Consider the following 69,122-nt stretch of genomic DNA (forward strand, 5'->3'; position numbering starts at 1 on the left):
TTACTCCGCTTAGTCTCTTCATCACTGTCATTGCAATCGTCGGCAGCAGGCTTCCTGGATTAACGAAGCAATTTTAACGTTGCTAATTGTTTACATGCATAGATAAATTAGACAAGATAAAGAAAAAGATATTGGACTTCAAACCTTCTCTTGGGAAGAGTGCGGTCATCGGCTCCAGTCTCAGGATGGCCATGGCCGTGCCCATAGTCAGGAACCCTGCTGACGATGTCTCGTAAAAAGTCGAAGACATTGTAGCTTTGTACACAATGTTTCCTGAAGTTTGTGTTCGCCACTGGTTAGAATATACTCGAAATATATTAAAGATACGTAAAAGTTAAATCAAGTTATGACAATTTCGGAACTTCAAATCTTAATCGTTAATCAAACTTCAGCAGAAGTAAAATCGGTTTGTGCACGGACACAAGGTTTTGTAAAGAAAAATTTAAATTTTAGAATATTATACGACTTACAAATGCAATGCATTCATGGTTTTTGCTCCTCTCTGTAGAGTTATTTCATAAGTGCGGTCGCAAAGATCTTGCAGAAATAATTCCAGAGCTTTTGCTGTAAAGAAATTCAAGAGCATGGTCAACAACGTATGAGAGAAAAGACGCGACAAATGGCTAATGGTTAACTAAGAAGTAAGTAAAAGAAACTCACAAACTAAAACAGGAACTGCCAGTGCTATCTTTCCAACATCCTCGTCCGCTTGCATTATCTTCTTTATCCGAGCCTGCAATTTAACGTTTCCATCAGATAAAGCATTCTCCAAATAGATCTCTGCATATAAAGACTAGTTGGAAATTCCCTACTCAAGTGCTATCAATCGGCAGACAATAGCGGAATGCTACGCTATAACAAAACTGAAGAGTTTGCATGTGCATCAAACATGAGCTATTTTAAAAAGAGAAAAACTGATCGATAAATAACACTCGAATGTTCACACGGTAACACACAACCCTTTCGATATGTAAGCTATGATTTCCCTCCATTCCCTTTTCAATTTGCAAAACAACCTATCATTTCATAATATATAATCGAGATCGAAAAAATTCATCTGCAATGCAGCCTCCGCTAATTGCCTGCAAAGCTATCCTCGCTCAAAGTCACATCCATGGTTTTAAATTACAGTCCGCAACCGCAATTGCAGCCGAAATATTATTGATGCAGTAGTCTCGACAACCACATCGGACCGCAATTGCAGTGTGATTTAAAATCAGGCATCCGAGATTATGAACCGCATCAGACAATTTCACCCATGTTTTTTTCTAGTATTTTCATCAAAACTCAATTTACTCCTGATGTAATAAAAATTTAAGCCGAAACGGCCGCAATGCGCGTCGCAAAACCGCAACGACCGCAATCCCACACATAACTCTTAACCTAACCTAAATTATTATCAAGCACAAACAAAAAAATTATTTCAATTATACCAAATTCCAATAACACCCATCATGCCATTATACCTAATTCACACCCCCAACAACCCAGAAACCCTCAATCATCATCAAACCTAAATAACCAAAAACTCAATTTTTTCAACAAAAGAAAATTACCCAGATGCAAAAACACAAGGGAAATACGAAAAAATTCTAACTTTAACCCTAAAAAAGCCGAAAAAAACAACTTACAGCAGGAAAACGGGTATCGAGCTTCTTCTTCATGGCATCAAAATGGGGGTCAAGATACAAACTAGAATGAAAAATGGGGGTTTGAATAAGAAGGAAACGAATTGGAAGAGAAAATTGAAATGAAAGGAAGGGAAGAATGTGTGTGTGTGTGGTGTGATGTGAGATCCGAAGGTGGTGTCAGGTGTGCGACAGAAACCAACGAGGTTTCGATTTGCCGGAATATCCGTACGTACGAGTTTGACGAAGGAATTTAATTTATTTAATAAATAAATAAATAAATTGTAAAATTGTGATATTGAGAAATTGAGAATGATGATGAAAATGTAGTTTAAAGTTTATAAGGTTGTGAGGGAATAACCAATAGATGAATGACACGTGGCTGGTGTGTTTTAATGAAATTCTACTTTTGACCTTGAGTCCAATTTGGATATTTTGAGATTACCCGAATAAAACGAATATTCGATTTTATTGTTGGTATATTCTTTTGAAGTTAATATAGGGTTTGCATGTTGAGTCATTTGTCTCCCGATCAATATAAAGTTTCTGTGAATTTTTATCAAAATCAACCAGGCATCAATTGTTGACAAATTTCATTTGCATGTTGAGTGATTTGTTTCCCAATCAATATAAGGTTTTTGTGAATTTTTATCAAAACCAACCAGACAACAATTGTTGACAAATTTCATTTGCATGTTGAGTGATTTGAGTGATTTGTTTCCCACAATATAAGGTTTTTGTGAATTTTTATCAAAACCAACCAGACAACAATTGTTGACAAATTTCATGCAAAGAAAGGAATAGCCAATAGATATGTATAATAGAATAAGAGTGAAGGGATGGGAAAAATGCACCTCATAAAGTAATTTGTCTTTGCAATCGGTAGAGATTTAATACTCACCTATAAAATTGTCAGCAAAGTAATCAAACAATAAACGATAAATGACAGTTATGCTAAAACCTTAAGAGGGTATCCCTTATGGATCTTCATTCTCCATTATCCTCCACAAATTAGGGAGGAAGCCTCCTCGCCTTCGTAGATTTCTTCTAGCAGCGTAATTCTTGGGCTAATCCTTTTGGCTTTCCGGTCTGGAGCATGGATCCTCTTTAACTTGAGGCTTTCTACATAACACTTCATGGAGATGTCCTAATCTCATTTCTATAACTCATATTTATCCATCGGGGAGGAGATACTTCATGCATAAATATACAGTAAACAATGTCACGCCTAGTCAGTTAAAAGATGGTTGCCAAATAATCATATTGTACGAAGATGGGGCATCAATAACAAAAAAAACTTAACCTTTATTTCTTTGGTCTGATCCTGCTCTCCAAAAGTGATTCTCAGGGTGATGTATCCCCTTAATTGTTAAGTTTCTCACCTTTTTCCCTTAGTCGAGATATACTTTGGAGGTTTGGTAGAGATTTTCAAGTCTATCCATCTTCATATGTACCATGTTACTTATTCAGTTTGTGCAGAACAGGTGGCCAGCAACAGACGGCTTGATCTTCGGTGATGGATGAGAGAAAAAATGGAGTTGTACCTGCAAGGCACTCCGATGCCAAAGTAAGAAAGAGAACAGAGGTACAACAAAAAGTATGAAGTTTTTGGGAAAAGTTTGGATTACCTTTCCCTCTAGAGGTAGAGGGCTATTTATAGTGTTCTCTTTGGTGTAGATTGGATCATGTTATATTTGTGGGCCTGGGCGTAATTACAGGGCCCAAAGTATAGGAGACCGTTAGATTAAGTCGTGGTCCCTCCAGGCATAAGGACTAGCTGTTAGCGAGCACGACGTGACAGCGTGCTCGGATGTCTCTATCTAGAAAGATCTTGCTGTTGGGTCGTGCTTGGCCGAGGGGTAGAAAGGATCACGTGCCCTTGGATTGCCCAGAGAGGTAAGCCATGCTTATTAGGTTGTTACATAAATGTGGGTGGGTTAGCCCAATCAGAGTGATTAGGCCAGTCCATAACAGTATCCCCAAGTCGTTGCTTTCGGGCGTGGAAGTAATGACTTAGAGTGGCCTCGCACGGAGAATCGAATATCTGATGAAGGGACAGCGTTATGAGCGGGAAAATTGGAGCGAGGAGGCGTAGCCGTTAATGGACGGGGAGGTGAATAGATGATTGAGTTGAAGGTGGAGAAAAACACAAGAAAGGGGGGATTGAATTGTGTTCTTTACAGAATAAAATTTCCCTTTCTATAAATTTCATTTTCTTCTTTTATATCTCATTCTGTTGGATATGCTTTGGGCAATATAGCGGAAGCTTTGTGATGCATAACCAAAGAGATACATATTCAGTTTCCTTCTTTATATCATCAGAACTTTTGACTTTGCTTAGCACAGTTCTGGAGATTTTTTGCCTGAATGTTCTAAGTTAAATGAATGATGCAGAAGATAAAAGACACATTCATTTTTATCCTGGTTCACCTTCTCAATAAGGCTACCTCCAGTCCACCCTCCTCAGGTGATTTTGCCTCTCTCCAGAGGACTTAATCCACTATAACCAAACTTGATTACAACTGCATGATCAACTGTCGTGACTAACAACCTGCACGGTCAACTGCTGTGACTAACCCTGCACAAGCTACCCGCGAGTGACTAACCCCTAGATGACTGACTGCAATTGACTGTTCAGTGATATGATCCACATATATAACATCGATTGACTCCTGCACAACCCACTGTTGTGACTAACCCTGCACAACCAAACTATTGTGACTGACATTGCACAAGCAAACTGCTCGTGACTAACTTTAGATGATGAACCGTTCAGTGATCCCATCAGGATATAACGTTCATCAATCTTCTAGAGATTTTAAGTGTGCTTCTTTGTCAAGCAGATTTTCTCCTATTCTAAGTACATATGTTTACGACACACTGACTGGAAGTCACTTCTGGTGCCTAAACAAACTATCAGAAGTTTCCTAAGATATAACACAATCTGAGCAACAACTCTTGTGTTTTACATATAATTACAAGAATTAAAACATCTTGTATTCTTCTTGGATTTGTCTTCTGGATGAGATCTTTGCATCTTTTTTGGTAAGCAGAGTAAGAGTATTAACTCCTAGTGTTTAGTGCTTCTTGGTATTGTTCTTCATCTTCATTTCATCTATAAGCTAATTTAGAGCAACAACTCTGTTTTGAGTTGCTTCTTCAAATGATCTTCTTCTTCTTCTACAAGCAGATTAAGAGCAGCAGCTCTTGTATGAATTTGCTTCTTTCAGTTTGGTCTTTTTTGGTTTGAGTAAGGAGATTAGAGCTTCAGCTCTTGAAAGAGATTCCTTCTTGTAAGACCATTTTCTTTTCTTCTTCATAAGCAGATATGGAGCAACAACTCTTATGTTGATTGCTTCTTGTAGATCTTCATCTTCTTCTTGAATATTGATCAAGAAGCTTGTTACAACTGATAACACGTTTAATGAACATAAGCAAACATGAAACACTCTCGAGCAGCAACTTAGTGTATTCACTTTCTCTAGTCATTCAATGTAAGCAATATGTGAATTGATCAAGTATTAGTGGATTTCTTAAAACTCCATTGGAGCATAATGCAAAACATGTAGGATTCTCTTTTTCCTCTCCCTTTTTTATTCTTCTCATAGGCTTATGTACTTTAACATAATTGTTTCATCACACACTTTGTGTGTGTTGCCTCTGTTGGAGCAACTTAATTAATCTTATGTTTGTTGCTTGCTCACGTTGTCTCACTCTCTTCTTTTATCTCTTAAGATTTTCTTTTCAAAGGCTAATTTTGTATATATCAACATTCTTGTTTTCTCACCATACACTTCGTGTATGTTGCCTCTTCTTGGTGCAACAGATTTTTTTTATGTTGTTTGTGCTTGCACACCTGCTCTCATACACTCTTGCACCATATCATATTTTCTTTCAACGATTTTGTTCTTTATATAGAGTTCTGGTATATTACCGTTGGAAACCTAGCCATTTGAATCATGTTTGGACATGCAGTTAATGCTTGGTGTGTAGACTGGATCAAAAAAATAACAATTACCGAGGAGAATCTTATCTTTGGCGTTGGTAGCGTGTCCTCTTCAACTTGCTTCTTCCAAGATGGTTGCTTATTGGTGGAGTATCTTCTTTTACCAAAATGTAGACCAAAATAGATGTCATGATTTTGTCTTTACATTGAGTAACGTGCTTTCTTGCATGTGTTTTAATTGAAGCAACATGTCCTATTCTTCAAATCTTCTGAACACATATTTAAAAACTTCTGTTGCTGTGAATGTTGATGTAGCTTATACTTCTGAGGAAGCTTAATATACTTTGTATTTTGAAGCCTTTGTTTCTACACTGATTTATGATCTTCTGTTACTGATTGTTGAATTCTTGCTCTTTGTACAAAACTTCTGATCATTTACTCACGTGGTCTTCTTGTTGTAATTAGTTCTTCATGTATCTGAATGTTTCTATTCAATTCCTTGAAGCTTGTCTTGTTGAATTCTTGCTCTTTGTACATAACTTCTGATCATTTATCCACATGGTTTTCTTATTGTAACGAGACTTCATGTATTTTGATATTCTATTTAATTTCTTATTTCTGATGTTGTGCTTGTCTGATGCTGTCGTATAAGGCTTATAGCATAATATCTACACACTCAATGAAATCATTAGTAATAAAATTGTTACTAACAAAATATATGCTTGTTATCATCAAAACCAGATTCTGAACATAGATTCTCAATCTTTTTCTAACATGAGTTGGCGTGTGCCTGCCCGTCTCGAGCCTTGTGCAGCATTTAATGTGTGATGATTGCTAGCCTAGTGACTAGGGTTTATGGTGTAATGATGGTTTTCCCTTCCCCAAGTTTAAGCGTGCATGTCGTGTGTGTGTTCTTGGCGTGTCTATAAATACTTGACTCACAATCCCATTTAACATTTTTTCGTTCTCTCTCTTCCTTCCTTGCCTCATTGTTGCTGAAACTTCCTCTGTCGTCGTCGCCGTCGTAGACTCTACTATCTCTTTGTTTTTTTTCCAACACTCTCCAGTTCACCAAGTAAGTTTTACTCATCTTTCTCATCGTACGATCATGTCTATTTTGTTTTGTGTAGATATGTATGCGGATAGGTTAGTCTTTAGGATGATTTACTGTAGTTTCCGGTGAGATGTTGGTGGTTAGCGGTGGTGATGTAATGTTCTTCATCAGTGTTGAAGAGAGTTTATCCTAGTTTAGCCTTATCTCCACCGTGTGTGACATTCTGAGAGTGGCTCCCTTTGGGATTTCAGTTGAAGCTCTTTTCTCCCATGAAAATTACATGAATTTTCTGGTAGAACTTCAACCGGAATCTGTAATTGGTGGAGGCTCCGTTCGCCACTCAGGTTGAAGGTGTCGGGTACCACCCTTCGAGTTATATTGTTGGTTTCCTTGCGGGGGAGGTTGTCTTTCTACTCTTCGAGTAAGGGTATGGGTCGAGGAAACTTATCCTCGAACCAGTTTACGCCCTTTCAGTTGATTAGCGGTGGACGAATGGATTTGATTTACAGTCGAATTCACTGATTTCCTCTACTTTTTAGGTCATAATGGCTGAGCCAGTAGATAATCAGACACTTACCTCCACTTCAGCGCCGTCTTCGGCCACTCCTCCGGTCGAGCGGGAAGTTACGGTGGAAGACTGGGTGACCAACGAGGTGCTTGACTCAGAGTTCCATTTCGCCACAGATAGTTCGGACGTCCATACTGATATCAGCGGGGTCGTAGGTGACGACTTAGCAGAGAATGACTGGGTCGTTTCCGTTCTGGGCATAGTTGAGCGGGTGTGCAGTACTTACCCACCAGACCTGATTCTCAGGTACGAAATAGTCTTCAGGGAAATGGGGTTTCGGGTACCGTTCACGGAATTCCAAATCTTCGTTTTTAACCACTTGGAGCTTGCGCCCAACCAACTCTATCTGAATTCAATCGCCTTTCTTCGGGCTTTCGAGTTGACGTGCCAATACTTGGAGATTAGGGCTACGGTTTTGTTGCTCTTCCATTGCTTTCATGTGCAGCGTAAGACGGCCAACAAGCGGTTCAGATGGGTTTCTTTAAAGCAGGCGAATAAGCTCTTCAAACCTTTTTCGGATTCGATTAAACACTTCAAGACAAGTTACTATCTTCTTCGGCCTTAGTCGTGGGCGGCTCGAGACTCAGTTCTCCATCGCGTGCCGATGTTGGACACTCGCGGTAGGCCCGTTTTGAACGACATCGGAAATCCGAGGATGGCGAGGAAGCGGATGTTCCGGTTCCAATGGTCGCGGGACCATTTTAAGTATACTACTGACCAGTTCATCAGCAGGGTCGGGGAGCTGGATGACGACGATCGGGCAAGTTTTAAGAAACTGTCTGACTTTGTGTAGAGATTTTTCCCAGTCCAAAAGGTGGATCGGACTGGGAGACCTGTGTTCGATGCTGACGAGGAGCCGGAGTTAGAGCCTCGTTATATAAGTTGTAAAGAGTTGGCCAAGTGCGAATCAGCCGATGAGGCCATGATTCTCTTGGGTGGCCATTTTGTTTTTACTGTTTTTCGTGTAAGTGTATGCCCGTTTGAATATCTTACTGACCAGCCCTTTGTTTGTTTATTTTATAGGATCAATGGCGAGCAGGCAGGATCGTGTTTGGAAGCATGCCCAGGCAAAGACGAAAGCGGCAAAGAGGGCACCGCCAGTCGTTTGGCCCATGTCCAATCAGCTCTGGGGACTGGTTCCGAGACCTCATCGTCTTCCCCAGCGGGTGCTCGGTCTCTTTTTTTGGCTGTAGATTAACCACCTCCATATGTGCCCGTCAATGTCCAAGCTTCTCCATCTGACTTGCAAGCTGACCTGACCAGAAGAAGCATCGTCGGACTACGTTCGTGGATAATGTAGACCTTACTCAGGACGACTCTCCTGACCAGTATCGCTTGATTTCTTGCTTTCTCCAGCGAAATTTCTTTGAAGGCGGGCCCTCCCCCTCCATTCACCGGACTAAATCCCTTCATATTGAGGGGATGGATGCGGTGCTCAAACGAAGGATACTGGCCCAGGACACTGCTGTTGTGATGCGAGTCACCGAGCTGGAGATCATGTACTCCGATGATGCCCCTCATTCCGCCGACATGCTGAAGAAGGTCGAGGATGATTATAAGGATAAGTTGGACGTTCTAGAGGAGGACCACAAAAAGGCGCTTACCGCCAGAGATGAGGAGCTGACAAGGACGAATGCTCAATTGGGGACCAATGCCCAGGCCCTGGCCGAGAAAGAAGTTGTTTTGAGAGACCTGAGCTTGCAGCATGCCTGCTCGTCTGGACTCTGTATGGGGTACTACAGTCATTGACTGTTAAGGAGATTGCTCTTCGCCGATCTCTTGCTCTTGCTGAGGATGAGACAGATGAGGAGAAGACTCTCTTGACCCGGGCGGACCTTATTAGCTACATCCGCGTCCTGGGGGATGACTGCCTTGCCACTAGTCAGGAAATATATGACTCGACCATAGCTCAGTTGAAGATCAATAATCAGGGGGTTGAGTTGATAACCGAGGGTATTGGGCCTCTCTATTGGATTGAAGGTGGGTGAATCGTGTCTCCGGACTTTGGTGACGGTAGCGGGGAAGACGGGTTCAGCGTCAAGGACGATCAAATCATGCCCATGGACGAGACTGCCTGATTCTGGTGTTTTGTTAATTTGTTGTTATGTTTCTGGCCTACGTGCCGATGCATTTTGAATTTAATTTTGATGGGGGGGGGTATGCCCCCCTTTTGGTAATGTACTTAACAATTTACCGTCTCGGCCGTGACGGCTTGGCGACGGGCACAATCGTGGGGTCTTTGGCCCCTTTTAATTTCAGCTAAACTTCCGTTTATGATTTGGTGCATGATTTATGCTATTTTGTTTATGTTTTTGCTCGTAGTTGACTAGGACAGGGATTTTGCTCGGTTGGTTATAGGATCGTCAAGTGTGGGGAGCTTGGACGATTTGTCGGGATCATGTGCTTGGCTGGATTGAGTCTCAGACTCTGTTGTTTTGGGGTCCAAATCTTATAGCGTGAACGGTCCCTTCACGAGCAGGGTGTTCTACCGTCGTGGTACGGTTACGACGGGGGATGCTCGGTTTACCTGTCCCCCAAAGGATCAAGTGCCTGCTCGATTAAAAGAGCAGACTCTTGTCTTTTCGTTTCAATAAGAGGTACTAAGCTTGTACCTAACCGCACATGTGATTGTGAGGGCTCCCCGTAAGAGTGTGTTTGGCTCTAGCTGTAATATTGCTTGAGCTTTTCAGCATTCCATGGTCGAGCAAGCTCTTCTCCCTGTAAATTTTCTAAGTAATATGCCCCATTTCCCTTTTTTGCTGGGACGCGATAGGGGCCTTCCTATTTCGCGGCTAGTTTGCCTTCTCGAGAATCTTTGCGATTTCTCTTTAGTACTAAACTGCCTACCTCGAACTCTCGTTTAACGACTTTCATGTCACATCTTAAAGCTATCTTTTGCTTGAGTGATGCTTCGCGGAGGGCAGCGCCTGTCTGGACTTCTTCGGCTAGGTCGAGCTCTTCTCTGACGGCTTCGCCATTCATTTCTTCGTCCAAAGGTTCCTCTGTTTTCCTAGTTGGCTCGTTTATCTCAATAGATATCACGACTTCAGTTCCATGTGTTAGTCGAAAAGGAGTTTCTCCCGTGGTTGAATGGGGCGTGATTCGATAGGCCCAGAGGACGCTGTGTAGCTATTCATCCCACCTCTTTTTGATTTCGTCGAGTCTTCTTTTGAGGTGCATCAAGATTACTCTATTCACAGCCTCTGCCTGGCCGTTAGTCTAAGGATGTTCGACGGAAGCAAAATGTTGTATCGTCCCCAACTTCGTGACGAACTCTTGGAAGTTTTTATCGGTAAACTAGGTTCCGTTATTGGTGATGATAGCCAGAGGTACACCAAACCGAGCAAGTATGTTTCTTTTGTAGAAACGGAGTACGTTTTGCGGGTTATTTTGGCCAGCGCTTCTGCCTCGATCCACTTGGTGAAGTAATCGACGATCGCTATAAGGTACTTGTTTTGATTAGAGCCAGTGGCGAAGGGACCGAAGAGGTCCATACCCCACCAAGCGAATGGCCAAGGCGATGATAAGGATTTGAGGTCGTTCGGAGGAGCCAGGTGCATATCCCCGAAACGTTGGCATTTATCGCACTTTTTCACGTGTTTTTTGGCGTCTTGCTGCATGGTGGGCCAGTAATACCCAGCTCGTAAGGCCTTCCGGGCGAGTGATCTTCCTCCTAGGTGCTGAGCATTTATCCTTCATGTATCTCCCGCAGGACATGGGGAATTTTGCTTTCGTTGAAACATTTGAGGAGGGGAATGAAGAACCCCCTTCGATACAGCTGGCCTTCGACCAACACATAAGAGCAGACTCTCCTTCTGACGACGGCGACTTCCTTAGGATCGTTCGGTAGGAGTCCGTTTGCTAAGTAGTTGTATATCGAAGTCATCCAACAAATGGTGTCCCCAATTGCATTTACGTCCAAGACTGTGGTCGGTACCTCAATATTGGTTCGGGATAAGACTTCTAAGATTACGAATTTGTTCCTGCCTTTCTTCTTGTTGAAGTATAATAATAATAATAATAATAATAATAATAATAATAATAATAATAATAATTATAATAATAATAATAATAATAATAATAATTATTATTATTATTATTATATTAAGGTATATTTTATTCTAAATGCAAATTAAACTATTCATTTTTTTTAAAAAAGTTTATTTATAAAAAAATGCAGTCTTCCCGCGTTAGACCTATCGGAATTGAATATTTTATCAAGCTTCGGGTTCCTCAGCAACGGCCCCGTCGTCTCAGTCCTCCGTAAACGCAACAACACCATCCTCTAAACCTCTCAACATCACTCTCTCTCTACGCCTCCTCAGATCAGCATTTGCGGTTTCAGATGCAACTCCATCGCTCACAACTATAATTAATCGGTAACAATTTCGCATTTCCTTGATCTTCATTGCCGCAATCTATTTTCAATCGGTGGAAGAAATTCATCATGATAATCACATTTACATTCACGTTCATTGAAACTTTGAACTAGCTTTTGTTTTACTAGACGAGAGATTGCGATAAAGTGCTGTTGTTTATCTTCAAATTAGTCTTGTATCTTTAGTAGTAGCTAGCTATGAAGCAACACTGAGACACCAGACACGACACTCAGACCTAAACACAAACACAAGGTGAAAATTTGAAAAGATGAATTGATTGATTGTAATTATACCTTTGTCAGAAGCGTCGGTGTTACTGAGATAGTTAGTTGTAATTTAGGGCTATTCACGGTACAACTCGGTGAAAAAATAAAAAATGTCATTCGAATCAATCCGAACTGTTTCAATTTACTCAAAATCGAATCGAATCATAATTATTGGTATCCTAGTTCGGTATTCCAAACCGTACCGAACTGTTAGAAAACATTTTTTACTTAACCTAACTATTTGCTAAAGAACCGAACTGCTATACTATTTTTTCGAATTTTAAAATAAGTTTAAAATTTGTTTTTAGAATTTTTCGCTTTCCTATTCGGTTTATTTACCATATGGTTCGGTTTTAGAACTGTTTGTACAATATGGTTCGATTATTTTAACTTCGGTTCGGTTTGGTTTGCAGTTTTTCTTAACAGTCCTAGTTGTAAATCCTCAGATGTATTGTGAATTTGATTAACAAACTTATCTTTTTCTTGTGATTAGAATCTGATTAACTTAGCCAAGTGTCAAAAAAAATTCCCAGATTTATACAAATATCCTTGTTAATCATTGCTTATCAGCTATTGCCATATAATACATGTAGATTTTAATGAATTTGAGAATGATGCATATTGTGTTAATTTGGGATATAATTGGAATAAAACACACTTCTTTTAGGATATTTTTCTTTTGCTAATGTAACAATGACACTTAATATGAGATGGAATGGAAGAAGTGTGAGATTGAGGGAGCATATACTTGTAAACCTGATAGAACAAAGGAATGATAAGCTGAATAAAGACCACACAGTATGGGTAAATGGTTTAAATTAGGCATTTGTTTTTTCTCTCAAAAACTATATGTATAATTGTCAGTTGGTTTGTTCAGAATCTCTGTAACATCGACACCTCTGAAAAAAGATGTGGTTGTGTAAAAAACCGACACCGACATTTGTGATTATGTTTAAATCATTCACATTTTTAAATTATTATCGGTGTTGACGTGTCAGTGTCATTGTCGTGTTTCTGGTATCTGTGTTTCATTGTTCAGAATGATAACACCTTCACCATAAATAAATAAATAATCAATATTGTCTTGATTGCTTACTATTTAGTACTCTACTAGACAAATATGCATCCATTATGTCAAGTTATATATTAATATGCAGGTGTGTGAATTAGAATGGAATTGGCATCACAAGAAAATGTTAAGTGGCCGTGATTTTAGTACGAAATGCAGATCACAATCATGTACCTTAATGATTTCAGAGTCCTCAATCTATATCAGGTATGCTGCATCTCATAACTTAAACTCAAGCATGGTGGTCCAATGTGAAGTTTTAAAGCATATATGAAATGTAAGGCATGCTATTATCAATACCCTATAGTATAATGCTTAGGTTTGTAGAAAAATTTTCATAGAAAATTGAAATATCCATAGAAATCTCCATTCTACAGTGTGTAGAAAAACATTCACAAACAACCAATAATAAACAATACTACAAATGACAGAAAACAAAAAAAGAAAGCCAAAACCAACGCCTTTTGGAGAAGCATTTCCGGAATCTTTCGGAGATGCATTTCCGGACTTTCTTAAAGGTAAAATAGAGGTGTCTCACTTACAACGTCTTTGGTGGTGTGATTTTAGGTGCGTCCGGAGATATATTTCGAGACGCTAGGGGAAGTTGTGACTTTTCGCGGTGGTGTGGGAACACACATAAGGGTGAAAAGAGCAATCCTCTCCAAATATTTAGGCTAGCCCGTGGGACAAATCCTAAGAAGTTTATTACTCGAAATCCCTTGTTGAAAGTTATTCAAAAGAGACTAGGTTCGTGGTAGAATGAATGTCACTCTCACAATGACTATCCCTTTTGGTTGAAAAAATTTAACAATATGCAGGTTTGTTGATTAGAATAGAATACATTAGAAGATGTCAACCGTCCATGACTTTAGGACAATTGCAAATCATCATGATTTCAGAGTCCTTCATCTAATATCAGGTATGTTGCAACTCATATTATCTTTTATTTGATTTTTCTAATATATGATTATCCATACAACAATCATCTGCATCAACAGGTAGATTTCATAAATGTAAGTAATAGCAACGAAATTGCATACATCTTTCATAGCACATTGAAATATCCATTGTACTGTTTATAGAGAAACATCCACACAACACAACAACCAATAATAAACAACACCACACACAAATGAAAGAAATAACATCCTTAAATATAAAGTAGATGATTCAATTCAAGGAAATAATTTATTAAGCACACAATAGAAGGAATGAAGAGAGAAAGTGCATCTTCATGTGAGCTGCACCATGGAGAATATAAACCTGTTTACATGGATACAGAAAACTATCAAAATTGAGTATCATACAAATAACTCAAGAGAAGCATAAAATTGTTAGAGGAAAGAGTACCTTAAAGTTTTAGACATTGAGCTGAGTAGGAATCGGGCGCAACTCATAGTCATGAAATCTTGTTCCTACTTTCTGACGAATTAGTACAAGCGGAATATGATTGATAATCCAATGGCACGGTCCATCTTTCTCTAGATCAATGCTATCAACTAATTCAACTGGCATATCAGCAAATCCAAGGAATTGAAGGTTTTTCAAGTGCTGAAGGTCTTGCGGTACCACCTTCAATTGAGGGTTATTGTTAAATCTGAAGTGTTCAAGACAAAGTAAAGCTCCTTCGTCTATAGATACCGAACTTAGTCTATTTAATCTAGTTAGATCCAACTCCTTCAGCTTATGAAACCCTCCTTTCTGAAAGTGCAATCTTTCACCAGAAAACGCATCATCCCACAAATTCAGCCTCAACAAATTCGGCAAATTCTTCAAAGAGTCTAGTGGATCATCTTCGAAGTTAGACAAACCGAGTCTTAGCTTCACAAGATACTGGAGATTTGGGATCCATTTAGGCAACTTTGTTAGTTTGCATTTCAAATTGAGTACTCTAAGATAGGGTGGAGCTGATGCAAGATCCAAGTCAAGGATTTCTTCCTTAGCTATAGCACCGATATTAAGAGATTCAAGGTGATCCATCTCTTGTATTGCTTCACATAATGCGTTTCCGTATTCTCCCCGAACATGCTTTATGCCTAACTTTCTTAACTGTTTCAACTTTTTAAGCTCTTGGATAAGGTCGTTTCCACCGTGATCCGCTTCCAAAAAGTAAAGTTTTTGCAAAGATTTCAAGCTTCCGATACCTTTTTGCATTTTCACTCCTATTGTAAAGTTCAACATAGAATAGTGCCCTTCGTATTTTCTATAATAAGCCGGAAGAAGCCTTAGCTTTGTGAGCTTGTTTATCTCTTTTGGTAACTCATGCACAGGAGTTTGCCTTAGATCCAAGGTTTCTAAGTTGACTAGCATACCGATGGATTTGGGAAGAACGGTAACTTTTGTCTGACTCAGGTTCAAGTATCTTAGATGGAAAAGATTCCCTAAGTTATCAGGAATAGAATTCAACGAAGATTTCTCAAAATCAAGCACTTTCAAAAGCTTGAACTTGGAGAATGCTCTGTCCATGAAATGTTCATTCAGCTCTCCTTTGTCAAAAACAAAAATAGCACGAATTCCCGTGTTACTAGAGCTTCTCAACACATTGTTAGCATTTGCTGCTATAGAGAAGCGCCTAGTTATTCCAACTGTGACATGTTCTTCATCTTCTTGTATCAAATGGCAAAAGCTTAAATCTTTCATTTTTTTGATAATCACTTCGCGCAACAAATCATGGACTTGACAACTTTTCACTTTCCCATCAAAACCCACTTTGGAAACTTGAACCAAACTTCTATGTATCAGCTGTGTCATGTGCTCTTCAGCAACTTCCTCCAATGGTCTATTCTCCTCATCCTTTACAAACCCTTCAGCCATCCATTGTCGAGTAAGTCTTTTGCGATTGATGATGTAGTCCTCAGGATATATACCAAAATACAACATGCATGGTTTCAAGTGGTAAGGCAAATCATCATAACTAAGAGACAAAATCTTTATTAAACTAGATAAATGGGCATTGCGCTCTAACTCCATTCTCAGATTTTTACTCACCTTCTCCCATTCAAAAATGGTTTTAGATTTTGTTGACAACAGACCCCCAATGGCCACAATTGCCAGTGGTAGCCCTCCACATTTTTGAACAATTTCACCGGACATACCCTCGAGTTCCGCTGGACACTTTTTTCCAGGCTCATATCTAAATGCCTTGTTGCAAAAAAGTTCCCATGCTTTCTTTGGAGATAAAGGTTGTAGCTTGTGAACATGAACAGGAAAAGATTTCTTAAAATATTCAGCAACATCCATCATTCTAGTGGTCACAATGATTCTACTTCCTTTGTTGTTACTAATTAAGACATTTTGAATCTCATCAGAAAAATTTTCTTTCCAAACATCATCGAAAAACACTAAGTACCTCTTTGACTCAAGGTATTGTCTCACATGAGTAATCAATGTTTTGTTATCCATCTTCTGCAGACCCTTTGGAATAGACTCATTGCTGTCCTTACAAAATTTCTCTACCATATCAATAAACAACTCCCTCGCCGTATAAGATTGAGAAACTGTGATGAAAGATCTACAATCGAAGTGCTTTTTTACGAGCTGGTTATTAAAAACATAGTTAGAAAGAGTTGTCTTTCCGAGTCCTCCCATGCCAACCACCGAAACCAACATGAGTTCATTGGTTCCTTCCACCAAACATCTCACCAATTCATCTCTTGATGACTCAAATCCCACAACTTGAGTCTCTTCAATAAAAAGTGAAGCCATTCGAGGATCACCAAAACTTTCAATTTGAGTAGTCCCTCTCCCTCTAGAGCATCCTGGTCCGCTTTCAGCCTTAAACTCATACCTCACACTTCTTTCTTTGATTCCACCAATTGATAATTTGATATCTTTCATCTCAGCAGCAATTTGATGTCTCCACTTCATGGTTTTAATCATCTGAAATACCATTTTGAGCGAGGCCATGCATCCAGAACTCGAATGCTCGACCCTTTGTGCCAAATACATGCTATAATAATCAATGACATCTTCTATGCGAAAAGATGCTTCTCTTACCTGCTTCACCCAAGTTTTGACTCCTTCATTAGATCCTCCTCCTCCTCCTCCTCCTTCACCAGCATCAGAAGCCCTTTTGTCTGCATCCTTGAGAAAGGCCTGAATGCTCTCAAGTTCAACTTTGATGTCATCAAAGTCTTTGTGTACTCCTGTCAGCAAAGTTCCTTCTTCTAATGCAAGTTTGTAGAGTTGCTCCAAAACAAATGACACTGTAGTTTCTGCCATTTTTAATTTCTGTTACTTTTGGACAAACTAGCTCTTGCAAACAACTTAATCAATTTTTTTTTGGTCCTTTGCCTTTTCTATACGCCAGATTTGATTCTTGAGTAAAGCTGAGTTTATACAAGAAACTGCTTTTTTGTTGTTCTGTGGGGACATACAATTATTCTAAATTTGCTTTTTTATTGTGTTTCCTTTAAATTTTACACAGTTAGTTAATAAAATAATAAGTGATAAATAATAACATATTGTTAAAAAAAATTAATAAACATTAGATTAGTGTTAAAAAAATTTAAGATATCGAAATATTAGAAAATAGATATTTATAAATGAAACTTTTAGCAGGACAAGTGGATGTTTATGACTTTATGACTATATAATAAATGTAGTTGTGGGATGTTGTACCTAAAAATAAATACAGCAGTTTGACAATAATGAAATGTCTTTGTATTTTAGAATATTATTTGCTTAACCTAAGTGATTTCTTATTATTTGTGCCAACAATCAAAGAATCAACCAGGAAGTGTTGGAGCAGAATCTAAACTAAACTTAAAAAACAGGAGACTCACGCATGTTTTAATTTGGGTTTCTATCCTTAACCATTTTTTTCCCTCTAATCTTGGTAATATCATATTATAATATACTCCTTTTAATATTCTCCCTTAGCTTGAGCATATACATTAGTTATGTCTGACGTGTCACAAATGAAATCACTGTGCACCACATTCAATGAGTTTGTAAACAAATCTGTAAGCTGATCTTCTGTCCTAACATAGGAAGTGAATATGAGATTTTCTTGAATCTTCTCTTTGATAAAGTGACGATCTACTTCAATGTTTTTTGTTCTTTTATGAAAGACCAGATTTGATGTAATATGTATGGCAGCCTGGATATCACAACACAATTTCATAGAACAATTATTCTTAAATCTCATCTCATCCAAGATTTGTCTTATCCATATTAGTTCACAAGTAGTTTGAGTCATATCCCTGTATTCTGCTTTTGCATTTGATTTTGCTTCTACATTTTGTTTCTTACTTTTCCAAGATATCAAATTAACTCTGAAGAATACACAATATCATGTGGTAGATTTCCGATTCACTGGACATCCTGCCTAATTTGAGTCAGAAAAAGCCTCCACGTGCATATGCCCATGATCTTGGTACACAATTCCCTTTCTTGGAGTTTTCTTCAGATATTTAACAATGCGAATTAGTGTTTTCCGGTGAGTATCTGGGGGTGAAGACATAAATTGACTCACAACACTTGCATGAAAAGCAATATTAGCTCTCGTAACAGTTGAGTAATTCAATTTTTCCACCAATCTTCTATAGAACATTATGGTGAAAGTTGACTCATGTAGCCGACTCCATTTAGTGGAATAAAGCTTGATTGTTGTTGTTGTTGAAGAAGTTGTTTAATTCAAATGAGCTCACGCGTTGCTATAACCATAGCTCTATATTCAACCTATGCACTAGAACTTGCAACCACATTTTTCTTCTTGTTCTTCCATGATATAAGATTTTCTTCAATTGACACACAATACCCTAAAGTAGAACGCCTATAAATAAGTGAACCTACCCAATCTACATCGCAAAATCCGACTAATTGAGTGCTTCTTTTATCTTCATACAGCACTGAATGATCGTTATGAGGAGATTGCATCTCCTTGTCCCGCGTTTCTTTTAATGTACCTCAGAATTCGAATTAGTGCATCTCAATGATCGTTATGAGAAGAATGCATGAATTGACTTACCACTCCAAACGTAAAAGAAATATCCGGCCTTATAATAGTAAGGTAAATGAGTTTTCCAACCCGTCTTCGGTATCTTTCAGAATTAGAATAAGGCTCATTTGGTTGGGTAACAATTTCAGATTTGGATCCTTAGGATTGTCAATTGGTCTACAGTCCAATATACTAGTTTCTTTTGAGTATGTATAATGCAAAATTTCTTTGTGAAAAGATAATCCTATTCATTGACTGTGCAACTTCAGTGCCAAAAAAATATTTCATTCTTCCTAGATCCTTGGTCTTAAAACAGGCATTTCTTTTTGTTGTCGCAGTGACTATATTTATGATTATTATTATATATGGTTTTGTTGAATTAATAAGCCTCATTTACCAAAAAAAATGAATCACTGTTGTCTTAATTGCTTACTATTTTGAGTACTCTACTAGACAGATATGCATTCATTATAATATATATGCTGCAACTAATTCATCAATGTAATACATTATGTAAATAGTAGTAATGAAATTGCATACATCTTTCATAACAAATTGAAACATCCATTGTACTGCTTATAGAAAAGCATCCACACAACAACCAATAATAAACAACACCACACACAAATGACAGAAAACAGAAAATGAAAACAGAAGCATTGGTCTATTAATAGAGTACACATTCCTTGAATATATAGTAGACGATTCAATTCAAGGAAATAATTTATTAAGCACACCGTAGAAGGAACGAAGAGACAAAGTGCATCTTCATGTGAGCTGCAACATGGAGAATATGAACCTGTTCATATGGGCACAGAAAACTGTCAAAACTGAGTATGATACAAATAGAAACACGCAAATTGGTCTCGTGACCTTAATTTTTCAATGCTGAATAAACAATCTTGTTACATGATTTATGAAAGAGCTAATCGAACTTAGAAAGCTTAAGACATCAATAAACATACCTTGACAGTTCAGACATTATTTATAGTTGGAATAGGATACAACTCATAGTCGTGGAATTTTGATCCTTTTTTCTGTCGAATGAGTACTAGAGGAATATGCCTGATTATCCGATGAAATTCTCCCCCTATGCGTGGATCAATGCTTGCAACCAATTCAGATGGCATATCAGCAAATCCAAGGAATTGAAGGTTTTCCAAGTATTGAAGGTCTTGAGGGACCAGCTTCAATTGAGGGTTGTTGTTAAATCTGAAATGCTGAAGACTGCGTAATGCTCCATTCTCTATAGTGATAGAAGTTAGATTATTCAATCTAGTGAGATCAAGCTCCTTCAGCTTATGAAACCCTCCAACTTGAAAATGCAAATTATCACCAGCAAATGCATCATCCCACAAGTTCAACCTCAACAAATTTGGCAAATTCTTTAAAGAGTCTAATGGATCATCTTTAAAGTTAGATAAGCCAAGCCTTAGTTTCACAAGATACTTAAGATTTGGAATCCAATCAGGCATATTTGTTAATCTACCTTTCAAGTTGAGCACTTTAAGTTTAGGTGGAGTTGATATAGAATCCAAGTCAAGGATTTCTTCCTCAGCTCTAGCAGTAATGTTTAGAGATTCGAGGTGCTTCATCTCTTGTATTGTAGCACATAATGCACTTCCATATTCTCCCCGCACGCGCCTTATGCCTAACTTCCTTAACTGTTTCAACTTTTTGAGCTCTTGGATAAGGTCTATTCCACCATGATCTGCTTCCAAAAAGTATAGTTTTTGTAAAGATATCAAGCACCCAATACCCTCTTGCATTTTCACACCAATTGTGAAGTTCAACATAGAATAATGCCCTTCATATTTTCTATAATAAACTGGAAGAAGCCTTAGCTTTGTGAGCTTGTTTATCTCTTCTGGTAACTCATGCACTCGAGTTTGCCTTAGATCCAAGGTTTCTAAGTTGACTAGCTTACCGATGGATCTGGGAAGAACCGTAACTTTTGTATGGCTCAGGTTCAAGTACCTTAGATGGAAGAGATTCCCCAAGTCATCAGGAATAGATTTCAACAAAGAATTCTCAAAATCCAGCACTTTCAAAAGCTTGAACTTAGCAATTAATCCATCTATGAAGTGATTAGGGAACTCACCTTTGTCGAAAACAAATACAGCACGAATTCCCGAGTTGCTAGTGTTCGTCAAGTCATTGTTGGAGATAACTGCTATAGAAAAGCGTCTAGTTATTCCAAGAGAGACTTGTTCATCATCTCTATGGCATAAATGACAAAAACTTAACTCTTTCATTTTTTTAATGATCACGTCACGCATAATATCATGGACTTGGCAACTTTTGATTTTTCCATCAAATCCAACTTTGGTAACATTAACTAAACTTCTATGTATCAATTCTGTCAGGTACTTTTCAGCAAGTTCTTCCAAAGTTCCGCCCTCCTCTTGCCTCACAAACTCTTCAGCTATCCATTGTCTAGTAAGCCTCTTCCTATTGATTATGTAGTCCTCAGGATATATACCAAAATACAGCATGCATGGTTTCAAATGGCAAGGCAATTCATCATAACTAAGAGATAAAATCTCTTTTAAGCCAATCAAGTGCACATTGCTATCTAACTGCATTCTCGTATTTTGACTCACCTTTTCCCATTCGAAAATGGTTTTGTCTTTTGTTGACAAAAGACCACCAATGGCCACAATTGCTAGTGGCAGCCCTCCACATTTTCGAACAATCTCTTTGGACACATCCTCAAGTTCTTCTGGACACTGCCTTCTAAACGCCTTGTTGCAAAACAGCTCCCATGCTTTGTTTGGAGGCAAAGGTTGTAGCTCGTGAACATGAACAGGAAAAGATCTCTTAGAATACTCCGCTACATGCATTTTTCTAGTGGTCACAAGGATTCTACTTCCTCGTTTATTATTAATTAAGGCATGTTCAATCTCAAGAGAAAATTCTTCTTTCCAAACATCATCAAATATAACCAAGTACCTTTTTGACTCAAGGTATTGTCTCACATGAGTAATCAAAGTTTTATCATCCATCTTCCGCAGATCACTTGGAATACGCCGATTGCTGTCCTCGTAAAACTTCTTTATCATTTCTGTCAACAACTCTCTGATAGTGTACGATTGAGAAACTGTGATGAAAGCTCTACAATCGAAGTCCCCTCTCACTAGCTCATTATCAAAAACAAGCTTAGCGAGAGTGGTTTTCCCGAGTCCTCCCATGCCAACCACAGAAACCAACATGAGCTCATCGTTTCCCCCCACCAAGCGACTAACCAATTCATCTCTCGGGATCTCAAACCCTACAACTCGAGTCTCTTCAATGAAATAAGAATCCATTCGAGGGTCACCAATTCTAGGAGCTTTAGCCCCTCTAGATCCTCTTTCAGACCGAAAATTAAAATTGCTCCTTCTTTCTTTGATTTTACCAAGTGATAACTTAATCTCCTGAATCTCAGAAGCAATTTGGATGAGTGGATTATAGCCAGGAATCCTTTGGAATGCTGATCTTAATCCAGATTGGTTGACTCTTTCTGCCTCATACAAGATGTAGTTATCAATGACATCTTGTATACGAAAAGATACTTCTCTCAGCTGCTTCACCCAAATTTTAACTCCATCATCAGAATACCTTGTGTCTGCATCCTTGAGGAAGGCATGGATGCTGTCAAGTTCATCTTTGATGTCCTTGAAGTCGCTTTCAACCCTTCTCACCAAAGTTCTTTCTTCTACTACAGATTGAAAAGTTTCGTTTAATAAAAATTGGCCGAGTTGTTGCAAAACAAATGACACTGCAGTTTCTGCCATATCATTTCTCAGTTTTCAAGAAAAGGCTATAGCTCTTTCAAGAATTTTTCTTGGCACTCCAAGTAAGTTCAAGTGAAGTGCTTTGTTTTGGTGCTTAGATTATCTGTAAAATGGCTGTGATTTATAGGAAAACATAGACTAATGAATAGTTACATGCATGACAATATTTGTCTACTGTTATGTGGGGACAAATACAATTCTTCTTGTTGGCTGCATGCAGAAAAAGTTGGTATTCTAGTTACTTCTGAATGTTATTGGTGACTGTGAGATACCAGTGGGGTAGAGTACTTAATAATTGAAGCTTGTGACTATTAGAACAAATAAATCAACTACTACAATGTGCTCTATTTCATTATAATGTGCATCATATTTCTATTTTTCTCTATTCTTAAGTTCAAGTGAAGTGCTTTATTGTGGGAAGACTTTGACTAGTGAATAGTTACATGACAATTATTTTCTACTGTCATGTGGAGACAAAAGTACATTTGTTTTTGTCGGGTCTATTTACTCCTTAAAGGAAAAGTGGGTATAGACATTGTAGGTACTCCTGAATGTTACTGTGAGACACATGAAACAAACATTAGTGGGGTGAAATACTTAATAATTGAATGTTGATGTGACTTGTGAGACACGTGAAACACGCTAGTGGAAAACATTTTTAAACAATCCAATATATATTGGAATTAAGAGACTTTAGTAAAACTAATCAAATGCAAAAAAATAAGTGTTTGTGAATATCCAGTAAACTCTTCATGAATTCAAATTTTGCAATATATTTTTAAAAGTATGAAATATTTGATTTTATTTCTCCAATTTCACTTATTTTTATTCAAAACAAATATTTTGGTGGATGTCAAGTTGAATGAATTTTAGGGGAGTCACGATGAATTCTCGAAACACACCGGTGAAGTAGAGTATTTGATAATTGAAGTGAGGTAGAGTACTTAATAATTGAAGGTTGGTGTGACTCAGACAAAGTAGGATTCTTCAACTTTGCCTTCTCTACCTTTGACGACTTTAGGCAATTTTTTAAAGAAAAAAGTTAAAAAATAAAGAGGGAAATATGATGAGAGAGAGTATGTAATATGAGAGAGATAGAGGGAAAGTTAGAGGAGCTCAACCCGACCGAGACAAACATGTGAAATACACTCGTGGACTGACATGTAAACTAGGTGGGCTCAATTAAATACTTCATGGACTTGGAGAATATTCACGAGTACAATCGTGGATCATCTTGTTGACGCAGTCGGAAGTCCTAGAGAATAACATGCGTTAAACCTTGTTGGAAATAGAAAAAATACATTGTATGTTTTCCATTAAAAAGAGCATTTAAGTTTTAGGTTCATGTATATTTAGATTCATGCATTTAGGAAGTTGGACTATTATTTATTTCTCCTTGTAAACATAATATGTAATTAATTATATAGTGTATAAATATTATGGATGCTGAGTGCTTTACTCACTCAAGCACATTCAAAACACTCTAATTTCTATTTTTCACATGGCATCAGAGCTCCTAATCTAGGGGACTCTACTTCCGCTAATATCAGTATTTAGAAATCTGACCGGGCATTTTTATGCTGTCAGAACCCTTAAATCTTGACTGGGCAACACGTGCTGTCAAGTTTTTTCAATAAAACGCTATCTATACTTTTCCGGCAGCCGTCCGTACTGTTTCATACAGTTTTCTGCAGCCGTTGGTACAACTCTGCACATTTTTCAGCCGCTGTTTACACCGTTCCAGCCGCTGTCTACACCGTTTCAGCCGTTGTCTGCACAGTTCCAGCAACTGTCTGCAAGTTCCAGCCACTGTTTGCAAGTTCCAGTCACTGTTTGCAAGTTCCAGCCACTGTTTGCAAGTTTCAGCCGCTGTCTGCACTGTTCCATCCACTGTCCCTGCATTTTCTGGTATGGAAAAATCATCAAGTAATTGTAGTGTGGCGTATTCTAGTAAGCTTCCACTCTCATTTGGATTTCATGTCTCAGAAACACCTTCTCATTTATTTTGGATATTAGATTCAGGAGCCACAGACCATATGACACCCTCTTCAAAACAGTTCTCCACATATTCCCCTTGTTCCAGTAATAAAAAAATTTCTACTGCTGATGGTACTCTTGTAACTGTAGCTGGCTTTGGAGATATTCAAATAAATCATTCTATAACCTTAAAAAGGGTTCTCCATGTTCCGAAGCTATCCATGAACCTTGTCTCCATACAAAAACTTACAAATGATTTATCCTGCAGTGTGACTTTTTTTAATGATTGTTGTATATTTCAAGATAAGGACTCGGGAAAGACGATTGGACGTGCTAGAGAAAGGAATGGCCTTTACTATCTTGAAGAACCAGGTCACTGTACAAATGTCCACTTGTCTCACTCATTTATGTCAGAGTCAATACTCTCCAAAAAGGAAAAAATCTTTCTTTTTCATTGTCGATTAGGTCATCCTTCTTTTGGAGTCATTAAAGTTTTGTTTCCGTCTTTATTCAATAAGGTAGATATTGAAAGTCTTCATTGTGATGTGTGCGAGTTTGCTAAACATAAGCGTCTACCATTTCTATTAAACAACAAAAGAAGTCTTTCCCCTTTCTATCTTATTCATTCAGATGTTTGGGGTCCCTCTACTAATCCAAATGTAACAGGTGCTAGGTGGTTTGTGACTTTTATAGATGATTGTACCCGGGTTACTTGGGTATTTTTACTCCAAAACAAGTCTGACGTCAGTACTGTTTTTCCAAAGTTTTTCTACATGATTAAAAATCAATTTGGAGTAAACATTAAAAGACTTAGGTCTGATAATGGAAAAGAGTACTTCAATCATGTTCTTATTTCTTTCTGTCAAAAAGAGGGAGTTGTCCATGAGTCTTCTTGTGTTAAAACACCACCACAAAATGGAATCGCAGAAAGAAAAAATGGGCATCTATTAGACCAAACCCGAGCACTATTGTTTCATAAAAATGTTCCCAAATATTTATGGGGGGAGGCCGTTCTCACTAGCACATATCTTATTAATCGATTACCCTCTAGAGTATTAGGGTTCAAGAGTCCTATGGATGTTCTTTCTTCCTTCTATCCAAATTTGTCAACAAGTAGTAATCTCAAACCTCGAATTTTTGGGTGTGTCTCATTTGTCCATGTGCATAGTCAAGACAGGAAAAAACTCGATCCTAGAGCCCTTAGATGTGTTTTTGTCGGTTATTCCTCTACTCAAAAGGGATATAAGTGTTTTCATCCTCCATCTAAAAGATTCTTTGTGTCGCGGGATGTAACCTTCCATGAAGAGGAACCGTACTTCACTCAACCTTATCTTCAGGGGGAGAGTTTTAAGGAAGATAAGCTTGAAAGTCTTGATCTTTCTGGTCTCGAGTCAAATACACTCAATTTGTCTAGTATTAAGTCAAATACATCTGGTCATGACTCAAATACACTCAATCTCTCTGGTCTCGAGTCAAATCCACCTAATTCTTCCAGTTTTGAGTCAAATAGACCCGATCTTTCTGGTCTTGAGTTAAACACACTTGTACCAAACCCATCTGAGCCTGAAGAATTGGGGGTTGAGTCAAATCAATCAAATATACCAGTAGTTGAACGTGAACCTGAAGTGGATGTGAGATATGGAAAGAATCTGGTTTACATGAGAAAGTCAAAGGCCGTTCCTGAATCGACACAAGTTCAAGAGCCTGACTCGACTCCTTCAAATGAGGTAATTAATTCTTCTGAATTGCAGGATAAAATTATGACCCAAACAACAGATGATGACCTAGACCTTCCAATTGTTATTAGGAAAGGTACCAGAAAATGCACCAAACAGCCTTTATATCCCCTTTCAAACTATCTTTCTTTTCAAAAATTCTCACCTACCCATAGAGCCTTCCTTACAAACCTTAACGCTACTTCCATACCTACTAATGTTTCTGAGGCATTGTCTGATGAAAAATGGAAGCAAGCCATGAATATTGAGATGGACGCACTGAAGAAGAATGGAACGTGGGAGATAGTGACTTTACCAGAAGGAAAGAGGCCAGTTGGATGCAAATGGGTGTACACGGTAAAATATAAGGCTGATGGATCAATCGAAAGATATAAAGCCAGGTTGGTTGCCAAAGGGTTTACACAAACCTATGGAATTGACTACTCAGAAACATTTGCACCGGTTGCGAAGATGAATACAGTGAGAGTAATTTTGTCACTTGCTGCCAATTATGGTTGGAATTTACAACAATTTGATGTGAAGAATGCTTTCCTACATGGGGAACTTGAGGAGGAGATTTATATGCAGGTACCACCGGGGTATGAAAAAAATGTGTCTGACAATACAGTTTGCAGGTTGAAGAAAGCGTTATATGGCCTAAAGCAATCACCTCGAGCATGGTTTGGAAGATTCACTAAGGTTATGACATCCTTGGGGTACAAGCAAAGTCAAGGGGATCACACCTTGTTCATCAAACACTCGCCACAAGGGGGAGTAACAGTTTTGTTAGTATATGTGGATGACATTATAATGACTGGAGATGATTGGAAGGAGCAACAGATCTTGAGTCATTGTTTGGCTAAGGAGTTTGAAATAAAAGCTCTTGGAAAGCTGAAGTACTTCTTGGGAATCGAGGTGGCACATTCCCGAAAAGGCATTTTTATATCACAACAAAAATACATTACAGATTTACTCAAAGAGACAGGAAAAACAGCGTGTAAACCAGCGAGCGTTCCTATGGATCCAAATCTTAAATTGGGTAATACAGAAGAAGATGTTGCAGTAGATAAAGAAATGTATCAACGTCTAGTTGGGAGATTAATTTACTTGTCTCACACTAGACCTGATATTGCATATGCTGTAAGTATGGTTAGTCAGTTCATGCATTGTCCTAAAGAGATCCATTTACAAGCAGTTCATAGAATCCTGCAGTATCTCAAGGGAACTCCAGGAAGAGGAATTTTGTTCAAAAGAAATGGAAATACAACACTTGAGGCCTACACTGATGCAGACTATGCAGGATCAATTGTTGATAGAAGATCCACTACAGGGTATTGCACCTTTCTTGGAGGAAATCTTGTGACTTGGAGGAGTAAGAAGCAAAATGTAGTAGCACGTTCTAGTGCTGAAGCTGAATTTCGAGCCATGGCACAAGGCATTTGTGAATTACTTTGGCTTAAAATTATTTTAGAAGATTTGAAAATCAAATGGGAAGGACCCATGAAGCTCTACTGTGATAATAAGTCAGCTATCAGTATAGCACATAATCCAGTTCAACATGATCGAACTAAGCATATTGAGGTTGATAGACACTTCATTAAGGAGAAGCTTGACAGTGGGCTGATTTGCACCCCATATGTGTCCTCACATGGGCAACTTGCGGATATTCTCACTAAAGGATTGAGTTGCTCAAATTTTGAACGAATTATATCCAAGCTGGGAATGGAGAATACTTATTCACCAGCTTGAGGGGGAGTGTTGGAAATAGAAAAAATACATTGTATGTTTTCCATTAAAAAGAGCATTTAAGTTTTAGGTTCATGTATATTTAGATTCATGCATTTAGGAAGTTGGACTATTATTTATTTCTCCTTGTAAACATAATATGTAATTAATTATATAGTGTATAAATATTATGGATGCTGAGTGCTTTACTCACTCAAGCACATTCAAAACACTCTAATTTCTATTTTTCACAAACCTAAAACAAAACACAGGGTTGCAATCGCAAAACTTGTCAGATAAGCTCTGGAATCCACCAGATAAAGAAAACCTTGAATTTTATTATAATGAAAGATAATTCTTTTGGTCACCCCAAATGTCTTTAAATACATAAAACAAAAAAACCCTAATGGACTAAAAGAGACCCAAATGGACTTTTAATCCAAAACAGAAATAAAACTAAAAATTGTTTAAACATTAAAACTAAAATTGATTAAATATTTTCTTCTTTGATATGCGCAACCAAGCCTTCCTACATCACTTGTTTTGTTTACCTCTACTCCAAGTTAGCTGGAAGTAGTTTATGGAAGACGAGACAGATGAAAAGAAGTAATTGTCTATTTCAGGTAAATTATTTACACCTTCATTGATATAAATTTCATAATACTAGTGCTCCATCATTTTCCAGATATCTTTAATTGTGAGTGTGTTGAGGACTACACTGAGGATTTGCCATGTGTGTGCTCGATTATCCCACTCAGAGGTAATTCGACAACTGGACCGTACAAACTTGCTCTTGACGGCATCTTGAAGGATGATATTTGTTTCACATCGTACTGTGAAAACCGTTAGACATGACATTCAGAGATGATATCCTGGTACTTTGGATGGCTGGCTTGTGGCTCTCGACTTATGTACCTTTATCTACCTGAGCGAGTATTGTTGCAGTTTAAGTATCTGCAATGTATACTTAGGGACCCCATAGTTGCTTCTTCTGCCACTGCCATTCGCAGAGATATTGATGCGATATTTATGGACTACCATGAGTATTTGGTGCCAGAAGATGTATGTAGTGTGTCAACTCCTCGTCCATGGAGTACAATATACAGTTACATCCAATAATTTTATAGAGTGTCTCATCATTACATGACACTAGAGTCAGAAGGAAACTTCCCACATGCTAGCTAATCAAGAGTTACTAGAAGGCACTCCTGAGAGGGTCACTCTACAAACAATCTTAGCAGAGACACATAATGAATTATAGATTAGGAGGAAGAGGAGGAAAAATGCATTAGATATACATAGCAGTTGTATTTTTATTTGTATTTTGATGTAAATATTTTGAAATATTGTATAATTAGTTGTATTTTGTGAATGACTGATGTATAGTTTACGAATGTGTTATGACAATTTGATCTTAGTTATGACTAAGATATGTGTATGGTTTATTGTGTGAATAATGTATGATTTTTAAGTGATATGAAATTCAGACCCACTTCATTGTTTTGAAATAAACACCTAGGCTGATAGGAATGGATCGGACCCCACAAGTGATGATTGGGGATGTGTTAGTTAACAAAGATAATTTGGGGCCTAAACAATGGAGAGTATATGTGAGAAAGAATAAGAAAGGCCCAGTTAATTAGTATTCCCATATAAATAGGAGTTAGTTTAGATTTCTCATTTAAATAGGAGTAAGTTTAGATTTCCCATATAAATAGGAGTTAGTTTAGATTTCCCATATAAATAGGATTGTATGGGGCAGTAGCTAGGTATCTTATTATTAATTTCTGTTTTTCTTATTAGGATTTAGGCAGTGAGAGAATTGTTTTCTCTAACTGAGGAGCATTTGCTCTGGATTTCTTTTCTGTTTTCATAATCATTAATAAATTAATTTTCTCCATTATATTCTACCTTTCCTCTGTTCTATCAATCGGTCCGACCTACTGTGTTCATGCAAACCAGAATGACAGAGAGAATTACTGCAGTTGAGGAACGCTTGGGACGTGTGGAAACCAGTATTGAGGAATTGCGTACTTTCCTTGCTGCGGAAATTCAACGAGCGTTAGCGAATCGTGGATCACCTCAAACAAGCGCTGAAACGGTTACCTCACCGTTGGATGAGTTTCGTTTGTCCGCAAAGAAGGTGGAGCTGCCAGCGTTTACCGGCGACGATCCGGTGGCATGGATCACTCGTGCTGAGACATACTTTGAAGTACAACGAATCTCTCGGGATGTTCGTATTCAGTTGACAAAGTTGAGCATGGAAGGCCCTACTATCCATTGGTTTAACCTATGGCATGATTCAACAACGGAATTGTCATGGGAGAACCTTTGTGAAGCAATGATGGCGAGATTTGGAAGAGGTCGTTTGGAGAACCCGTTCGAAGAACTCAAGGATTTGAAGCAATCTGAAACGGTGGAGGATTACATCGCCGAATTTGAATTGTGTTCCTCTCAGTGTGGAAGGTTACCAGAACAACAATTTCTAGGCTACTTTATTGGTGGTTTACGTCACGATATCCGTTCTCGGGTAAGAACATTCAAGCCGCACAACCGGTATGTAGCGATGCAATTGGCACGTGATGTGGAACGTGAATTTGCTGAAAATTCAGGTCATGGATCTGGTTCACGTTACAAACCTGGTCATGGCTCTTGGACAAAATCTCAAAAACCTAATTGGGCTTTTCGCGAAGGGGAAGGAAAAGGTTCTGCAATTCAGACCCAGACTAATAACTATTTGGGCAAAACGCGTACTGGTTCGGGTTCTGGATCTCAAACCGGGTCAACACGACCTACTAATTCTACAGCATCTTCTCGCCCAAATTTAGGGGATAATTTGCGCCGTCATTCTCGTGGTGTTCGCCATCTACCAAGTGCAGAAGTTAATGAACGTCGTGCGAAAGGACTCTGTTTTCGCTGCAACGAACGATGGGATCCTCTCCATCAATGTGCAACAAAACAGTTACGTTTGATTATCTTGGGAGATGATGAAATTGTGAACGATGAAGGAGAGACTGTCGTGTTAGAGGCTGACTCAGAAGAAGAGCTCATACAAGAGGAATTAGAATGTAAAACCATGGGACTGTTTGGTGTATCCACTAATCCAAACCAAGCCCGGACGATGAAATTGGAGGGATGTTTACAAGGTGCATCTATTCTGGTTCTTATTGACAGTGGAGCCACGCATAATTTCATATCCCCTAAGGTGGTAGAAACCCTCGGATTGCCTATGGTGCCTTCTAATCCCTTGGGTGTTAAGTTAGGAGATGGTCATCGTGTCTTAACTAGGGGTAGATGCAATGGAATTCAGTTGAACGTGGGAGCGGTGCGGATTTGTTTTGATGCTTATGTGCTGGAGTTAGGAGGTGTGGATTTGATTTTGGGAGTTGTGTGGTTGGAAACTTTGGGAAAGGTGACCATGGATTGGAAAGAAATGTCTATGGTGTTCAACCATAAGGGCAGTATGGTGAAATTACTTGGTCAGGCTGTAGATGATAAGATGGCTGCATTCCAAAGCATTATCACTCCTTCTCGAATTATAGCAGGCCGTGAATGGCCTACCTTGATGGAGGTGCTAGGATCACCGGTGTCGCTAGTCTCTGATCATCAAACTAAGGAGTTGGGAGGATTGTTGGATCGTTTTGTTATTGTGTTTAAAGAAATTCAGGGTCTTCCTCCGCCAAGAAACACTTGCCATTCAATTGAACTTTTACAGGGTGCTGGTCCGGTAAGTGTGCGGCCTTATAGATATCCTCATTTACACAAGGATGAAATTGAAAAACAGATTCAGAGCCTACTGCAACAAGGGGTGGTGAGAAACAGCACCAGCGCTTTCTCTAGTCCCGTCATTTTGGTCAAGAAGAAGGATCAATCTTGGCGGATGTGTGTAGATTATCGTGCACTCAACAAGGTAACAATTCAGGACAAGTACCCTATTCCTGTTGTCGATGAATTGTTGGATGAGTTACATGGTTGTAGTTACTTCTCTAAGCTCGATCTTAAATCTGGTTATCACCAAATTCGTATGAAGGAAGAGGATATTCATAAAACGGCTTTTCGGACCCATGAGGGTCACTATGAGTTTTTGGTAATGCCGTTTGGCCTCACCAATGCTCCTGCAACCTTTCAATCGGTAATGAATGCAATTTTCAAGCCCTTTCTAAGGAAGTTTGTCCTGGTTTTTTTCGATGATATCCTAGTATATAGTAGTAGTTGGGCTGAACATTTGCAGCACTTGGAGGTGGTTCTTAATATTCTGAAACAACATCAGTTTGTGGCAAACCAGAAGAAATGTACCTTCGGTCAGCACCAAGTGGAATATTTGGGCTATGTCATTTCCAAAGCAGGGGTTGCTGTTGATCCTGTCAAGGTTAGCAGTGTGTTGCAATGGCCGATTCCTAAGAATGTCAAAGGAGTGCGAGGGTTTTTGGGGTTAACTGGGTATTACAGAAAGTTTATAGCCAACTATGGAAGAATCACTAAACCCTTGACAGAATTGACAAAGAAGGATGGTTTTAGCTGGAATGAAGCAGCTGCTGAAGCTTTTGAGAAATTAAAAGTAGCCGTTACAACTGCCCCAATTTTAGCCCTACCTAATTTCAAGGTTCCATTTGAAATCGAATGTGATGCCTCAGGAAAAGGAGTTGGTGCAGTGTTGTTGCAATCAAAGCATCCCATTGCATATTTTAGCAAGGCTTTTGAATCATCTAGGTTATCCAAATCTGCCTATGATAAGGAGTTGATGGCTTTGGTGTTAGCTATTCAACACTGGAGACATTATTTGTTAGGAAGGAGGTTTGTGGTTTATTCTGATCAAAAGAGCCTAAAACACTTGTTGCAACAACGTATTACCACAGCAAATCAGCAAGAATGGATGGCTAAGTTGTTGGGTTTTGACTTTGAAGTGGTGTACAAGGTGGGAGTGGAAAATAAAGTGGCTGATGCTTTATCTAGACAGCATGAGGATGCGGAGTTGCAAGCTATTAAATCCTATCCTATTTGGCAGCAGAGCAGCCAGTTACAACAAGAAGTATCAAATGATCCTTTGCTTAAAAATATTGTGGAGGCTATTCAAAAGGATCCTAATGCTAAACCTGGTTTTGCTTTAAAAGGCGGCATATTATTCTATAAAAATAGGTTAGTTATACCTGCTAACTCACCACTTATTGAGGAGTTACTAAAAGATTTTCATTCGTCTCCGAGTGGGGGTCACTCCGGCTACCTGCGCACTTATAGAAGAATGGCAGGAACTTTATATTGGCAAGGGATGATGCGGCGGGTGCAAGATTTTGTGAAAGCTTGTGATACTTGTCAACGACAAAAATATACGGCAACTACTCCTAATGGATTACTACAACCTCTTCCTATTCCGGTTTTGGTATGGAGTGAGATATCTATGGATTTCATTACTTGTTTGCCTAAAAGTAATGGATTTGAAGCTATATTGGTTGTTGTGGACCGTCTCTCCAAGTACAGCCATTTCATTCCTCTTAAACATCCATTTACGGCTCGTTCAATAGCTGCTATTTTTGTGAAGGAAGTGGTTAGATTACATGGAATTCCGGAGTCTATTCTTAGTGATCGTGACCCCTTATTTGTGAGTATTTTTTGGAAAGAGTTGTTCAAGTTAGTAGGCACGGTGCTTAAAATGTCCTCGGCATACCACCCCCAAACGGATGGCCAAACAGAAGTGATTAATCGTTGCTTAGAGGCCTATCTACGTTGTTTTATTGCAGATCAACCTAAGACATGGGCACACTGGATTCCGTGGGCAGAACTGTGGTATAATACCACATTTCATGTGTCTACGGGGTTCTCCCCTTTCGAGGTAGTATATGGCAGAAAGCCTCCAGTGTTGGTGCATTTTTTGGAGGGCGAAACCAGAGTAGAAGCTGTAGCACAGGAGTTAAGGGACAGAGATGAGGCGCTGCGTCAATTGAAAACTAATTTACTCAAAGCCCAGGAGCACATGAAATACCAAGCTGACAAGAGACGCAAGGAAGTGCAATTTGAGGTTGGTGATTGGGTTTTCCTCAAACTACGTCCTCATCGACAACACTCGGTCGTGCAAAGAATCCATCAAAAACTAGCCCCTAGATTTTTCGGACCTTATCAAATCATGAAGAAGATAGGGCAGGTTGCTTATAAGTTAAAGTTACCACCAACATCTAAAATACATCCTACATTTCATGTGTCGCAATTGAAGAAAGCGGTGGGAAACTATACTACTACTACTACTCAGCTACCTATCAGTTTAGAGTCAGAAAAAGGGGATATTACTCTGACCAAGGTTTTATCATGGAGGGATAAATTTGATGGTGGACAACACAAGAGAGAATGGCTGATTCAATGGGAAGGGATGGATGTTGGAAATGCTACCTGGGAAGAGGAACCGTTGTTGAAGAGTCAATTCCCTGATCTGCGACTTGAGGACAAGGCTAATGTTGTAGGTGGGGGTGATGATAGGAATGGATCGGACCCCACAAGTGATGATGGGGATGTGTTAGTTAACAAAGATAATTTGGGGCCTAAACAATGGAGAGTATATGTGAGAAAGAATAAGAAAGGCCCAGTTAATTAATATTCCCATATAAATAGGAGTTAGTTTAGATTTCTCATTTAAATAGGAGTAAGTTTAGATTTCCCATATAAATAGGAGTTAGTTTAGATTTCCCATATAAATAGGATTGTATGGGGCAGTAGCTAGGTATCTTATTATTAATTTTTGTTTTCCTTATTAGGATTTAGGCAGTGAGAGAATTGTTTTCTCAAACTGGGGAGCATTTGCTCTGGATTTCTTTTCTGTTTTCATAATCATTAATAAATTAATTTTCTCCATTATATTCTACCTTTCCTCTGTTCTATCATAGGCAATGCGTAAGATTTGAGCCTAGAATTTGTTCGGATATTGAAATTCAGATCCACCCAATTGTCATAAAATAAAGACCCATCAATGCGTGAAATCCGGATTCACCCCTTTGTTAACACACAAAGCAAAACATATAGGCAGTATTGTTCTAGGGGTTTGTCTGAAAATCAATATCTGAATTCCAATATGGTATATTCGAATATTGTAATTTGAACACACTAAATGTCAAAAGTCCATGACTTTAGGAAAATTGCAAATCATCATGATTACAGAGTCTTTCATCAATTATCAGGTATGTTGCAACTCATATACCATCTCAGATTTGATTTTTCTAATAAATGATTATTCATACAACAATCATCTGCAACATGTAGATTTCATCAATGCAAGTAATAGCAACGAAATTGCATACATCTTTCATAACAAATTGAAACATCCATTGTACTGTTTATAGAAAAGCATCCACACAACACCCAAAAATAAACAACACCACACACAAATGACAGAAAACAGAAGCATTGGTCTATTAATAGAGTACACATTCCTTGATTATATATAGTAGACGATTCAATTCAAGGAAGTAATTTATTTAGCACGCCGTAGAAGGAATGAAGAGACAAACTGCATCTTCATGTGAGCAGCACCATTGAGAATACGAACCTGTTCGCATGGAGACAGAAAACTATCAAAATTGAGTATGACACAAGTAACAAAAGAGAACCATAGAATTGCTAGAAGAAAGAGTACCTTAATGTTTTAGGTATTGAGTTGAGTAGGAATCGGGCGCAACTCATAGTCATGAAATTTTTCTCCTACTTTCTGACGAATTAGTACAAGCGGAATATGATTGATAATCCAGTGGCTTGGTCCATCTTTCTCTAGATCAATGCTATCGACTAATTCAACCGGCATATCAGCAAATCCAAGGAATTGAAGGTTTTTCAAGTGTTGAAGGTCTTGCGGTACCACCTTCAATTGAGGATTGTTGTTGAATCTGAAGTGTTCGAGACAAAGTAAAGCTTCTTCGTCTATAGATACCGAGCTTAGTTTGCTTAATCTAGTCAGATCCAACTCCTTCAGCTTATGAAACCCTCCTTTCTGAAAATGCAATCTTTCACCAGAAAACGCATCATCCCACAAATTCAGCCTCAACAAATTCGGCAAATTCTTCAAAGAGTCTAGTGGATCGTCTACGAAGTTAGATAAACCGAGTCTTAGCTTCACAAGATACTTGAGATTTGGAATCCATTTAGGCAACTTTGTTAGCTTGCATTTCAAATTGAGCACTCTAAGATAGGTCGGAGCTGATGCAAGATCCAAGTCAAGGATTTCATCCCTAGCTATAGCACCTATATTCAGAGATTCAAGGTCATCCATCTCTTGTATTGCCTCACATAATGCGCTTCCGTATTCTCCTCGAACATGCTTTATGCCTAACTTTCTTAACTGTTTCAAACTTTTGAGCTCTTGGATAAGGTCGTTTCCACCGTGATCCGCTTCCAGGAAGTAAAGTTTTTGTAAGGATTTCAAGCTTCCGATACCTTTTTGCATTTTCACTCCTATTGTAAAGTTCAACATAGCATAATGCCCTTCGTATTTTCTATAATAAGCCGGAAGAAGCCTTAGCTTTGTGAGCTTGTTTATCTCTTTCGGTAACTCGTGCACGGGAGTTTGCCTTAGATCCAAGGTTTCTAAGTTGACTAGCATACCGATGGATTTGGGAAGAACGGTAACTTTTGTATGACTCAAGTTCAAGTACCTTAGATGGAAAAGATTCCCCAAGTTGTCAGGAATAGAGTTCAACATAGAACTCTCGAAATCAAGCACTTTCAAAAGCTTGAACTTGGCGGATAATCCATCCATGAGCTGCTTAGGAGATTCACCTTTGTCGAAAACAAATATAGCGCGAATTCCTGAGTTGCAAGTGTTTGTCAAGTCATTGTTGGAGATAGCTGCTATAGAAAAGCGTCTAGTTATTCCAAGAGTGACTTGTTCGTCATCTTTATGGCATAAATGACAGAAGCTTAAATCTTTCATTTTTCTAATGATCACTTCGCGCAACAAATCATGGACTTGGCAACTTTTGACTTTTCCGTCAAAACCAAGTTTGGTAACATTAACCAAACTTCTTTGTATCAACTCTGTCAGGCACTCTTCAGCAGCTTCCTCCAAAGTTCTTCCCTCCTCATGCCTAACAAACCCTTCGGCCATCCATTGTCTCGTAAGTCTCTTCCTATTGATTATGTAGTCCTCGGGATATATACCGAAGTATAGCATACACGATTTCAAATGGTAAGGCAAGTCATCATAACTTAGGGATAGAATCTTCACTAGACTAGTCAGATGCACATTGCGATCTAACTCCATTCTCAGATTTCGACTCACCTTCATCCACTCGAACACGGTTTTAGCTTTTGTTGACAAAAGACCCCCGATCGCCACAATTGCTAGTGGTAGCCCTCCGCATTTCTGAACGATTTCTCTGGACATCTCCTCAAGTTCTGTTGGACACTCCCCTCTAAACGCCTTGTTACAAAACAGCTCCCATGCTTTGTTTGGTGGCAAAGGTTGTAGCTCGTGAACATGAACAGGAAAAGATTTCCTAAAATATTCAGCCACATGCATTTTTCTAGTTGTCACAATGATTCTACTTCCTTTGTTATTACTAATCAAGGCATGTTCAATCTCGTCAGAAAAATTATCTTTCCAGACATCATCAAATAAAACCAAGTACCTTTTCGACTCAAGGTATTGTCTCACTTGATTAATCAACGTTTCGTCGTCCATCTTCTGCAGACCCCTTGGAACCGGCTCATTGCTGTCCTTGCAAAACTTCTTTATCATTTCCGTCAACAGCTCTCTGATAGTGTACGTTTGAGAAACCGTAATGAAAGATCTACAATCGAAGTTCCGTTTCACAAGCGGGTTATCAAAAACATGCTTCGCGAGAGTAGTTTTCCCGAGTCCTCCCATGCCAACCGCAGAAACCAACATGAGCTCATTGTTTTCCTCCAGCAAGCATCTGAGCAATTCATCTCGCGCGGACTCAAATCCTACAACTTGAGTCTCTTCAATGAAATACGGAGCCATTCGAGGGTCACCAATTCTAGGAGCTTTAGTCCCTCTATGGCTTCCCGCTTCATTGTCAGACCGAAACTCAAACCTCGTACTTCTTTCTTTGATTCTACCAAGCAATAACTTGATGTCTTGAATCTCAGAAACAATCAGATGATCTGGATTCATGGCCGAGTTCAAACCCGGAATCATTTGGAGTGCAGATCTGAATATAGAAACACTAGCCCTCTGCGCCAAAAACATGTTGTAGTAATCAATGACATCTTCTATGCGAAAAGACGCTTCTCTCACCTGCTTCACCCAAGTTTTAACTCCATACGATCCCTCTCCTCCTCCTCCTCCTCCTCCTCCTCCTCCACCGTCATCGGCCGCCTTTTTGTCTGCATCCTTGAGGAAAGCATGGATAGTCTCAAGTTCATCTTTGATGTCATTGAAGTCTCTTTCAATCCCTGCAACCGAACTTCTTTCTTCTACTGCATATTTGCAACTTTCTTTTATTACAAATTGGCCTAGTTCTTGCAAAGCAAATAACACTGCAGTTTCTGCCATATCATTTCTATGTTTTCATCAATCAGATTAGCTTTTTTGCATGAATTTTTTTGAGCAATCCAATTAAGTTGAAGTAAGTTGAAGTGAAGAGCATTGTTTTTGGTAAAATAGTTGTGATTAGTGGAAGGAAGTTGACTAATGAATAGTTTAGTCTGCATGACAGTATTTTTCTATTGGTGTGTGGGGACAGATACAACTCTTTTCAATTTTGGCTGCTATGTTTTTGTTTTTTTATATATTACTTGCAGAGAAAAAGTAATTATAGTTGGTAGTTGTGAATGTAATTTTGTTTAATCTTTGAAATTTGGGGTAAGCACCAACCAAGGACTGAGTATTCCATGTGGTTTCTGAATTTGTATTGTTTTTAAATGAGAAAAGGCTACATGGTCATGTTACCTAGAAATTGTTCAGAAGCTAAGAAGATAGAAAAAGACCAAAAGCAACAATGTATCATCCATTCATCAACTCTCTTACGAACATAATCAATGGCAATATGGGAAAGAGAATTCACGGTCTTTTTTTCAAATATAATTAAGTATAATTCCTTTGACTTGTTTTTACGCATTTCGACTATCTATGGTCTTAAGCTTGGCGGTAGTTTCGTGGTGGAGAGAAGGGATATCAGATGAGTAAGTTAGTTTCAATAAGAGCATAAGCGTGTAGTTGAACGTTTAGCCCAATAACACTTCCGACACTCCTTGAACTTCCGAACATTTACATTCTCCTTTCTAATTTCACACATATTAATATTAATTTACAAATATTTAGGATACAAGCTAGCATGAGTCAATCTAACAACTTACTTAGCAATTTTGCTAAACTCATGGTCAATCTAACCATTTACTTAGCAATTACACATTCAACAATATTTGACTTTAAAGGCACTTCCACACTTTCCTAAATGACAAAATCAGGAAGCATTGCATTTGGTTCATTTCATTGACATGCTCAAATGTTGCATTTGTAGCAGTGCCATTATACATACAATTACAATTTATTCTAATATCAAGATGATACAACACAACACAAGAATAAACTTCTTACCGAAGTAAAAAAAAAGTTTAGAACATCAAAAGAGAAAGAGTTCCTCCTCATCCAGAGAAGGGGAAGCAAAACCTATGGCTCCTAGCAGCAATTTATATACCCTGAGTGCTTAAAAAACCAACAAAAACATGTGCCATGGCTTTAAGCCAACACTAGGGCAATGATTAAAAATAGGAAGGAAAAAAACTTGAGGGCATAAACACAAGTTGTATCCTCCCATATAACCACAGTGAGCCATTAATAACGTGACGAGCTTCCCCTTTCGTTTTGGAAAAAAAAAGGAAAAAGATGACGTGTCAGTATCGATATCGTGTTTCCTGTGTCTGTGTTTCATAGAGTATACTTGTCTTTTTCTTTCACTGGTCTCTTCTCACAAACAGAATTTGTGAATTAGGATGATGGTGAAGAAGAAGATTTTTCAATGGTTCTGAGTCGTCACCGTTTGAGCCCGAGTTGAACCTTATCTGTGTATAAAGCTAATATTAGTTGTCTTAATCTTTTATGATGTAGATTGTTTTCGTGTCTTTCTCTCATAATAGAAGTAGGAAAAACAAGAATGATTATTCACAGGACAAACCTGATATTTCTTGAGTAATGATGCCAACAATGTGGCAACGACTTGAATAACAAATTTCTGCCCAGCGCAAGAACGTGCACCGGATCCAAAAGGAAGAAATGCTGCATTTTCACTTGGATCGTTTAGTACAAACGAGCTGATTCCATAATCATGTTGTTCTTCAGAACCTAGAAGAAATATCAATATCGAAAGATTAGCCATCGAGTATTGCAACAAAGGCACGTCAGGGTAGTAGACATAATCCACAGCGAAATACTAAAACAATATTAAATTACAAATCTCGAGGTTACTTAAGAAAAATACAAAACCTGTCAGCCAAGTGACGAGGTTCGTACCTGATCCTTCTGTAACGTTTGATAGAAATCGGTACGGATTAAAATCACTTGCGTCTTTCCCCCAATTGAAGTCGTCCTTCTGTACCAATTGAACTGGAACAACCAGTACAGCTCCAGCAGGTACGGTTACACCAGTTCCAAATTTCAAGTCTAACGCAAATATGAACATTAACGAACAAGAAGTTAAATTTCCGCATTTCGAGGATATAAATAGTTATATAATCATTGCATATATTACATAACAATCTATATTATACTTGTTGCAGCGAAGAGTACACAATATCTTACCTTGTTTTATAGAACACCTTTGAAGCATGGAACAAGTGGGGAGAAGACGTGCAGATTCGTAAATTGTAGCCAATAGCAAAGGCATCCTATAAACATCTTCATGCTCATATTTTGAAGGGTTTCTCCCAACCATGCTAATCTCTGAATAAACCTGCAGAAGCATTTGAAAATAAGCAATAGGGAATCGTATGAGATTCAGTATAGGACTCAAAACCCAAAGTTTTGATCACTGGAGAATAAGCAAAAAAAATGATCGACAGTGAAAGTTAATTAAGAACTAGATAAGTAAAGACCGAATAAACAAATTTCTACCTTATCCTGTATTTCCGGATGCATGATAAGATTAGTCAATACATTGGCGATTAAAGCCGCTGTAGTTTGAGATCCATGAAGCGTCACACGCATGATGTTACCGTAAGATTCTTCCTTAGAAGTTTGCTGATCATATGCGGATTTTGTTTCTGGGTTGGAACTCTCACTATGAATATTTTGATCGACACGGTCTAAGATCTTGCAGCACTTTCTGCTATGAAGAATCTCTTCAGTTAAGCATCTTAACTTTTTACATGCGCGTCGATACCTCCAAAATCCCTGTTTCCAAAATGGAGTAACATTATAGGAGGCCCAAAAACAAGCATCTTTAGCAATCATCATAAGCAGTTCTTCGTATATTGCAGCCTTCGGCCATGTCAAGAAGCCGTCTCCGAAGAACGAGGTTGCCATTAATGTGAAAGCCATATGCTGAGAAACCAATCCACAACTAATGCTTCCTCTGACTCTGATGTTTTCTATTCGATCTACGATAAAGTCTGCAACCTTTGAAGGATTCAGATCAGCTGTTTTCATCAATCGTTCGTTCAATTCTGTTGCTAATAATTCCCTTCTCCTTTGAACCTAAAGAGAATTTAAATCAAATTCCAAGCAGCTATAGTCAGAACTCGAACACGTTACATGAAAAAAAAATTGACAGTTAAAGAACCTTTTCGTAGGAAGGTGAAAAAAGGCTTGATTGGCCAAAGGCTAAGTGGAATGCTTTTCCAGTGAAAGGCAACTTATCCTCGGTTTTTACGAGCATCTCTTGAATTAGCACTGGATCTTTAACTGATACTAGAAGCTTAGTAGGACCTAACCACAGCTTAACAATTGGTCCATACTTCTCGTGGGATTTCGATAACACATCTGGAAATCAAAAGGTCAGGTATGCAATTAGTTTATTCAAAGATAAAATTCTTCATACAATTGATCTCAGTCTAACGCGGTAGGGACTTCGGTGGGTGACCGTCCAAAGAACATGCAGATTTTATTATTATAACTCGAAATACTAAACTAGAATCTAAGCTATTGATCTTGATTGAAAGACCACCGATGTCCCGACAGTGTGAAAGCGAGGAATCGTCAGCCCTTTATGTTTTCGGGTGAAGCTTATTGCTTTTTCAATGAGGGCAACTCATTGTATGTTTGGTTTCGTGTTTCAAACACCTAGAATTGATTCTACAAAGTGCTAGGATTTGTAGCTTAAGTTTAAACGTGATTTTCACACTAAAATGAATTGTTCAACCCACTTTTGGATAAGTTTATCAAAATATAAAACATTCTTCATCTTCAACTTACTTTTAGCCCGAATCAATTTTTCATAATCAATTTTCTTCATCGCAGAACTAATCACACAACTTCTTCTATGTTTTCATCTCTATTCTAAGCTTGATTTCTCTCATACTTTGTTTTCACTCAATTATCTGCTAACTGTTTCTACTAACATCATCTCAACTATCAACTTCCCGGATTCATGCATCCTCAACCGGTTCAGTTGAGAAAGTGATTCAATCTATCACTTGTAATAATTTCAAATATTTTTAAAACTTAGACTATGTTTGGATATACTAAAATCAACGGAGAGGAATAGAGCAGAGCAGAATAGACAAGTTTTTCCATCCGTCCAAATCGAATGGAAAAGTATTATGGCAGCAAGTGACGGAATGAAATGAAATCCATACCACTTCAATTCTGCTCTGCTCCATCCGATTTTAAATGATCCAAATAATAAAATATCAATTCATTCTATCTTATAGCGTTCTGCTCCATCTGATTCCATCAATCCAAACAAAGCCTTAAGTTATATACTCCCTCCGTCCCACAATGAGTGACCCAAATGGAATAAAATGATGTCCCAAAATGAATGAACCATTTCAATTTCCAATACACTTTTTCCAATTTTACCCTCTAATTAATAAAAAGTTCACAATTCCCAATACATAATAAGGGTACTATAGTAAAAATGATATTCTCTCTTACTTTTTTACACTTTTCTTAATTTGTGTGAAATGATGTGCTGGGTCACTCAGACGAAAAGGGAGTAACTTATATGAAATATGATGTGAATCCATTAAAAATGATTTAGAAAAAATAACTAAACTAAACAGAAAAACATAACATAACAAAAGAAAAGAAAAATAAAGATAATCATCAATCACCAGTGAAATTTTCTTTGGAAAGAAGCTTGAAGTGTCCAAAAAACGATGAAGCAGGAGGACCAGGTACAGTTCTAGCTTTATACAACAAAGCAAAGACATTGAATAGTCTTCTAAGCAAAAGAAAAGTGATACCAAGAAGAAAAATCCACAAAAAAGCATTGAACTCTCTTGCTGCAAAGTCTCTGAGAAGCTGAGAACGAGTATAGAGAAGAGTGTTGTTGTTACAAGAAGATGAAGATCTGATCTTGGAGTTGAGAAGAACAATTCCTATAAAAGTGTTTGGAACAGAAAAAGAAGATGAATCAGTGAAACATGATGATGATGATGAGTCCTTCATTTTTGTTGGTGTAGAGAGAGAGAGAGAGAGAGAGAGAGAGAGAGAGAAGACAACGTTGTGGTTTGTTTTTGGAATGTGGTGACGGTGTCGTTTTGTTACAATTATTGTGTTGTGAGTGAGATGAGAAAAGGGTTGGGTTTGGGTGACTTTAGGGAGGGAAAGTCACCATGACTTTGTCTCTCTCTCTCTCCTATATCACTCTCACTCATCTACTTTCCCTCCAATTCTTTTCCTTTCTCTCTCCTAAAATATAACTAAAGTTACCAAAGTCATGGAAATCCAAAGTCATGAGAAAATTGTGATGTTGTTTTTTTGTTGTTGTTGTCTTAATGGGAGGCTAATCATGTGAGTTTAGTTAATTTGACTTGATGGATACTTAACCAATTGATTAATTTTTGGATTTAGATTTTGAGGTTTTAGTAACCAAAGTGTTCTTAAGAGTTTTAGTATGATTTTAGTATTTTTTGAGTAACAAATTCAATTTTATAATTATTGATCATAGAAAGATAAGATGATTACATGATATATGATAAAATTTTAGCAGATAAGATTGTTTTCCGCCAATCATCATGCATTTCTCATTTGTTGGTTTCATTTAATCTTTTTTCTTTTTTTTTAATAAGCAATTGATTGAAGATATCGTACTAGGGGTGCAACACTTACAACAAAGAAGAAATTACAAAGAAATGAAACAAGATAGAGGTAACTTGTACCAATCGTAGAAACTAGACCGGGACAACATGTTGCTACACGCTAACCATCTCCACGAGAAGAACATAACATTATTGTACACCGCCTCAAAACTAAAAGAGACATTATAAAAAACGATTACATTCCTCGTGAGCCAAATTTCTTCATTTGATGATATTGTTGATATTTTGTTGTTATGACCTCCTTTATCATCATCAAAACTTATTAAACTTTTTAAGCACATAGAATTGTTAGTGCGTGAGACACTTTTAGTGGGGAGAGAATAAGGAAATAAAGATTATATTATTGAATTGTACAAATAATGATACAGACTATGACTATTTATATACAACCCTAATTAGGTTTGCGCTTACACAACTTGGATTATATTTGATATTATTAGATTAGATTATATTTGATATTATATCAATAATATATTAATTCCAATAATATCCCAACATACCTCTTATAATCCAAGTTGTCGAACAACTCTAAAAATAGTCAATCTGAATTATTCCTAATTTCTTTATCAAATTTAGGAATCTGTCGATCTTCAATTATTTTGTGAAAATGTCAGTCAAATGTGCTTCACTCGAGCAATGTCTAACTTCAAATTCACCTCGATTTACCTTTTTCCTCAGGAAGTGAAATCTAGCTTTGATATGCTTACTCTTTCCATGCAGAACTTGATTATTCGCCAGGTGGTTGACTTGTTGTTAATTTGCAACACAAGAGGTTTCTTCACTATGACCCACATTTTTTCAGGTACTGATCTGATCCAAATTGCTTGACATGCATTTTAAGATCCTGCTATATATTCAGCTTCACACGATGATAATGCCACCACAGGTTATTTCTTCGAACACCATGAAATTGGGGCACCAAATACTTGAAACAAATATCCAGTTGTGCTTCTTCGATCTTCCTTATCTCCATACCAATCACCATCTGAAAAATAAGTAACTATTTCTTCTTCACCTTTAGAGTCTCGTCGAAATAGAATTCCATAGTCTATCAATCCTTTTAGGTATCTTAGAATTCTTCTTGCAGCCTTCATGTGTGACACTCCTGGTTCACTCATGTATCTACTCACTAATTCGACTGCGAAACTTATATCAGGTCGACTGTTGCACTCATATCTCATAGATCCGATAATTTTCTTGAACAAAGTTACATCGATTTTGTCTTCCTCTCCATGCTTCTCCAACTTCAAGTTTGTTCCAACAGGCGAGGATGCAGGATTCAAATCATCCATCTGAATCTCTTGAGTATCTGTTTTACATACTTCCTTTGATGCAGCACCATACCTTGCTTTGACATTTGAAATTACATGCATAGGAAATAAGGAAATTTTCCCAGATTCGACATTTCAAATTCCTTCATCATCAGCTCTTTGAACTTCGACAAGTTCTCCAAGAAATTTCTAGTTACCAATAAGTCATCGACATATAAGCAGATGATTGTTATATTTTGTGCCACAACCTGAACATAGACACCATACTCAAATTTGCATTTGACAAGCTGATTGACTCTGATATTCAAACATTGTATTCACAAATCTGAGATCAGAAGCAAGTACTAGATGACAGGCTATTAAGTCTAATCTCTAACTGACAAAAGGAACGTTAGAAGCTACAAACGGCAAAGTCAGTAAAAGCAGGAAAAAAGCATGGCTCGAGGTAGTTGACAAAAGTGTGAAACATTAAATGCAAAGTTGTACTATTCACGCAATGCATTAAATGCAACCCAACAGTCATCTTCTCAAACGCCTATAAATATGGAAGTTCTGATCAGAAGCAGCCAACCAACTATTGTGAAATATACTGAAACGTTGTTCAAATCAAAACTCACGAACTTCATCTTCAACCTCACAAACTCTTGTAATATTTAGTGAGTGTTAAGCTTAGAACTTAAGAGAAATATCATTGTTGTGATTATAGCTTGATAAGAAGCAATTCATACTCTTGTAATCTTTATTTTACATTGATTGTAAAAGGTTCCTAGAGTGATCAATTAGATCAGTAGACTCTAGAAGACTTAGAGGTTATCTAAGTGGTGATTTCCTAGAGTGATCAGGTTGTGATCAGTATACTCTAGAAGACTTAGAGGTTATCTAAGTGGAAAACCAGTGTAATCAGATTGATTAGTGGATTAAATCCTCAGTTGAGGTAAATCACTCTAAGGGGGTGGACTGGAGTAGTTTCGTTAACAACGAACCAGGATAAAAATAATTGTGTTCATTGTTTTTATCTTAAGATTTTTTAAAGTCACACTTATTCAAACCCCCCTTTCTAAGTGTTTTTCTATCCTTCAATTGGTATCAAAGCCTGGTTCTAGGTGTAAGCACTTAACCGTGTTAGATAAAAGATTCAGGGAGAAAAACACAAAGTCAATATGGTTGAAACATCTGCATCAACTGCTACACCTGTTTCTAATGATCAAAACAACAACGGAAATGGTTTCAATGGATATTCTAGACCACCAGTATTTGATGGTGAAAACTTTGAATACTGGAAAGATAGACTTGAAAGTTACTTTCTTGGTCAAGATGGTGACTTATGGGATCTAGTCTTGGATGGTTACAGACATCTAGTAAATGCTCGTGGAGTAAAGATGTAAAGACAAGAAATGAGTGATGATCAAAAGAAGCTATTCAAAAATCATCACAAGTCAAGGACTATTCTGCTGAATGCTATTTCTCATGCTGAATATGAGAAAATAACAAACAGAGAAACTGCTCATGACATCTTTGAATCCTTGAAGATGACTCATGAAGGCAATGCCCAAGTCAAGGAGACCAAAGCTCTTGCTTTAATCCAGAAGTATGAAGCTTTCAAGATGGAGGAAGATGAAAACATTGAAGCAATGTTCTCAGGATTCCAGACTCTGACTGCTGGATTAAGAGTGCTTGACAAAGGATATACAAAGGCTGATCATGTCAAGAAAATCATCAGAAGCTTGCCCATAAGATGGGGCCCAATGGTGACTCCATTCAAGATAAAACTAATGTCCTATGTCTACTATCCAATTAAAGATCTCAAACTCTCGCTCTGTTAACCTTAACCTTTATTAGTTCTAAAATCTCAAACTCTCGCTCTGTTGGTTTTATAACTTTATCAAATTAAATTAGACACAAAACCATAAATGAGTGATTTTTAATAAAACATATTTAAGCCAATTTATTTTGGATCCCTACGGTTAAATTACTTTACATACCGACATCTAAATAAATTAGCCAGACATATTGATACGATTAAACATGCATAAATCGGTTCGGTTCATAATAAAGGCATATTAAATGGCATACTGTTGCACCCCAAAATTTGTCCACTTATTTATTCCCCAATTGGCCTCACCTTACATTCATGTGCATACCTCATCTAGGCCATTCATCCATTACATTCATTCATATCATTGTTACTGTTCAACAAAATTGATGAAAACGAACTTCTGCATGGGAGATATCTTGGTTCAAAAGAGAAGGTTTGGAGTATAATTACATGGCCTCATTTCCATTGAAGTTCTCCTAAGATCAGGGTTTCATTCCCTCCAAGACAAAGCTCCGGTTAAAAGATACAGATCTCAAATTCATCAGGGCTTTCAAATTAGGGTTTTTGACCAAAGTCAACCCTATTGAGTTTCTGGTCAAAATTTAATCAGAAGATGATTTTAAAATGTGAAATGTGGTTGTCCTGTTCATTGGAGCTTCTTTGGTTGAAAACTGATTGAGAGATTGAATCGGAAACGGAATAGTCGGGAAATTCATCTGAGATCAGAAAAATCAGAAAATGTTGACTTTTTGGTCAAAATCTGGGTCAATATTCAAATGTTGAATTTTGATCGAAAAATCGGTCAAAGAAAAGTTAAAGAAAAAAATAAAATCAAGAATAACCAAAGTTTCCAAAAATGGAAAGTTAGTTGAAGTGTGAAAGTTTCCATAAGAGGAAAGTTCTAGACTTAGAAAATATTTTAAGTTTTTAGAATGGTTGACCAGCTCACTTTAGGTCAATTTTACAGAAACAAAGAGGCTCCAATTCGAGACAAGGCCAACATCAAAAACGTTCATCTCATGGCCCTTTGCAAGTTTGTAGTTGGAATTATTTTCAAAAAAGGCTTGGATCAAAAGTTACAAGAGTTGGAAGTTTGAGAATCATCATTCAAGCAAGTCAGGATGCCAAGCAAAATTCTGGGCAGCACGCATGCATTTCTACAAACATGTGACGTGCAATATTGGAATCTAGTCTAAGATCATTACAAGCATCCATCAAGTACAAACTTGGTATGTACCTACTCTTTGCCATGACATCTACACGATGAAACAAGAATCAAGCCATTTGGATGAATATTGAATCAATCATGAAGCTTCAAAGTCACACCCTCACACTGGTCAAAGGTGGGCACCTGGCTGGACAGAATTCCAGGTCACGCGCGTGCATTCTATCAAACACATGGCGTGTCAACTTTGAGATCAATTCTAAATCCCTACAAGTCTCCATATGGATCAATCTTGATGTTAAATCATTCTTTGCCATGCTCTATATACAATGAGACAAGAGTTGGATCATTTGGACAATTATTGATCAAGATGGAGAGGCTCAAAGTTATGCACACACACATCGTATATGGGTTGGCCAGAACGTGTCATGCGCGCGAGCACTCATGCAGTGGTGTATCATCATATTCCAAGTCATTTTGTGAGAGCTCCAAGCATCATTTCAAAACACTTCCAACACCATTCTTGCACCATTACATGCCCGTTTTACAATGAGCCCAAAAGTGAATCAAATAGTGAACCACAGCTTGAGATATAGATGACCAAAGTGAGCATTATGAACATGATGAGTTTAGGCCAGGCGTGGGGCATGGAAATTCTACAGCAGGTGCATATCCATCATGTCACGTTATTAGTTACTACTACTTGCCATGCAGTGATCTGAAAACACGAAAGCACACAAAAACCATGCTACAAATACACTACACTTGCTCATTAAGTCTTAAAGGGAAAAGCTATGCTACATCATCCCCACCATAACACAATACAACCACACTATATAAACTCTCACCTCACTCTTTCAAGGAGGACACGCTTCATTTTCTTTTTCCAGTTTCAAATCTCATCTCTCTCTCACCCTTCTCTCCATCCTCCAACCGCACTCTTCTCTTTTTTTCCAACAACCTCCGGCCACCACCAAATCTCAACCACCGTAACAAACCCTCAACAACCAAACTGAATTCTCTTTGTCACTCATCATCAACCTCCATAACTAGAGTTTGAAGCTTCTCGTCCACCAAGGATCAACATCTTTCCATAGGTAAGATCTCTAAGTCCCTCTCAGCATTGTAGTAAGATGTGCTAGATTCATTTGCATCTGGCGCGCTCCTCACACCAAGGAGGCTCGAGCATTAGGCTCACATGTTTTCAGTGTTGTGTGTTGCATTATGTATGTTCAGATTTGTTTGTTTGAATTTGGAATATGAATCAATTTTTCTTTAAGTTTAATTGCTACATTCAGGTCCTGCGCGTGTAAACAAGTTGATTGATAATGGTAGATGTGGTTTTGGGGAAGGTTTTGATAGTTTAGGGTTTCAAGAATCACATCGGTTTGATGTTTAGAACGAGTTTTAGAGGAAACTAATGGCGGATTTGAAATCAGCTCACGAAACCGAGCTGAACGGTGGTCGCGCTTTTCATTTCTGAGCGTCTGACTCATAGTTCCGGCGAAGTTGTCTCGGAGAAGACGACCGGAATAGTATTTCCGGCGTCTGAGTTTTTGGCTTTTACTTATCTTTAGTTTGCATACGTGGCACACTGGTACTGGTTCTTGCTCCCACTTCTGTGCTAATCTTGGCCCCATTATAATCATTGGCAATGGCGTTGTCTTACTGTGATTGGTCCGAGCTCTATTTTGTTTTTTAGCCACTTAAGTGAGACTGACCAATTGATGTTGGTTCTCACTATTTTTGCATGTCACGTATTAACATTTTAGAAGCCATAGTGTTACCTGATAATAACACACATGCTGGATTAATAAAAATGAAATAAATGGTTCAATGGAGTGAGGATTTGGGCCATGTTTTCGTTTGGGCCTTAGCGCCACTGATATTTGCGCCCCTTGTAATAGGCCCATGCACCTTCAATAAAGAGAACAGTTCATTGCAGTCTGGAGGGAGTATGGTACGTCTACGCGTTCCAGGGCGTTTGATCATGCGTTGGTGTGGATCAGTGGTGATAAAGAGAGGGTGCATCATGCTCAGGCCTAGGGCGTACGCACTGAATCTGGAAATAGTTTATTAGGAAAAAAAATAATGTCTCACGCCTGGCTCGAACCCAGGTCTGTGAGATGCAAGAGCCTTTGTCCTTGCCAGCCTTTATGCGCTTTTCTACTGTTAGTGTCTTCACTTGAATAAAATAAATATACAATTAGGAATAAATGGAAAGAAGTCAGACACTCAAACCAACCTGGTCCCACCTGCGTACACAATGGCCAATCAGAGCGACAGAGATAAACAAATTTCGTTGACCACCCAATAATAGGCAAGCACGTGCGTGACCATGCCCACCCTTTGTCTTCCTCCTCTCGTACTCCTATTTGCTACGGATTTGCCTCAAGACAGCCTCAAATTAGCCACGATTTTATGGTAGCAAACCTGCAAAAACATTAAAGCTGCAAAATGCAAACAATTCTCGAGCAAGAAGAGCCCAGATCCCTTAATTAGATCGAGGTGATCTCAATGGTGGGGTATTTTCAATCGGGAACGGCTTGGATTATTGAAACCGAATCAAAATAATTTCTTGCCCTAGCCATGGTGTCTCCCTTGTTCTATCTTCGAGCTTTAGTTTAATGGTCCCAAACTTCCTTAAACATCATCACGAACTCATTCAACGCATTAGGTTTGATGGAAAACGCATTAAAATACAAAAACAAAAGTCAAGCATGTATGAGACAATATGAACATACTATTCCGTTCTATGCATTATGGGACTTTCTTAAGGGTTTATAACCAACTTGTATTACCTTCTGAAGAGGTTGCAACGACTTTTTGCTCATGAAAAAGGCTTGTAACGAAAGAACTTGAATGTCACTTTTTTGATATTTTTCTCTCTTGGAAACCCTAGCTTCCTCTTGCCAATTTTTCGTCCCTTGTATGTGAGAATACTCAGCATATATATAGGCCTTGAATTAGGTTTAGAAATTGAATAGAAAGATCCTTTAATTGGTGGAAAAATATTGAGAAATTATTTGATTCCATATTGCACCAATCACTTCTATTTTTGACTCTCCTATTATTTTGCACATATCTTCTTAAATCATGGCCTTTAGATCAAATTTAATCAAGGAAAAAAAACTGATTTTACTTATATTATTTTTTGATGATTTATTCAATTTTATTTGAAATTAAATGATTAAAATCAAATATAAACAAAATAATATCATGAAAATAATAATATATGGTCAATGGACTCCCTTTGGGCTTAAGATTTCGTAGATAGCCCAATAGTTATGGCCTAATACTTAAAAATACCAAAACCCCTCACTTAGGTCTTCATGCGTTTTCTCAATTTTTGGCCAAGTTTAAGAGTGCATATCTCCCTCAATTTTTGTCATATGATCATGTTCTAGGACTTTTTAGAAAGCCCAAGATGTCCTCTAAATAACCCTTTTGGTTTCATCTCAATTGAGTTTTCCATTTGCAAGTTATGAGCTTTGACCCAAAAGATGTTTTTGTTGACCTTTTCGGAGGACCTCTAATCTTTTGACCCATATATCTCAAATGAAGCATTTTTAGCCTTGGCATATGAGAAACAAAGTTGTAGAGAATTCAATTTCCTTCAAAATGAGCTTTGGATGGAAAATTTCTGATGTTCCATGTGAAAGTTATGACTGGTCAAAGTTCGGTTGACTTTTAGTCCAAAAACCCTAATTTAGAAACCTCGAGTTTTGTTGATTTCTGATCTTTCCTTGATGAATCATGATCAATACTTGATCACATGATGAATGATACTTAAAGGTGAGAATATTGACAAAAAATCAGGAACTTTGACTGTGATTTGACCATGGTTTGACTTTTAGGTCAACTAGCCGATTATTGATCGTTTAGGTCATTGAGTGAGCAATCTTTTGAATCAGGGCTTGAAACTTGGCATGAGGGCACTTTGAATCATATGAGAGATCATGGAATCCACTTGGGATATCAAAAGTTCAAATTCCTTGATTAAATCAGAAATCCTAATTTAGAAGCTGTTGTATAGGAGAGGGACTGCATGCTCCCTTCTTGTGTGTCTTTGAGCATTTGAAGATCAGATGGACTGAAGTATGAATAAATATGTTGGGCAAATTTTGGGGTATGACATTTTCCCCTGTTCAATCTTCTTATACCTGAGGATGTAGATTGGCTTGTGTGCCTGTCGGAATCTGAAGGTAGAAGAGGATTGAACACTAGAATACCTAGGAATTTGCCCTGGCTGAAGCAGGGACTTTTACCGGAGACGGGCTTGAAGATGCCATCTGATATGGATAAATAAGAATGTCAGAATAAGTCGTACTTTAGACTATATCCGAGCTTGAAGCATTGAAGGGCGTTTGTCGGAGATGGGCTTGAAGATGCCATCAGATGTTTGGAAGAGTTGTTTGTATAAAGCAGATGCTTTTCAGACTGGATCATATGCGTTGATTGTACCTGAAGGATAAATGAAGTAATGTCTTACAGAAGACTACCTAGAAAGGTTCCTGAATAGATAGATCATTGACTAAGGTAAAAGAGATTAGGCTTTAAACAAAGCTCGGGAAAAAGCGTCTTGTAGAAGATTAACTGAGAAAACTCCTTGAAAGGGAAGTAGATGTCTTAGAACATGTTGGATAAATATGTTGAAGAAGATTACCTAGAAAGGTTGAGATATGTCTTAAACCAGATTAACCTAGAAAGGTATGACATGCCTTAAACAAGACTGACCTAGAAAGACTCCTAGAAAGGATATGATACGTCTTTAACAAGACTACCTAGAAAGGCTCCTAGAAAGGATGAAACATCTTAGAAAATATTACCTAGACAGGTTCCTAGAAAGGATATGAATCATCTTAGAAAAGATTACCTAGAAAGGTTCCTAGAAAGGATATGAATCATCTTAGAAAAGGTTACCTAGAAAGGTTGTGATATGCCTTAAACAAGACCGACCTAGAAAGGCTCCTAGAAAGGATATGAAGTTCTTTGATTGCTTCTGAATTATCTTTGAAGAAAGACCCGGAATGAAGTGTCATAATTGTATTTATCTTGAATGAATGTTGAGATTGAATCGTTAATACGACTGTATTTGCACCGCACTTGGAAGATAATAAAGATTAGTTTTATGCAATATCATGATGCATGTATTGAGATTCTAGAAATAAATGAGAGTATTGTATGTTATGCATGTATTTATGAATGATGCAGGGATGGACTATATAGTCGGAGTATATTGATAATTTTTGTATAGCAGTTGCTGGTTGAGAAAATAAATCTCTGTGTGCTGTTGGAGATAATGACAAGAGAATTCCTGTCTTTCGTTCGATGATATCCAGCTGGGGATTTTTTATCTTCACTTGGGGATGAGAGTGACTTGAGTGATCTGATCCTAATGCATCCTGGGGACAAGAGAGATAAGTATACTATCCGACCAGACTTCTGAGTGTCCTCTTTGATAGCGAGTTTGAATAAAACATGCTAGAGAAGAAGATTATATCGGAGAGCCGGCAGTATCAGAGGTATGAACTATGTTGGGGAACCAAGTCTCTGTTGGGAAGAAATCGCTTGAAGATAACGTGCTATGTGGGGATATATTATGAAAACTGCTCTGTGGGGAAGATTCTCCAAGATTTCAACTTTCCATTGCCCCATGTCTTTAAGTATTTGCTGCTGGAAAACACTTTTAACCATATATAGTCTTTCGCTTGCGGGGATATACCTGCCTCTAGGATCAATAGCTTGGTATGATCGATACTTGAATTTGGAATTAGAACTTCAAAGAAAAGACAGATACTGACATCATCTAATTCTAGTAGCAAAATAGCATTTGTTGAGATTTGTGACTGATGTGACATGCCCCTAGTGATGGACTAACTTCTCTGGTTTTTCAGTGCCTCTGAGAGGTTCTATGAATCATGACTAGTTTTCCCCTAGTAGATGGGATAATAATATGTCGTGCCCCTTGTGTAAACAAGCTTTTAGCTGATCGAGTCATGCATACGAGACGTCTCTGCAAATTTATTTGTCGGGAGGACTTTTAGTCAGTAATTATGCCCCATGCAAATTCTTCCTGATGCCAAACAGTTGAAATTACGTAGACAAAATTGTTTTATAATGACACTCATTAAAATGCAATGCATATGTCTGCCTTGGAGTTTAAAAACGATTTTAGTAAAACAAAATATGTAAGAAAGAGATATTTGTAAAAACATGATATCAACTCAGGATTTTTGGTAAACTTTAAGGAGTCATGATACCCTTTTTGTGACAATACGCTTTCGAACTAACCATGCTTCAGTTAGGACTTTCAAGGGTTGTAACGTGGCTTGGTTCGCGGTTTAAGAAACAAAGGATAAAGGCTCAAAGTTTATTTGTACCCATCCCAATCTTCGTGATGATCTTCGATCTTATGCTCAGTTAACTTTGCATTTAAGTTCTAGCAGGTCTTGAAGTCGTAATGTTGACATTTGATGATGATTGAAGCACCGAAAGTTTATTTGAAAAGGCGGTCATCTCATCTTTTTTTAAAAATTTTTTTTTTGTGCCGAGGATTTTAGCGACCTCTTTTTGACTTTGATTTTGTTATCCCTAACTTTTGTCTGAACTGTTTATTTTGAGATTACAGTCAGCGGGATATTTTTGATAAGTCTCCTTCATAGGTTTTGACTTAACAGTATTTTTCCTTCCTTTTGACGGATGTTGACTTCCTGACTTAGTGGTTACGGGAATCCATCATTACTTATGTAAATGACATACTAACATGACCGAGTTTAACTGAGTAACTACCCTGCCCCAGGTTATGATCAAGGTTTCAATTTGCACATGAAAGAAACTTCTACTCCTTAGGCTCAAAGGGGTTGACTAGGGATTAACATCCTTATATCTCCACTGTTTAGGAATTGAAACAATGCTTGTACATCGTCAGCATAGTCTGTTCAAAAGCATACTATATGAGGTTGCGGTATCATTTTCGTCATCCTCCCTCAAAAGGCTTGCAGCTTTAGAGAGAGTTAAATATCATAAAGAAAACCAAATAAAAACAAAGTTTAATATAGCAATGGGAAGAGAAATAAATCAAGACAAACATATGCAATGCATTAATGATTATGATAAAATAAATAGAGTCTGACATAAGACGAATGTTTAAACAAACAGGAAAGAAATTGCGAATGCGAATAAATTAATGATCTAAATAGCCATCCTTTAGACTTTGTATGGCTCCTCTGGTTGGCCAAATTCGACGATCCCTTCTTCAATCAAGTCTTGAATTTTATGTTTCAAAGCCCCACAATCTTCTGTATCGTGACCAGGGCTATTCGAGTGGTAAGCACATCTTGCATGGTGCTTGTACCCAGGGGCAGGATTAGCAGGAGCTGAGTATGGAGGCAGTAGAGTTATCAGACTTCGATCGAGCAAGTGTTGCAAAGCTTGAGCCAATGGCATGTGTAATGGAGTAAACGACCTTTTGGGTTTGGATTTCCAGGTTCGTTGGCCACCTTGTTGCTTACGTTGATCTTTCTGTGGTTGTTGCGTTGGTGCCTGACTAGAGACCAGGACTGCCCCAACAGTGTTGGATTCATTCTTTCTATCGTATGACTTTTTTACGGTACCAGAAGAAGTATCTGCCTGAATTTTTCCGCTTCGGATACCACTTTCAACACGTTCTCCAGTCAGTATGAGGTCGGTGAAACCAGACGAGGAACTACCAAATAAATGGCTGTAGAAAGGACCAGTTAGTGTATTCATGAACATGTCAACTAACTCTCGGTCAGCCAAGGGAGGTTGGACTCTGCCAGCCAAGTCTCTCCATTTTTGAGCGTATTCTTTGAAGCTTTCATTAGGTCCCATGGACATGCTTTGTAATTGTGTACGAGTTGGTGCAAGATCAGTATTGTATTGGTATTGCGTGTAGAAAGCAACAGCCAAGTCTTCCCATGTATGGATGTTGGTACCCTCCAGTTGATAGTACCATTCGAGTTGGGTTCCAGATAAGCTCTCTTGGAAGAAATGGATCCATAGCTTCTTATCGGCGGTATGAGGTTGAATCTTCCTTACATAAGACCTCAAGTGCAATTTAGGACAAGAGACTCCATCGTATTTTGCAAAAGTTGGAATCTTGAATTTCGGAGGGATAACAACTCCAGAGATGAGTCCTAGCTCCTCAAAATCCAAACCGGGTACCTTCTGAATTTCCATAGCTTTCATACGTTCTTCCAGCAATTTGTACTTGTCATCAGGATGTTCGTACTCATTGTAATAGTCCTCTTCTTCCTCAGAAGGCTTGGCAGAATCATGGTTACTTTTTGCCTCAGTCTTGATACTAGCATCATCCTCTTCGTCACTGTCTTCAGAGGCCTCGGCATCCCTGAGTTGCAATATCGGTCTAATCCTTTTCCTTAGAATCTTCTTGCCTTTCTTCTTCTTATTCTTGGTAAGGAGTGCTTTCAGTTCATCTTGCCCCTTGGACAAGTTCAGGATCAGATCTTGAAACTGGGCGTTCTGAGCTTGAAGGTCTTTGACTGATTGCTCGAGATTCATGATGCTGAAATAAACTGCGAGGAGGTGAGAAACCTGTGGTGGAAACCTATGATGCGATGTTATGAATGCACATGCAATGCTTTCAAGGATCTTTGGAAAATTTAGTTAGCAATGTCAGAAAATGATTTGGTCGCATCTTCGTTCGAAGAACTCTGATTCTTGGATGTTCTTCTATGGGAATCGAGCTCACCATATCGAGTGGGTCATCGCCTCCGATTCAGGATACCTCTGAATTTGAAATTATATGGCTAGAGGAAAATAAATCCTCTTGCCCCTTGATAGGTACGGTGTCTTTGATTTGGAAGACAAATGGCCAGAGGAAAGTAAATCCTCTTGCCGCTAGATAGGAATTCAGTCCTTGATAAGAGTACCTGAAATCGTGCGCCCTAAATCCCTAAGATCCTTGAAGGGGTTAGTTAACATGCAATGTTATGATGTCATGATGTCATGATGTTATGCGGATGCAATGCATCAGGCAAAACGTAAGGTGATAAGGACAAACAAGTCCTACAAGAAAAAACCTGCAAGGAAACAAAAGGGTTAGTAGCACACACAAGCAAGTCACACAAGTGTCCTTAGGTTTAGGGGCTTGCATGAAGTTCGTAGGTAAGTACCCTCCCCACTGAAGTTTAGTTGGTTCAACCTGTCCTAGCATAGTAACCGGGTTCTATGGTGCTCATATCCCTGATCTTTCTCGCGGGCATTGTCACAACATGGCACTCGATCGGCCAGCCAAAAGCATCCCTAGAGTCCAATCTCAATGAGTGTTGCATCGAGTATCAACCGACTTTAGTCAGGAATCCAAAGCCAGCTATCTCGCTACTTCCTATAGGCCAATGTCAAGTTCAACTAGGGTTCTAATGGCGAATTAGTGCTTATGACACCACGCGGTAGCCAAATGTCTCCTCGATCATATTCAAGGGCCATCAGGACAAACCAAATCATCGCACTAACGGTGGCCACCAGTTCAACCATAACGATACATGTCGTACAGCCTCCCTGGTCTAATGCCACATACCTAAGGTACACTAGATCTGGGTGTAGGATCTTTCACATAGTAGAATACCCAAAACAGCCTTTAAAGATAAAGCACACAAGTTAAACAAATTTAAAGTGATCCTAGCTCAAAGGTAACCCCTCTTTTATTCTAAAGCATCCCCAGCAGAGTCGCCAGTTCTGTAATACGGTGAATTGACTTTATCGAAATGTCGCGGATAGCAAGAGTCACCACCGACTTTTATTTTATCCAATTTTAGGAAAGGCTAAAAGAACAGGAAAAGACCTTTTAAAAAGAGATCGAGTTCGGGGGGTAAGTTATACAAAGGGAAGGTGTAAGGCACCCTTTGCATCCATGGTTATCCATGGTCTCTTAATTGCTTAGCTCACTTTGTTTTCAAAATGTTTGAATTGTTTGAAAAGGAGGTGTGAATAGAAATAAGAATAAGAACTTTAGCTTGTAAATAAGCGTAGTCGTTTTGAATTTGATTTTGAAAAGAGTGGGAAAAGGTTTTGAATTTAGAGCAAGCAATTAGTAGCAACTACCCTAAGTTTGAAAAAACGTTCTTTTAGCTTTTCGGGTGAAAGGATCTATCCATACCATAAGAAGGCAAGAAGTCTTTCAATTGGATGTTTAAGGGTCATCGAGAATAATCATTCGCCATAAGACTGTCCCATGCCATAAAGAGTGCAGGTAGTTCAAGGGAAGGATATAATAGTCATTTAATAATTTAGGCATCATGCGAGGATACCTTAGCAATAGGGACAATCACTTTTCATAAGGCAACCTTGGGGGAGTTTCAATAACTTTGAAGGCAACATTGCTTTAGGTATCCTCGGAATCGAGGGACTTGACTATTTTAGGCAACAAAATTAATAAGACAACCAGGCAACAATATAAGGCAACAGGCAGCATAAGAAGGGTTACCCTAAAGGTGCGTGTGTGGCACAATCATGTGTTTAATTCCGATATTGTTATCTTGTAATTAGTGATCTAATTCAGTTCAAGGCTTGCACTCCCTAAGATTACTAACCACAGCAGAAAAAGGCAGAATGAAAATCCTACGCTATTACAATAAACACCTGCGGGGATGGGGGAAAAATAAAACATAAAATTAATTTGCACATCTTCAGCCTTGATCTTCCTCGAACGTTCGATTGACCCTGATCATTTGAGAATTAAACAAAAAAATGATAGTGGTGAGTATAGAACAAATTCATTAATTAGTGAGGCAAACCCTAATTTTTAGAAGGCAAAAAAAAAATATTATTTGAACAAGCAAAGGATTAGAAACTTAGCTTTTGATTGGTAGGGCGCGTAGTCGGAAGATCTTGAGGTAACCCTGAAAAGTAGGCACGAAGAAGAGAAGTGTTAGTGCATTAAGGATTCACAAACCTAATTGATTAATAACTAAAGGCAAGGCAAAAAAGTTTTGAAGCGAGGGTAAACCCTGATTTTTAGGGAATGAGGTTTTAGGAGAAAAGACACTAATTTGATGGATGACATCTACCTAACAGTGATTAATGTTCATGATGAAATCAAGATTTAAGGCATTAAATAATTTTAATTAGTTCAAAACCTTAAATTGTTACCCTAAAATATTATTAGCAAAAAAAACAATTATGTTTAATATTATAAGAAAAATTGGATTTTCGATTAAATATAAATAATCATTATAGAAACAAATATATGAATGCTACTTTGTAAATTAAATAAAAATGATTATAGTAATGTAAAATAAATAAATAATAAAAAAAGGTTTATGCAATTAAAATAAAAGAAATTAAAAAATTGACTTAGCTTGGATCGTGTGTGGTGCAGCCTGGAGGGAGTATGGTACGTCTACGCGTTCCAGGGCGTTTGATCATGCGTTGGTGTGGATCAGTGGTGATAAAGAGAGGGTGCATCATGCTCAGGCCTAGGGCGTACGCACTGAATCTGGAAATAGTTTATTTGGAAAAAAAATAATGTCTCACGCCTGGCTCGAACCCAGGTCTGTGAGATGCAAGAGCCTTTGTCCTTGCCAGCCTTTCTGCGCTTTTCTACTGTTAGTGTCTTCACTCGAATAAAATAAATATACAATTAGGAATAAATGGAAAGAAGTCAGACACTCAAACCAACCTGGTCCTACCTGCGTACACAATGGCCAATCAGAGCGAGAGAGATAAACAAATTTCGTTTACCACCCAATAATAGGCAAGCACGTGCGTGACCATGCCCACCCTTCGTCTTCCTCCTCTCGTACTCCTATTTGCTACGGATTTGCTTCAAGACAGCCTCAAATTAGGCACGATTTTATGGTAGCAAACCTGCAAAAACATTAAAGCTGCAAAATGCAAACAATTCTCGAGCAAGAAGAGCCCAGATCCCTTAATTAGATCGAGGTGATCTCAATGGTGGGGTATTTTCAATCGGGAACGGCTTGGATTATTGAAACCGAATCAAAATAATTTCTTGCCCTAGCCATGGTGTCTCCCTTGTTCTATCTTCGAGCTTCAGTTTAATGGTCCCAGACTTCCTTAAACATCATCACGAACTCATTCAACGCATTAGGTTTGATGGAAAACACATTAAAATACAAAAACGAAAGTCAAGCATGTATGAGACAATATGAACATATTATTCTGTTCTATGCATTATGGGACTTTCTTAAGGGTTTATAACTGTGGACCTCCGTTTTTTAATCCCGGGCCATACCTCTGTTCGGTAGAGATACGTGAACTGACTCTTTTTTATCTCTTAATGCTTTCGCATTTTTGAAAATTCACAGAGTCGCCACCGACCTTTTATTTTATCCAATTAAGGAAAGGTTTATAAAAGAAACAGAAAAAAGACCTTTAAGAAATTCTGGGTAAGGGGGTAGGTTATACAAAGGGAAGGTGTTAGCACCCTTTGTATCCATGGTTATCCATGGGCTCTTAAGTTTGCTTAGCTCACTTGTTTTTCGATCACTTTTCAATTGCTTTAGAATGCTCATATGTGGTTTCAAATACCTTTGTGAATTGAATTTTGTAATGATCCGTGTGCGGATGTATACAAAATGCTTGTTTATCTTTCGAAAGATGTTTTGAAAAGAACGTTAACTTTGTAATGATCCGTGTTTGGATGTATACAAAGTATTATCTTTTTGGAAAGTTTTGTTTTGAAAAACAACAGTGTATGAGAATTTTGTTTGTTTTGATTTGAGCAAGCAAACTAGGAGGTCTACCCTGAGTTGTAAGGTCTTTATCCCATTTCCTTTAAAAATCTATCCTTTCACCGGATATAAACAAAAGGTTCGATTTTGTACTCGAAACAGTAGAATTTTGACTTTTGATTTTGAAAAGAATGAGAAGGGATTACCTTAAGAGGTGCAAGTGTGATTGTGTTTGTATTCAGATATTTTATCTTTGAAGTTAGTGATCTAACGGTTCAATTTTATCTTTGACATACACGCAGTTTATATTTGCTGGAAATTAAAATGCGGAAATGTAAAGTGCGGAAAGTAAATCTACGCTATTACATCGATTGTGCAGGAAATGTAAACTAGCCTATTTACATGAATTTGACATCCTATACATTTATCTAGGAATTTAAATTGCAAGAAAAATAAAAGGCATGTTTTTTTGGATTTTTTATGATTGATTTTAATTATGATTAATGCATGATTAATTAAATTAAAATGAAGAAAAAAAAGATGAAAATAGATTTAAACCTAGAAATTAAGTTTAAAATATGTACAAAATATTTGTTAATTAATTTTAAAACAAAACTAATTTTTTTGGAATTTTTGGAATTGATTTGAAATTGATTAAGTTAATTAATACATAATTATACAAATAATTATACAAATAATTAAAACTTAAAGATAAAATTATTCAAAATATGTACAAAATTAGTTTATAATATATAAACAATATTTAACATAAAGAACAATTTTTTTTATGATTTTTTGATTGGTTAGAATAATTAAAAAGCAAATATACAAACATATACTAATTAATTATGCAAAATATTGGAATTATGAAGAAAAATAAAATATTTTTATTTCAGAAAATAATATATTATTTTAGAAGTCTAAAAATATTTTTTGTATATTTTTTGGATTTTTAAAACTATTTTTAATTAATTTTGTAAAGAAATTAAAATAGAAATAAAATTTAAAAGGATACGATCAGGTGTGGTGGATAAGTGTGGTCTATGGTGTGGTTGCATGATCTGGTACGTTTGATGGAGTGACTGGATTGATCGTGTGGTCACTGAAACGAGGCACATGGCAAAAGCGTGGACAGCGTAGCACAGGATCCAAAGAATTTGAAAAAGCTGGCGCGCGCGTTCTGACCAACCAGAGCTTGCCACGCTTCATCTTCTTCATTTGAAATTTCTGCAACCGTAGGTAAAGCCTTTACCCACGATTTTTTCCGTCACTAAAGCTCCTGCAAATTGAAAATCACAAGATATGCAATATAAATACCATATGAGACCATGGATCGATTGTAAATGATCCACTGAACACAACCATGGCCTTATTTTCTTTTGATTTTGCCTTAAAAGAAAAACCCCGTTTCGAGGTCATAAAACCCTAAAATGGCACATGTCTCAATCGTCCATGAAAACCTGATTCCAGCTCCAGAAACGACCAGAGCATCAAACCAAACACAAATATGCAACTACATCTTGTTATACATGCATGTATGATTATATTTTGGTGGGTTTCGATTTGAACAAACCGTGGGTTCTAGGCGTGTGTTCTTGAGGTTTCAATGCTTGCAATTGATCTGGACAGGTTCAGTGAAGTTCAAGGAACGTGTTTGAATACTTAGTTTATGTTAAAACAAGCTGGAATTTAAAATTCGAATTTTAAATTTCCTTCAAAATTTCAACTTGATACAAGTGTGTTTACAAGCATAGAATGGTTCTTAATTCGTGTCTCCTTGTTACTGCAGCTCTATAGCTCTTATATAGACATTGTAGTGCTTAAAAACTAAGCTAAAAGCATTAAGTGCTTTTGTTGAATTCTTGACTTTTTCAACACTTATGGCTTTGCATTCAAGCTACCATGGCTTGACTTTCAACTCTCCTTCTGCTGTACTTTGGCTTGGGGCAGAGTTTAATTGATTCCCTTGATGAGTCATGCTTAGAAATTAAGCCATCCATTATCCTTCCATTTTTACTTTTTATTTAATCTTAAAATAAGATAAAATCAAGCAAAAAATGAATAAAAATGGTGTGGGCCTTGTCTTGGTCGTGGGAGGCCCATAATAACATGGCAAACATGTTTGAACCATGAAAACTTGGCCCCATTTGGAAAAAAAATGAATTTTTGAGCAATGTTGGTTTTATGCATTTTCCAAAATTTAGCCAACTTCAACAAGGTGTAAATCCTTCAATTTTTGTCATATGAAGGAGATCTTGCACTTTTTGGAAACCTCAAAGAGTCCTCTAACCAATGTCTTTGGTCTCATGTCAAAATGATTTTTGATGCTCCTTGTGTGTCCTTTTGAAAAAAGTGTCTTTTTGTTGACTTTGAAAATGACCTGTAATTTCTTTGATCATATTTTTCAAATGGTGAATCCAATGACCATGGGATTAATGGCATTTGAAAGATAATTGAATTTCCTTCAAAATAAGCTTTGGTTTGAATTTTTTGGATGAAGGATGAGAGAGTTATGACCAGTCAAAGTTGAGTTGACTTTTCAGGCAAAAACCCTAATTTTGAATCTTAGGGTTTTGTTGATTTTTGATCTTTCCTTGATGAATTATGATCATCCAATGATCAAATGATGAATCCTTTGACAAAATATGGACTTTGACAAAAAATTTCATTTTTGACTGTCTGTTGACTTTTTTGGTCAAACGGGTCGTCTGTTGACTGTTTGAGCTGCTGACGGTGCGTCTGAGTGAATTGAAGTTTGAAAATTTGTATGATGGTACTTTGAGATATATGGATGTGTATGAAATCCATTTGAGCTCTCAAAAACTTGTTTCTCCTGTAAAAACAAGAAAACCCTAGTCAGGGACTGTTTATGTAGGAGACAGTTAAGCGTACCTGATTTTTGTGCAGTGTTGAGTCTCTGCTAATCGCGTGATATTCAGAAGACTTCTAGAACAAAAATCTTGGAATTTTGAATTGTGAAAGATTGATTTGATTGATGGTACAAAACACTGAGAATTGTACTGCCAGCAGTTTGGCTGTCAACTGACTGTTCAGATATTGACGTAGCAGTTAGAGTGAAAAATCAACAGTCAAAGTTAATTTTCTTTTTTGTTGTTTTTGTTTTATGTGAAAAATGAAAGTTATTTACATGACTTGTTAAAAACACAGACATAATAAATAACTAATATTTACTGTATGCGGGCAAAATTACCGATAATAACCCTGAAAATCATTTAATGCACAGAAAAATGAATATTTGACTGGCAGAAAACACATAAAATATTATCTGAGTAATTAAGCAATATTATGACAAATAGTACAACATTTAATACTGACAGTACAAATATTACATACTCTATTGAACAGTACGACGAATAAACGGTACATTTAAGAAATAAGAAATACGGCAAATTTTAAGAATGACGATTGATAACCCATGCTACAAATAGTAACATGTAGATGATTGGGAGCATAAGCATCCCAGGTCCACAGTGTTCCGGGCTATGTAGACAGAAGAAAGACATGATCACCGTAGCAATGGTGATGACCATAAGAAAACACGTTTCCCACCGCTTCGCCATTTTGTCGGGGAAGAAGAAAGGATGGATTATGAAGTGGAAATTTGAGAGATGAATTAGAATTTGATGTGAGATTTTTATGAAAAAATGAGAGGTATTTATAGAATGGAAAGAAGGATAGAGACGTTGGGGAATGATGTGATTCCGTACAAAAGGAAAATTTGAGTGGAAGTAAGATTTGAAAGAAAGTGTATGATAGTGTTGGGAAAAAAAGAGATGTGGAGAATAAAGTTAGGATTTGATTTTTGAAAAAGAGATTTGAAAAGATTTTTGAAAATAATGGAATATAGTACAAAAATTAGTGGGAAACAAAAGATAATAATAATCTACTTGTTACCAGTACAGTCTGAGTTTCCTGATTCTGCGCCTGCAAAAAGATTTAACTCTGTACCAATTGTGTCAGTACTATTTATCTGTAAATAAATAAATAGCATGTGTGAAGTAATAAACAGTATTTGGCGTTTGCGTAAGAATAAATTCAACTGCAAGCCAAATTACTGTATAAGAAAAATTCTAAAAACTAAGTATTTCATATGTCAGGATATTTGTTGAAATAAAAATCCATGATTATATGAGACTCTTAATTTTCAGATTGGAGTTTTCTTGAAAAAAGATGCGGGCAAATTTTGGGGTATAACAGTTGCCCCTATTCAATCTTCTTAAACCTGAAGAGATTGTCTGAAATCTGAAGGTAGAAGATGATTGAATATTTAGATGCCCTGAAAATTTGCACTTACCTTGATCAGAAGAGATGTTGGAAGTTGCATTTGAATGTCGTCTGCGAAATGTTGTTGGCAGATTGAAACATTACCTGAGATGGGCTTCCAGATGCCACCTGGTAAATGGGTTGAGGGTTTGTTCATCAGAATGAATCCATTGATTATATCTTGATGAAGGATTTGAAAGTCTTTGTGTTGACTGTTTCGGAACCGTCCAAGGTTACCGCTTTAAGTCTGGGAGGATGATTGCTACGGAACTTGTCCAAAGTTTTTCCGCTTTAGATTTTGGAAGTTGATCATTGTGGAACCGTCTGAGGTATCGCTTTAGATCTGCAATGTTAGATCGTTTTGGAACCGTCTGAGGTATCGCTTTAGATCTGCAATGTTAGATCGTTTTGGAACCGTCTGAGGTATCGCTTTAGATCTGTGATGCTAGATCGTTCTGGAACCGTCTGAGGTATCGCTTTAGATCTGTGATGCTAGATCGTTCTGGAACCGTCTGAGGTATCGCTTTAGATCTGTGATGCTAGATCGTTCTGGAACCGTCTGAGGTATCAACTTAGATCTGCAATGTTAGATCGTTCTGGAACCGTCTGAGGTATCAACTTTAGATCTGTGATGTCTGTTTTTGAGTTGGTAAGTGATCAGAATGAATCTTCGGCTTGATTATATCTGAGAGAACCGTTCATGGAATTCAGGTGAACACTGCATGTGATTGAGAACATCTTTGTTGAAGATATCCGTCTACCTGAAAAATCAAGTTAGTGATATGCAATGTTTATGATGCATGTAAATGTGAGATATTCCCGGAGAAATATGCATGTTATGTTGTGTATGAATATGCGTATGAATATGCGCATGATGCATGATGTATGAATATGATGTATGAATATGATGTATGAATATGAATATGTGATGTATGAATGTGAGATGTCGAGCTTCTATTTGGGAAAATAAATTTCCGCCAGTCATCTGGATATGACTATATTGTGATCGTTGATGATCTTTTGTCTTGTTTGAGTACCCTTGGCTGGGGAAATTCTTTGAGAACCCTGGTATTCTGTTGAAGGATCTTTGAATATCTCTTGAGAATGAAAGGTAGCTGGAAGTTCTGATGCCCTTTCAAATGGGAATGAGGAAGATGCATAATCCTCCGATGCACTATCTGACCAAGTCCGGGTGCGGGGATCACACCTTCTGAAGATAGCAATCTGGAACAACCCTGCTGGGGGATAAGACTTCTTTTGAAGAGAAAATATTTTTGAGGAATTTGCTGAGAAATGCGTTTCTCTTGGTGGTTTTCTTCTGGTGGGATGATGTCCAGATAATTGGGACATTTCCTGAATGCTATTCCTGTTTTTCCTGGTAAACATCAATCATATTCAAATGCACATGTTCATTCAAAATTATCATTGGGACGCTTACGTATTTAAAACAGAAAAAGTGAAAATGGTGATTTTTGAGCCTAAGCTGCATTGATTTTTGAAAAAGAGCCATGATAGGCTGGTTAGCACAGAGAGACAACAATCCTAGAAGTAGGAAACTGTCAGAAAGTTTTGGAAAATATTTATAAAGATAAATAGCTATGTGAAAACAATCCAGTCAAGTTTCAATTCTGCTATTGCCAATCTGTCTTCGAGCATCTCATCCCTCACTTGTTGGAAGAAAGTGATTGGACTGATCGGTGTCTTTGAGGTGTTGAATCTTGATGGTGAGTAGGCAGCTGAACGGAACATAGTTGTATGCTTCATTCCCTAACTTTTGCCTAGGCTGCCCTTTCAGGTTTTCAGCCTACCGGGATAGTATTTGTTTAGTCTCTAACTTTTGCCTGGACCGCCCTTTCGGGTTTTCAATCCACCGAGACGCTCATTTTTTGCCTAAGTTGCCCTTTCAGGTTTTCAACTTAGCGAGCTGTTTTTTTTTCTTTTTAAGCGAAGTATTTTTTGACTATGTCAGCATTCACAGGGTGTGGGAAATCCTCGCCATCCATGGTGGTAAGCAACATGGCTCCGCCGGAGAATATTTTCTTGATTATGAATGGTCCCTCGTAGGTGGGAGTCCATTTGCCTCTGGGATCACCTTGTGGTAAGATGATGCGTTTGACAACCAAGCCACCAGTTTGGTATGCTTGACTTTTGACTTTTTTGTTGAAGGCTTTGATCATACGCTTTTGGTATAGCTGACCATGACAAATAGCTGCGAGCCTTTTCTCATCAATCAAGTTTATCTGGTCCAACCGTGTTTGAATCCAATCGTCTTCGTCTAGATTGGCTTCTTTCATAATCCTTAGGGAAGGAATCTGAATTTCAATTGGAAGAACTGCCTCCATACCATAGACTAAGGAGAATGGAGTTGCCCCTGTTGAAGTACGCGCAGATGTGCGATAACCATGAAGAGCAAAAGGCAACATCTCATGCCAGTCTTTGTAGGTTACTGTCATTTTTTGTATGATTTTCTTGATGTTCTTGTTGGCAGCTTCCACCGCGCCGTTCATCTTTGGTCGATATGGAGAGGAATTATGATGCTTGATCTTGAACTGTGTGCAAAGTTCAGTAATCATTCTGTTGTTTAGATTTGTGCCATTGTCCGTGATAATCCGTTCAGGGATGCCGTACCGACAAATGAGATTGTTTTTGATGAACCGGGCCACCACATTCTTGGTAACAGAAGCAAATGAAGCTGCTTCTACCCACTTTGTGAAGTAGTCAATAGCGACCAGGATAAAGCGATGTTCGTTGGAGGCAGTAGGTTTGATTTCTCCAATCATATCAATACCCCACATTGCAAAAGGCCAAGGAGCCGTCAGGACACTTAATGGAACTGGAGGTACATGTACTTTGTCAGCGTATATCTGGCATTTGTGACATGTTCGGGAGTGATGATGGCAGTCTGTTTCCATAGTAGACCAGTAATAACCTGCTCTAAGGATCTTTTTAGCCATTGTATGTCCACTGGAATGAGTACCGAAGGCACCATTGTGTATTTCTTCCATGATCTGTTCTGCTTCCTCCTTGTTTACACAGCGAAGTAAAGTCGAGTCATGGTTGCGCTTGTATAAGGTTCCATTGCTTAGAAAGAATTTGGCAGCAAACCTCCTTAGAAACTTTCTGTCATTAATGGATGCCCCTTCAGGGTACTCCTGAGCTTCGAGATATCTTTTTACTTCATGGAACCATGGTTTTTCCTCGGTTCCTTCGGTATTGACCTCATTGCAATAGGATGGTTCATCTTGCCTGTAAATGGTGATTATAGGCGCCTCGTTGCCCCACCTGACTTTGAACATGGATGACATGGTAGCTAAAGCATCAGCTAGTTGATTTTCCTCGCGTGGGATGTGTTCGAAAGTGATTTCTTCGAAGTAAAGAATCAAACTCAGCACATATTCTTTGTAAGGAATTAGATTCGGGTGCTTCGTGTCCCATTCCCCTTTGACTTGGTAGATTACCAAGGCCGAGTCTCCGTAGACTTCCAGGAATTTGATTCTTAGATCGATTGCAGCTTTAAGACCCAGAATGCATGCTTCGTATTCGGCTATATTGTTAGTGCAATTGAAGCATAATCTGGCAGTGAACGGTGTGTAACTTCTTGCGGGGGAAATGATCACAGCTCCGATGCCATTGCCAAGTGCATTAGAAGCTCCGTCAAAAACCATAGT

At 37.9% G+C, this 69,122-nt stretch overlaps 5 protein-coding genes across 5 annotated transcripts in view; all 5 read right to left on the bottom strand.

Moving 5' to 3' along the window:
* The window catches only part of LOC131657400 (uncharacterized), a 2,820-nt gene extending 903 nt beyond the window's left edge, over positions 1-1,917 (bottom strand). Inside the window, exons 1-5 of the mRNA XM_058926809.1 lie at positions 1,632-1,917; positions 661-733; positions 471-564; positions 145-273; positions 1-54 (exon numbers count right to left, since the gene is read on the bottom strand). The exon at positions 1-54 is cut by the window's left edge and continues 4 nt beyond it. Coding sequence (XP_058782792.1) covers positions 1-54; positions 145-273; positions 471-564; positions 661-733; positions 1,632-1,664 — 383 coding nt within the window. The 5' untranslated portion in view covers positions 1,665-1,917. The remainder of the gene's footprint in view (positions 55-144; positions 274-470; positions 565-660; positions 734-1,631) is intronic.
* Positions 1,918-13,889: 11,972 nt separating this feature from the next.
* On the bottom strand, positions 13,890-17,225 carry LOC131593583 (disease resistance protein RPM1-like). The gene is made up of 2 exons (XM_058866152.1): positions 14,261-17,225; positions 13,890-14,173 (listed from the first exon to the last, which is right to left on the bottom strand). The coding sequence occupies exon 1, from the start codon at positions 17,129-17,131 to the stop codon at positions 14,270-14,272; it is 2,862 nt and encodes a 953-aa protein (XP_058722135.1). The 5' UTR covers positions 17,132-17,225; the 3' UTR covers positions 13,890-14,173; positions 14,261-14,269.
* Positions 17,226-19,343: 2,118 nt separating this feature from the next.
* LOC131593586 (disease resistance protein RPM1-like) lies at positions 19,344-22,744 on the bottom strand. The gene is made up of 2 exons (XM_058866154.1): positions 19,817-22,744; positions 19,344-19,650 (listed from the first exon to the last, which is right to left on the bottom strand). The coding sequence occupies exon 1, from the start codon at positions 22,625-22,627 to the stop codon at positions 19,826-19,828; it is 2,802 nt and encodes a 933-aa protein (XP_058722137.1). The 5' UTR covers positions 22,628-22,744; the 3' UTR covers positions 19,344-19,650; positions 19,817-19,825.
* Positions 22,745-35,250: 12,506 nt separating this feature from the next.
* LOC131593585 (disease resistance protein RPM1-like) lies at positions 35,251-38,688 on the bottom strand. Its single transcript, XM_058866153.1, has 2 exons — positions 35,660-38,688; positions 35,251-35,572 (listed from the first exon to the last, which is right to left on the bottom strand). The coding sequence occupies exon 1, from the start codon at positions 38,534-38,536 to the stop codon at positions 35,669-35,671; it is 2,868 nt and encodes a 955-aa protein (XP_058722136.1). The 5' UTR covers positions 38,537-38,688; the 3' UTR covers positions 35,251-35,572; positions 35,660-35,668.
* A 220-nt stretch (positions 38,689-38,908) lies between these two features.
* LOC131593587 (cytochrome P450 81F1-like) lies at positions 38,909-43,827 on the bottom strand. The gene is made up of 7 exons (XM_058866155.1): positions 43,252-43,827; positions 41,760-41,959; positions 41,093-41,674; positions 40,781-40,931; positions 40,493-40,642; positions 40,158-40,324; positions 38,909-40,044 (listed from the first exon to the last, which is right to left on the bottom strand). The coding sequence occupies exons 1-7, from the start codon at positions 43,586-43,588 to the stop codon at positions 39,937-39,939; spliced, it is 1,695 nt and encodes a 564-aa protein (XP_058722138.1). The 5' UTR covers positions 43,589-43,827; the 3' UTR covers positions 38,909-39,936.
* Positions 43,828-69,122: the final 25,295 nt, after the last annotated feature.

The sequence above is a fragment of the Vicia villosa genome, linkage group LG3 (assembly GCF_029867415.1).
Source record: "Vicia villosa cultivar HV-30 ecotype Madison, WI linkage group LG3, Vvil1.0, whole genome shotgun sequence".
In the NCBI taxonomy this organism is placed as follows: Eukaryota; Viridiplantae; Streptophyta; class Magnoliopsida; order Fabales; family Fabaceae; genus Vicia; species Vicia villosa.

Bases quoted from the DNA above. Each gene is read 5' to 3' on its own strand.
- LOC131593583 (XM_058866152.1), bottom strand. From the start codon at position 17,131: ATGGCAGAAACTACAGTGTCATTTGTTTTGGAGCAACTCTACAAACTT.
- LOC131593586 (XM_058866154.1), bottom strand. From the start codon at position 22,627: ATGGCAGAAACTGCAGTGTCATTTGTTTTGCAACAACTCGGCCAATTT.
- LOC131593585 (XM_058866153.1), bottom strand. From the start codon at position 38,536: ATGGCAGAAACTGCAGTGTTATTTGCTTTGCAAGAACTAGGCCAATTT.
- LOC131593587 (XM_058866155.1), bottom strand. From the start codon at position 43,588: ATGAAGGACTCATCATCATCATCATGTTTCACTGATTCATCTTCTTTT. The intron at 41,960-43,251 runs GTGATTGATGAT...TTTGATTTCCAG, and splicing joins TTCCAAAGAAAATTTCACTG to ATGTGTTATCGAAATCCCAC. The intron at 40,045-40,157 runs GTTTGTCCTGTG...CTTTATACACAG, and splicing joins CATTACTCAAGAAATATCAG to ATAAGGTTCAACTCGGGCTC.